We start from the raw sequence: 72089 nt of genomic DNA on the forward strand, positions 1-72089 counted from the left end.
AATGGCATCGTCAGCACTAAACATCTTCGTCGCCATTTCAAAACTGTGCAGAAGGGTGCATAGGTCCCTGATCTGAGACCACTCCTCCAGCGTGATTTGCCCCACCTCCGGATCTCGTTGGCCCAGGCTATACGTCAGAACGTATTGCACCAGGGCTTGTCGGTGCTGCCACAGTCGCTGCAACATGTGCAGAGTTGAATTCCACCGGGTAGGCACATCGCATTTTAGCTGGTGAAGTGGCAGGCCCAAAGACTTCTGTAGAGATGTAAGTCGCTGAGCTGCGGGATGCGAACGGGGGAAGTGAGCACACAGCGACTGTGCCCTCGGCAGAAGGCCATCTAGTCTGGGATAGTGGGCTAAAAATTGCTGGACAACCAGGTTCAACACGTGAGCCATACAAGGCACGTGTGTGACATTGCCCCGGCGAAGGGCCGCACCCAGGTTTGCAGCATTGTCGCACACGGCCTTCCCTGGTTTCAGGTCCAGTGGAGACAACCATTCATGAAATTGGTTCTCCAGAGCTGACCACAACTCCTCAGCTGTGTGACTCACATTTCCCAGACATTTCAAAGTAAAAACCGACTGATGACGTTGAGCCCTACTGCCAGCATAGTAAGGAGGTGTGCAGGATCCCTTCTGCGCCGTTAGAAAGCTTGTGGCATGACCAGACAGGCTTTGGGTGCAGGTGGAAGACCGAGAGGAGGTTGAGGAGGCAGAAGCAGTGGAGGAACTTTGACATAAAGAGGATTGACGCACAACTCGTGGGGACGGCAAGACTTGGACAGCAGCCCCTTGTCCTGCTGTCACCATAGTTACCCAGTGCCCAGTCAGCGACATGTAACGCCCCTGTCCATGCCTACTCGTCCAAGTGTCTGAGGTGAAATGCACCCTGTCACACACAGAGTTTCTCAAAGAAGCGGTGATGTTGTGTGCGACATGCTGGTGGAGCGCAGGCACACCTTTCTTTGAGAAGTAGTGCCGACTGGGCATCTGGTACTGGGGCACTGCGACGGACATAAGGTCTCGAAAATCCTCTGTGTCCACCAGGCAGAAAGGCAGCATTTCTGTAGCCAAGAGCTTGCAGATGGTGAAATTCAACCTCTTAGCTTTCTCATGGCTAGGAGGAAATGGTCTTTTACTTGTCCACATCTGAGGGACCGAGGGCTGGCTATTGTGCTTAGACGGGGTTGATAAGGGTGTCCCCGGCAAACTGCCGGTCTGTGAGGAAGATGCAGGCGGACATATTAGGTTGCCTTGATCCAAAGGTGGTGCTATCGATGTTGGACAGCGCTCAACACCAGCTGGTGTTACCACCTCCAAAGAAAATGATGACCTGCCAATCACGCTGGCTGTTGCGGGTAAAGAGGTGGCAGGTCTGCGCCCCAAAACAGGTGTGACTGCTGTCCCCCCAGTCACAGAGGATTAAGAGGCCGCGGATGCACAAGATATGGCAGACGGTGGTTGGCCCGGCCGGCTAGGCCGCATTGTAGCACACTGAGCTTCCCACTGCAACTTATGCTTCATGTCCATGTGCCGGTTCATGCATGAAGTACTCAAACTATGTATTTTTTGGCCTCTACTTAGCTTTTGCTGACAAATGTTACAGATAACACGAGTTGGGTCATCTTTATCGATCTGAAAAAATGCCCAGGCTATGCAAGGCTTACCACCCATGCGACCTGAAGAGCCACCACGACTTGTGGTGAGAGGCAGAGTTGTGTTTGAGGATGCAGTTGTTGACGTGCTTCCAGTACTACGTCTCTGTCCAGGAAGGCGCAACCTGACCTCGTCGTCACTAGCATCTTCCTCCACCTCCTCTGCTGACCTCATCTCTTGGCTGACTGTGGGTTGACAGTAAGTGGGATCTCCAACCTCATCATCATCACCCTGTGCGTTATCACACCCGTTGTCCTCAGAGCCAACCTGTTCCTGCCCTGACAAAAAACTAAAGTTGTCGCTCCAATCAGGTATTTGAGTCTCATCATCGTCTTCCTCATTGTCTCCACCAACAGGAGTTACAGTTTGGGAATGAGGGTCTACATTATGGTCAGAACCTTCTGCGTCTGGTCCTGAATCCGATTCATAAAGATTCTGGGCATCAGTGCAGATCATCTCCTCGTCTGGATTCACAGAAGCGCTGGAGTCTACCTCTGATTCCCAGGCTATAGTATGAGTAAACAGCTCTGCAGACTCAACCATCTGTTCTACCTCATACTCAGACGGGCAGCTGGACATTTGGGAGCTGTGAGGAAGCAAGTGCGATTGGGGTGACACCTTTGAGGACTGGAGTATTTGTGATGTTGAAGTTGATGTGGAGGAGAGCCCACTTAAAGGAGCACTTGATATCCGTTGAAGCACCTGCTGTTTTTGTGCCTCATCTGGAATTTGTAGCGATTGGCGTGGCCGTAAGAAAGGGATCTTATCACATTGTCCGCTAAAAGAAGTAGACATTTTAGTTTGGCTGGAAGATGGTCTTTCTTCTGCAGATGTTACTGTTGCTTTAACACCTACCCCATGGACACAACCTTTTTTCCCCTTCCCAACACGCCTATTCCCCTTTCCACCAGCAGCAGGCCTTTTTCCACTCATTTTGGTGGTTAACTAATTCACAACTCTGGAGTTGTTTGCACAAAAAAACAATGGATGGGAACCGAGCAGAGCTGAGTGGCCAAACTGTGGTATTAGGCCAAAACTATTGGCTGGGTTAGATGCAGAAAAAAATTATATTCAATTTGCAACCTGATGGAGGTCAGTATAGATGGACTAATAGAGAAAGTCCCACACACAGCTAGAAGCCCAAATATTTTTTCAGAGGTAGATGCAGAAAAAAAATATATTCAGTTTGCAACCTGATGGAGGTCAGTATAGATGGACTAATAGAGAAAGTCCCACACACTGCTAGAAGGCCAAATATTTTTTCAGAGGTAGATGCAGAAAAAAATTATATTCAGTTTGCAACCTGATGGAGGTCAGTATAGATGGACTAATAGAGAAAGTCCCACACACTGCTAGAAGGCCAAATATTTTTTCAGAGCTAGATGCAGACAAAAAATTATTTTCAGTTTGCAACCTGATGGAGGTCAGTATAGATGGACTAATAGAACAAGTCCCACACACAGCTAGAAGCCCAAATATTTTTTCAGAGGCAGATGCAGAAAAAAATTATATTCAGTTTGCAACCTGATGGAGGTCTGTATAGATGGATTAATAGAACAAGTCCCACACACAGCTAGAAGCCCAATATTTTTTCAGAGGTAGATGCAGAAAAAAATATATTCAGTTTGCAACCTGATGGAGGTCAGTATAGATGGACTAATAGAGAAAGTCCCACACACTGCTAGAAGGCCAAATATTTTTTCAGAGCTAGATGTAGACAAAAAATTATTTTCAGTTTGCAACCTGATGGAGGTCAGTATAGATGGACTAATAGAACAAGTCCCACACACAGCTAGAAGCCCAAATATTTTTTCAGAGGTAGATGCAGAAAAAACATTATATTCAGTTTGCAACCTGATGGAGGTCTGTATAGATGGATTAATAGAACAAGTCCCACACACAGCTAGAAGCCCAATATTTTTTCAGAGGTAGATGCAGAAAAAAAATATATTCAGTTTGCAACCTGATGAAGGTCAGTATAGATGTACTAATAGAGAAAGTCCCACACACTGCTAGAAGGCCAAATATTTTTTCAGAGCTAGATGCAGACAAAAAATTATTTTTAATTCGCAACCTGATGGAGGTCAGTATAGATGGACTAATAGAGAAAGTCCCACACACTGCTAGAAGGCCAAATATTTTTTCAGAGCTGGATGCAGATAAAAATTATTTTTAATTTGCAACCTGATGGAGGTCAGTATAGATGGACTAATAGAGAAAGTCCCACACACTGCAAGAAGGCCAAATATTTTTTCAGAGCTAGATGCAGAAAAAAATTATATTCAGGTTGCAACCTGATGGAGGTCAGTATAGATGGACTAATAGAACAAGTCCCACACACAGCTAGAAGCCCAAATATTTTTTCAGAGGTAGATGCAGAAAAAAAATATTTTTAATTTGCAACCTGATGGAGGTCAGTATAGATGGACTAATAGAGAAAGTCCCACACACTGCTAGAAGGCCAAATATTTTTTCAGAGCTAGATGCAGACAAAAAATTATTTTCAGTTTGCAACCTGATGGAGGTCAGTATAGATGGACTAATAGAACAAGTCACACACACAGCTAGAAGCCCAAATATTTTTTCAGAGGTAGATGCAGAAAAAATTATATTCAGTTTGCAACCTGATGGAGGTCTGTATAGATGGATTAATATAACAAGTCCCACACACAACTAGAAGCCCAATATTTTTTCAGAGATAGATGCAGAAAAAAAATATATTCAGTTTGCAACCTGATGGAGGTCAGTATAGATGGACTAATAGAACAAGTCCCACACACAGCTAGAAGCCCAAATATTTTTTCAGAGGTAGATGCAGATAAAAATTATTTTTAATTTGCAACCTGATGGAGGTCAGTATAGATGGACTAATAGAACAAGTCCCACACACAGCTAGAAGCCCAAATATTTTTTCAGAGGTAGATGCAGAAAAAAATTATATTCAGTTTGCAACCTGATGGAGGTCTGTATAGATGGATTAATAGAACAAGTCCCACACACAGCTAGAAGCCCAATATTTTTTCAGAGGTAGATGCAGAAAAAAAATATATTCAGTTTGCAACCTGATGGAGGTCAGTATAGATGGACTAATAGAGAAAGTCCCACACACTGCTAGAAGGCCAAATATTTTTTCAGAGCTAGATGCAGAAAAAAATTATATTCAGTTTGCAACCTGATGGAGGTCAGTATAGATGGACTAATAGAACAAGTCCCACACACTGCTAGAAGCCCAAATATTTTTTCAGAGCTAGATGCAGAAAAAAATTATATTCAGTTTGCAACCTGATGGAGGTCAGTATAGATGGACTAATAGAATGATGCTATGCCCAAAAGATTTTACTTCACTAGGTGCAGTAAAAAAAATGGTATTCTATACACAGGTGGTATATCTTGCAACACAGATAGGCTACTCCACTGACTAACACACTCTGCAATAGGCGAAAAAGGATTAGCTTTGCTAGATTCAGCCAAATGCTGTGAAAAAAACTTGCACAGCACTGGCACAGACCTGCCTGGCAAAAACTGATAGCAACTGATGTAACCTAGTCCTGAAAAGGACTGCAATTACAATTAGTCTTTACTCCCACAATCTATCTATTTAAGAGCACAGACCTGCCTGATAAAAGTCGTAGGAAATGCTGTAACCTAGTCCTTAAAAGGACTGCAATCACAACTATTCCCTACTCCCAAGCTATCTGTAGATTTGTGCGAAAATTGGCTTGAAATTAACAAGGTATAGCGCACACAGCAACAGCGGTGCCGTCTAACACGCAGCTGCAGCAGTGAGAAAATGGTGGCGACGGGGAAAATGGCTTGGTCTTATAGGGCAAGGACATGTGACATACACTGCCAATGACACATGCCCTTGCTTGTGTGAAAAAAGCACTTCGCTCCGTGTGTGCGCTGCTGATAGGCTGACAGATTGCACCTCCCCACTGTAAATGCGGGAAAGAGAAAAAAAAATGGAGATCTTCATTATTCCTGCAGAGATCCATCCCCTGCCCCTCCCCCCACCCCGCTGTACACTCAAACTGCGTATTAACATTAATTTTCATCATTACTGAGAAAAAATCCAGTTATGATTTTGGTGCACGAACAGTTATCGAACATAACCTCGAACAGCCGAATTTTTCTCAAATCGTTCATGTTCGCCGAACGGCTCGAACACCGCCCAAAACAGCTCGAATTTGAGATTGGTGAACAGTTCGAGTAGAACAACGCTCATCTCTACTCCACATCTCTTCCACTGGGCATTGATATTGTCTTTTTATTCCACTGCGACCTAAAACCACTCTTCCAAAGGGTATTAAAACCATCTTGTTAAGCTACTGTGACCTCCATGTCTCTTCCATGGGGCATTGATATTGTCTTTTTTTTCCACTGCGACCTCCACCACTCTTCCAAGTTACATTGAAATTGTCTTTTTTTTCCATTGCATCCTCCACCACTCTTGCAAGGGGCATTTAAACTGTCTTGTTAAGCTACTGTGACCTCCACGTCTCTTTCACCAGGCATTGATATTGTCTATTTATTCCACTGTAGCCTCCACCACTCTTCCAAGGGGCATTAAAACCGTCTTGTTAAGCTACTATGACCTCAATGTCTCTTCCATGGGGCATTGCTATTGTCTTTTTATTCCTCTGCGACCTCCACTACTCTTCCAATGGGAATTAAAACCATCTTGTTAAACTACTGTGAACTCCACGTCTCTAACTCGGGGCATTGATATTGTCTTTTTATTCCACTTCGACCTCCTCCACTATTGCAAGGGGGATTGACATTGTCTTTTTATTCCACTGCGACCTCCACCACTCTTCCAAGGGGCATTAAAACTGTCTTGTTAAGCTACTGTGACCTCCACGTCGCTTCCACGGGGCATTGATATTGTCTTTTTATTCCACTGCGACCTCTACCACTCTTCCAAAGGGCATTGATATTTTCTTTTTATTCCACTGCTGCCTTGACCACTCTTCCAAGGGGCATTAAAGCTGTCTTGTTAAGCTACTGTGACCTCCACGTCTCTTCCACGAGGCATTGATATTGTCTTTTTATTCCACTGTAACCTCCACCACTCTTCCAAGGGGCATTAAAACCATCTTGTTAAGCTATTGTGACCTCCACATCTCTTCCAAGGGTTATTACAACCGTCTTGTTAAACGACTCTGAACTTCACCACTCTTCCAAGGGGCATTAATATTGTCTTTTTATTCCACTGTGACCTGCACCACTCTACCAAGCAGAATTGATATTGCCTTTTTATTCCACTGCGATCTCCACCACTCTTCCACGGGTCATTGATATTGTCTTTTTATGCCACTGCGACCTCCACCACTCTTCCAAGGGGCATTAATATCATCTTGCTAAGCTACTGTGACCTCCACGTCTCTTCCAGGGGCATTGATATTGTTTTTTTATTCCATTGTAACCTCCATAGTCTTCCAAGGGACATTAAAACCGTCTTGTTAAGCTAATGTGATCTTTACTTCTCTTCCAAGGGGCCTTAAAACCGTCTTGTTAAACCACTCTGAACTCCACAGCTCTTCCAAGGGGCATTAAAACCGTCTTTTTAAGCTACTGTGACCTCCACGTCTCTACCAAGGGGCATTGATATTGTCTTTTATTCCACTGCGACCTCCACCACTCTTCCAAGGGGCATTAAAACCGTCTTGTTAAGCTACTGTGACCTCCACGTCTCTACCAAGGGGCATTGATATTGTCTTTTATTCCACTGCAACCTCCACCACTCTTCCAAGGGGCATTAAAACCGTCTTGTTAAGCTACTACGACCTCCATGTCTCTTCCAAGGGGCATTAAACCCATCTTGTTAAACCACTCTGAACTCCACAGCTCTTCCAAGGGGCATTAAAACCGTCTTGTTAAGCTACTGTGACCTCCACGTATATTACACGAGGCATTGATATTGTCTTTTTATTGCACAGCCACCTCCACCACTCTTCCAATGGGCATTAAAACCGTCTTGTTAAGCTACTATGACCTCCACATCTCTTCCACTGGGCATTGATATTGTCTTTTTATTCCACTTCGACCTGAACCACTCTTCCAAAGGGTATTAAAACCATCTTGTTAAGCTAATGTGACCTCCACATCTCTTCCACTGGGCATTGATATTGTCTATTTATTCCACTGTTGCCTCCACCATTCTTCCAAGGCACATTAAAAACATCTTGTTAAGCTACTGTGACCTCCACGTCTCTTCCAAGGAGGTTTAAATCCATCTTATTAAACCACTCTGAACTCCACAGCTCTTTCAAGGGGCATTAAAACCTTCTTGTAAAGATACTGTGACCTCAACGTCTCTTCCAAGGGTCATTGATATTGTCTTTTTATTCCACTGTTACCTCAACCACTCTTCCAAGGGGCATTATAGCCGTCTTGTTAAGCTACTGTGACCTCCACGTCGCTCCCACGGGGCATTGATATTGTCTTTTTATTCCACTGCCACCTCCACCACTCTTCCAAGGGGCATTGATATTGTCTTTTTATTCCACTGCAACCTCCACCACTCTTCCAAGGGGTCATTAAGGCTGTCTTGTTAAGCTTCTTTGACCTCCACGTCTCTTCCACGGGGCATTGATATTGTCTTTTTATTCCACTGTAAACTCCACCACTCTAACAAGGGGCATTAAAACAGTCTTGTTAAGCTACTGTGATCTTTTCGTCTCTTCCAAGGGGCATTAAAACCGTCTTGTTAAGCCAATATGAACTCCACAGCTCTTCCAAGGGGTATTAAAACCGTCTTGTTAAGCTACTGTGACCTCCACGTCTCTATCAAGGGGCATTGATATTGTCTTTTACTTCCACTGCAACCTCCACCACTCTTCCAAGGGGCATTAAAACCGTCTTGTTAAGCTACTGTGACCTTCACGTCTCTTCCACGGGGCATTGATATTGTCTTTTTATTCCACTGCAACCTCCACCACTCCTCCAAGGGGCAATAAAACCATCGTGTTAAGCTACTGTGACCTTCACATCTCTTCCACTGGGCATTGATATTGTCTTTTTATTCCAGTGTGACCTAAAACACTCTTCCAAATGGTGTTAAAACCATCTTGTTAAGATAATGTGACCTCCACGTCTCTTCCACGTGGCATTGATATTGCCTTTTTTTTCCACTGCGACCTCCACCACTCTTCCAAAGGGCCTTGATCTTGTCTTTTTTTCCACTGTGACCTCCACCACTCTTCCAAGGAGCATTTAAACCGTCTTCTTAAGCTACTGTGACCTCCACGTCTCTTTCTCCGGGCATTGATATTGTCTATTTATTCCACAGTTGCCTCCAACACTCTTCCAAGGGACATTAAAACCATCTTGTTAAGCTACTGTGACCTCCACGTCTCTTCCAAGGAGGTTTAAATCCGTCTTGTTAAACCACTCTGAACTCCTCAGCTCTTCCAAGGGACATTAAAACCGTCTTGTAAAGCTACTGTGACCTCAACGTCTCTTCCACATGTTATTGATATTGTCTTTTTATTCCACTGCGACCTCCACCACTCTTCCAAAGGGCATTGATATTGTCTATTTATTTCACTGCGACCTCCACCACTCTTCCAAGTGGCATTGAGACCTTCTTGTTACGCTTCTGTGACCTCGACGTCTCTTCCACAGGGCATTGATATTGTCTTTTTATTCCACTGCGACCTCCACCACTCTTCCAAGGGGCATTGATATTTTCTTTTTATTCCACTGCAATCTCCAGCACTCTTCCAAGGGGCATTAAAGCTGTCTTGTTAAGCTACTGTGACCTCCACGTCTCTTCCACGGGGCATTGATATTCTATTTTTATTCCACTGCTACCTCCACCACTCTTCCAAGGGGCATTAAAACCGTCTTGTTAAACTACTGTGACCTCCACGTCTCTTCCAAGGGTTATTAAAACCATCTTGTTAAACCACTATGAACTCCACCACTCTTCCAAGGGGCGTTAAAACCATTTTGTTAAGCTACTGTGACCTCCACCACTCTTCCAAGGGGCATTAATATTGTCATTTTATTCCACTGCAACCTACACTACTCTGCCAAGCGGAATTGATATTGTCTTTTTATTCCACTGCGACCTCCACCACTCTTCCACGGGTCATTGATATTGTCTTTTTATTCCACTGCAACCTCCACCACTTTTCCAAGGGGCATTAAAACTGTCTTGTTAAGCTACTGTGACCTGCACGTCTCTTCCACTGGACATTGATATTGTATTTTTATTCCACTGTAACCTCAACCACTCTTCCAAGGGGCATTAAAACCGTCTTTTTAAGCTACTTTGACCTCCACGTCTCTTCCAAGGGGCATTAAAACCATCTTGTTAAACCACTCTGAACTCCACAGTTCTACCAAGGGGCATTAAAACCAACTGTTTAAGCAACTGTGACCTCCACGTCTCTTCCACGGGGCATTGATATTGTCTTTTTATTCCACTGCAACCTCCACCACTCTTCCAAGGGGCATTAAAAAAGTCTTGTTAAGCTACTGCATCCTCCAACTCTCTTCCAAAGGGCATTAAACCCATCTTGTTAAACCACTCTGAACTCCACAGCTTTTCCAAGGGGCATTAAAACTGTCTTGTTAAGCTACTGTGACCTCCAGGTATATTCCACGAGGCATTGATATTGTCTTTTTATTTCACAGCAACCTCCACCACTCTTCCAAGAGGCGTTAAAACTGTCTTGTTAAGTAACTGTGACCTCGACATCTATTCCATTGGGCAGTGATATTGTCTTTTTATTCCACTGCGACCTAAACCACTCTTCCAAAGAGTATTAAAACCATCTTATTAAGCTAATGTGACCTCCACGTCTCTTCCACGCGGCATTGATATTGCCTTTTTTTTCCACTGTGACCTCCACCACTCTTACAAGGGGCATTGATATTGTCTTTTTTTCCACTGCGACCTCCACCACTCTTCCAAGGAGCATTTAAACCGTGTTCTTAAGCTACTGTGACCTCCACGTCTCTTTCACCGGGCATTGATATTGTCTATTTATTCCACTGTTGCCTCCACCACTCCTCCAAGGGACATTAAAACCATCTTGTTAAGCTACTGCGACCTCCACGTCTATTCGAAGGGGCATTAATCCCATCTTGTTAAACCACTCTGTACTCCACAACTCTTCCAAGGGGCATTAAAACCATCTTGTTAAGCTACTGTGACCTCCACGTCTATTCCACGAGGCATTGATATCGTCTTTTTATTCCACAGCGACCTCCACCACTCTTCCAAGGGGCATTCAAACCATCTTGTTAAGCTACTGTCAGCTACACATCTCTTCCACAGGGCATTGATATTGTCTTTTTATTCCACTGCGACCTCCACGTCTCTTCCAAGGGGCATTAAACCCATCTTGTTAAACCACTATGAACTCCACAGCTCTTCCAAGGGTCATTAAAACCGACTTGTTAAGCTACTGTGACCTCCACGTCTATTCGACGAGGCATTGATATTGTCTTTTTATTCCACAGCGACCTCCACCACTCTTCCAAGGGGCATTAAAACTATCTTGTTAGGCTACTGTGACCTCCACTTCTCTTCCACGGGGCATTGATATCGTCTTTTTATTTCACTGCGACCTCCACCACTCTTCCAAAGGGCATTAAAACCATCTTGTCAATCAACTGTGACTACCACGTCTCTTCCACGGTTCATTGATATTGGTTTTTTTTTCCACTGCGACCTCCACCACTCTTCCAAGGCGAATTGACATTGTCTTTTTTTTCCACTGCGACCTCCACCACTCTTCCAAGGGGCATTAAAAGCGTCTTGTTAAGCTACTGTGACCTCCACGTGTTTTTAACCGGTCATTGATATTGTCTATTTATTCCACTGTTGCCACCACCAATTTTCCAAGGGGCATTAAAACTGTCTTGTAAAGCTACTGTGATCTCCACGCCTCTTCCACGGGGCATCGATATTGTCATTTTATTCCACTGCGACCTCCACAACTCTTCCAAGGGGCATTGATTTTGTCTTTTTATTCCACTTCGACCTCCACAACTCTTCCAAGGGGCATTATAGCCATCTTGTTAAGCTACTGTGACCTCTACGTCTCTTCCACGGGATATTGATTTTGTCTTTTTATTCCACTGCGACCTCCACCACTATTCCAAGGGGCATTGACATTGTCTTCTTATTCCACTGCGACCTCCACCACTCTTCCAAGGGGCATTAAAACTGTCTTGTTAAGCTACTGTGACCTCCACTTCTCTTCCACGGGGCAATGATATTGCCTTTTTATCCAACTGTAACCTCCACTACTCTTCCAAGGGTCATTAAAACCGTCTTGTTAAGCTACTGTGACATCCACTTTTCTTCCACGGGTTATTAAAACCGTTTTGTTAATCACTCTGAACGCCACCATTCTTCCAAGGGCCGTTAAAACCGTTTTGTTAAGCCACTATGACCTCCACCACTCTTCCAAGGGGCATTAATATTGTGGTTTTATTTCACTGCAACCTGCACAACTCTTTCAAGCGGAATTGATATTGTCTTTTTATTCCACTGTAACCTCCACCACTCTTCCAAGGGGCATTAAAACCGTCTTGTTAAGCCACTGTGACCTCCATGTCTCTTCCAAGGGACGTTAAAACCATTTTGTTCAACCACTCTGAACTCCACAGCTCTACCAAGGGGCATTAAAACCATCTGGTTAAGCTATTGTGACCTCTACGTCTCTTACACTGGGCATTGAAATTGTCTTTTTATTCCACAGCGACCTTCACCAGTCTTCCAAGGGGCATTAAAACCGTCTTGTAAAGCTACTGTGTCTTCCAGGTCGCTAACATGGGGCATTGATATTGTCTTTATATTCCACTGCGACCCCAACACTCTTCCAAGGGGCATTAAAATCATCTTGCTAAGCTACTGTGACCTCCAAGTCTCTTCCAGGGGCATTGATATTGTCTTTATATTCCACTGCGACCCCAACACTCTTCCAAGGGGCATTAAAATCATCTTGCTAAGCTACTGTGACCTCCAAGTCTCTTCCAGGGGCATTGATATTGCTTTTTTATTCGACTGTAACCTTCACCACTCTTCCAAAGGGCATTAAAAACAACGTGTAAAGCTATTGTGACCTCCACGTCTATTCCAAGATGCATTAAAAACGTCTTTTTAAGCTACTCTGCCCTCCACGTCTCTTCCACGGGGTATTGGCATTGTCTTTTTATTCCACAGCAACCTCCACCACTCTTCCAAGGGGCATTAAAACCATCTTGTTAAGCTACTGTGACCTCCACATCTCTTCCACTGGGCATTGATGTTGTCTTTTTATTCCACTGCGACCTAAACCACTCTTCCAAAGGGTATTAAAATAATCTTGTTACGTTTACTGTGACCTCCATGTCTCTTCCACGGGGCATTGATATTGTCTTTTTTTTCCACTGCGACCTCCACCACTCTTCCAAGGGGCATTGATATTGTCTTTTTTTTCCACTGCGTCCTCCACCACTCTTCCAAGGTGAATTTAAACCGTCTTGTTAAGCTACTGTGACCACCACGACTCTTCCATGGTTCATTTATATTGCCTTTTTATTCCACAGTGACCTCCACCACTCTACTAAGGGGCATTAACCCCGTCTTGTTAGGCTACTCTGACCTCCACGTCTCTTCCAGGGGGCATTGATATATTTTTATTTTCCACTGTAACCTCCATCACTCTTCCAAGGGGCATTAAAACCATCTTATTAGGCTACTATGACCTCAACGTCTTTTCCACGGGGCACTGATATTGTCTTTTAATTCCACTGCGACCTCCACCACTCTTCCAATGGGCATTGATATTGTCTTTTTACTCCACTGCAACCTACACCCCTCTTCCAAGGGGCATTAAAACCATCTTCTTAAGCTACTGTGACCTTTACGTCTCTTCCACCGGACATTGATATTGTCGTTTTATTCCACTGCGACCTCCACCACTCTTCCAAGGGGAATTAAAACCATCTTGTTAAGCTACTGTGACCTCAACGTCTCTTTCTCGGGGCTTTGATATTGTCTTTTTATTCCACTGCAACCTGCACCACTCTTCAAAGGGGCATTGATATTGTCTTTTTATTCCACTACGACCTCCACCACTCTTCCAAGGGGCATTAAAACTGTCTTGTTAAGCTACTGTAACCTCCAGGTATCTTCCACGGGGAATTGATATTGTCTTTTTATTCCACTGTAACCTCCAGCACTCTTCCATGGGGCATTAAACCGTCTTGTTAATCTTCTGTGACCTCCACTTCTCTTCCAATTGATATTAAAACCGTCTAGTTAAACCACTCTGAACTCCACCACTGTTCTAAGGGGCGTTAAAACCATTTTGTTAAGCTACTGTGACCTCTACATCTCTACCACAGGGCATTTATATTGTCTTTTTATTCTACTGCGACCTCCACCACTTTTAAATTGGGCATTAAAATCATCTTGCTAAGCTACTGTGACCTCCACGTCTCTTCCACGGGTCATTGATATTGTTTTTTTAATCCACTGTAACCTCCAACACTCTTCCAAGGCGCATTAAAACCACCTTGTTAAGTTATTTTTACCTCCACGTCTCTTCCAAGGGGCATTAAAACCGTCTTGTTAAGCTACTGTGACCCCCACGTCTTTTCCACAGGATATTGATATTGTCTTTTTATTCCACTGCGACATCCAGCACTCTTCAAAGGGGCATTGATATTGTCTTTTTATTCCACTTCGACCTCCACCAATCCTCCAAGGGTCATTGATATTGTCTTTTTATTTCGCTGCGACCTGAATCACTCTTCCAATGGGCATTAAAACCATCTAGTTAAGCTACTGTGACCTGCACGTCTCTTCCTCGGGGCATTGATATTGTCTTTTTATTCCACTGTATCCTCCACCACTCACACTAGGGGCATTAAAACCGTCTTGTTAAGCTACAGTGACCTCCACGTCTCTAACACTGGGCATTGATATTGTCTTTTTATTCCACTGCGACCTCCAACACTCCTCCAAGGGGCATTAAAACCGTCTTGTTAAGCTACTGTGACCTCCAAGTCTCTCGCACGGGGCATTGATATTGTCTTTTTATTCCACTGCGACCTCCACCACTCTTCCAAGGGGCACTAAAATCATCTTGTTAACCTACTGTGACCTCCATGTCTCTTCCAAGTGGCATTGATATTGTCTTTTTATTCCACTGTAACCTCCACCACTCTTCGAAGGGGCATTAAAACCATCTTATTAAGCTATTGTGACCTCCACGTCTCTTCCAAGTGGCATTAGAACTGTCTTGTTAAGCTCCTGTGACCTCCACGTCTCTTCCACGGGGTATTGATATTGTATTTTTATTGCACTGAGACCTCCACCACTCTTCCATGGGGCATTAAAACTGTCTTGTTAAGCTACTGTGACCTCCACGTCTCTTCGACGGGGCATTGATATTGTCTTTTTATCATACTGTAACCTCCACCACTCTTCCAAGGGACATTAAAACCATCTTGTTAAGCAACTGTGACCTCCATGTCTCTTCTAAGGGGCATTAAAACCATCTTGTTAAACCACTCTGAAGTCCACAGCTCTTCCAAGGGACATTAAAACTGTCTTGTTAAGCTACTGTGCCCTCCACGTCTCTACCATGTGGCATTGATATTGTCTTTTTATTCCACTGCGACCTCCACCACTCTTCAAAGGGGCATTGATATTGTCTTTTTATTCCACTGCGACCTCCACCACTCTTCCAAGGGGCATTAAAACCGTCTTGTTAAGCTACTTTGATCTCCACGACTCTTCCACGGGGCATTGATATTGTTTTTTATTCCACTGTAACTCCACCAATCTTACAAGGGGCATTAAACCGTCTTGTTAAGCTTCTGTGACCTCCACGTCTCTTCCAAGGGATATTAAAATCGTCTTGTTAAACCACTCTAAACTCCACCACTATTCCAAGGGGCGTTAAAACCATTTTGTTAAGCTACTGTGACCTCTACATCTCTTCCAAGGAGCATTAAAACGGTCTTGTTAAGCTATTGTGAACTCCACGTCTCTTCCAAGAGGCATTGATATTGTCTTTTTATTCCACTGTAACTTCCACTACTCTTCCAAGGGTCATTAAAACCGTCTTGTTAAGCTACTGTGACCTTCTCGTCTCTTCCCCGGGGCATTGATATAGTCTTTTTATTCCACTGCGACCTCCACCACTCTTCCACGGGGTATTGATATTGTCTTTTTATTCCACTGCGACCTCCACAACTCTTCCAAGGGGCATTGATATTGTATTTTTATTGCACTGAGACCTCCACCACTCTTCCATGGGGCATTAAAACCGTCTTGTTAAGCTACTGTGACCTCCACGTCTCTTCCACGGGGCATTGATATTGTCTTTTTATCATACTGTAACCTCCACCACTCTTCCAAGGGACATTAAAACCATCTTGCTAAGCAACTGTGACCTCCATGTCTCTTCTAAGGGGCATTAAAATCATCTTGTTAAACCACTCTGAAGTCCACAGCTCTTCCAAGGGGCATTAAAACTGTCTTGTTAAGCTACTGTGCCCTCCACGTCTCTACCATGTGGCATTGATATTGTCTTGTTATTCCACTGCGACCTCCACCACTCTTCAAAGGGGCATTGATATTGTCTTTTTATTCCACTACGACCTCCACCACTCTTCCAAGGGCCATTAAAGCTGTCTTGCTAAGCTACTGTGACCTCCACTACTCTTCCACGGGGAATTGATATTGTCTTTTTATTCCACTGTAACTCCACCAATCTTACAAGGGGCATTAAACCATCTTGTTAAGCTTCTGTGACCTCCTCGTCTCTTCCAAGGGATATTAAAACCGTCTTGTTAAACCACTCTAAACTCCACCAATGTTCCAAGGGGCGTTAAAACCATTTTGTTAAGCTACTGTGACCTCTACATCTCTTCCAAGGAGCATTAAAACGGTCTTGTTAAGCTATTGTGAACTCCACGTCTCTTCCAAGAGGCATTGATATTGTCTTTTTATTCCACTGTAAATTCCACTACTCTTCCAAGGGTCATTAAAACCGTCTTGTTAAGCTACTGTGACCTCCATGTCTCTTCCCCGGGGCATTGATATAGTCTTTTTATTCCACTGCGACCTCCACCACTCTTCCAAGGGGCATTGATATTGTATTTTTATTCCACTGCGACCTCCACCACTCTTCCAAGGGGCATTAAAATCTTCTTATTAAGCTACTGTGACCTCCAAGTCTCTCCCATAGGGCATTTATATTGTCTTTTTATTCTACTGCGACGTCCACCACTTTTCCATGGGGCATTAAAATCATCTTGCTAAGCTACTGTGACCTCCACGTCTCTTCCATGGGGCTTTGACATTGTTTTTTTATTACACTGTAACCTCCACCACTCTTCCAAGGCGCATTAAAACCATCTTGTTAAGCTATTGTGACCTCAACGTCTCTTCCAAGGGGCATTAAAACCGTCTTGTTAAGCTACTGTGACCCCCACGTCTCTTCCGCAAGGTATTGATATTGTCTTTTTATTCCACTGCGACCCCCACCACTCTTCCAAGGGGCATTGATATTGTCTTTTTATTCCACTCTGACCTCCACCACTCTTCCAAGGGGCATTGATAATGTCTTTTTAACCCACTCTGACCTCCACCACTCTTCCAAGGGGCATTGATATTGTCTTTTTATTTCACTACGACCTCCACCACTCTTCCAAGGGCCATTAAAACTGTCTTATTAAGCTACTGTGACCTCCACATCTCTTCCACGGGGATTTGATATTGTCTTTTTATTCCACTGCGACCTCCACCTCTCTTCCAAGGGGCATTGATATTGTATTTTTATTCCACTGCGACCTCCACCACTCTTCCAAGGGGCATTAAAATCTTCTTGTTAAGCTACTGTGACCTCCAAGTCACTCCCACAGGCATTTATATTGTCTTTTTATTCTACTGCGATCTCCACCACTTTTCCATGGGGCATTAGAATCATCTTGCTAAGCTACTGTGACCTCCACGTCTCTTCCATGGGGCATTGATATTGTTTCTTTTATTCCACTGTAACCTCCAACACTCTTCCAAGGCGCATTATAACCATGTTGTTAAGCTATTGTGACCTCCACGTCTCTTCCAAGGGGCATTAAAACCGTCTTGTTAAGCTACTGTGACCCCCACGTCTCTTCCACAGGGTATTGATATTGTCTTTTTATTCCACTGCGACCTCCACCACTCTTCCAAGGGGCATTGATATTGTCTTTTTATTCCACTCTGATCTCCACCACTCTTCCAAGGGGCATTGATAATTGTTCTTTTTTTCCACTCTGACCTTCACCACTCTTCCAAGGGGCATTGATATTGTCTATTTATTTCACTACGACCTCAATCACCCTTCCAATGGGCATTAAAACCGTCTTGTTAAGCTACTGTGACCTCCACATCTCTTCCTTGGGGTATTGATATTGTCTTTTTATTCCACTGTAACCTCCACCACTCACACTAGGGGCATGAAAACCGTTTTGTTAAGCTACTGTGACCTCCACGTCTCTTCCATGATGCATTAAAACAGTTTTGTTAAGCTACAGTGACCTCCACGTCTCTACCACTGGGCATTAATATTGTATTTTTATTCCACTGCGACCTCCAATACTCTTCGAAGGGGCATTAAAACCGTCTTGTTAAGCTACTGTGACCTCCAAATCTCTCCCACGGGGCATTGATATTGTATTTTTATTCCACTGCGACCTCCACCACTCTTCCAAGGGACATTAAAATCATCTTGTTAAGCTATTGTGACCTCCACGTCTCTTCCACGGGGAATTGATATAGTCTTTTTATTCCACTACGACCTCCACCACTCTTCCAAGGGGCATTGATATTGTATTTTTATTCCACTGCGACCTCCACCACTCTTCCAAGGGGCATTAAAATCTTCTCGTTAAGCTACTGTGACCTCCAAGTCTCTACCACAGGGCATTTATATTGTTTTTTTATTCTACTGCGACCTCTTCAACTTTTCCATGGGGCATTTAAATCATCTTGCTAAGCTACTGTGACCTCCACGTCTCTTCCATGGAGCATTGATATTGTTTTTTTATTCCACTGTAACCTCCACCACTTTTCCAAGGCGCATTAAAACCATCTTGTTAAGCTATTGTGACCTCCAAGTCTCTTCCAAGGGGCATTAAAACAGTCTTGTTAATCTACTGTGACCCCACGTCTCTTCCACAGGGTATTGATATTGTCTTTCTATTCCACTGCGACCTCCACCACTCTTCCAAGGGGCATTGATATTGTCTTTTTATTCCACTCTGACCTCCACCACTCTTCCAAGGGGCATTGATATTGTCTTTTTATTTCACTACGACCTCAATCACTCTTCCAAGTGGCATTAAATCCGTCTTGTTAAGCTACTGTGACCTCCACATCTCTTCCTTGGGGCATTGATATTGTCTTTTTATTTCACTGTAACCTCCACCACTCACACTAGGGGCATTAAAACCGTTTTGTTAAGCTACTGTGACCTCCACGTCTCTTCCAAGATGCATTAAAACAGTTTTGTTAAGCTACAGTGACCTCCACGTCTTTACCACTGGGCATTGATATTATCTTTTTATTCCACTGCGACCTCCAACACTCTTCGAAGGGGCATTAAAAGCGTTTTGTTAAGCTATTGTGACCTCCAGGTCTCTTCCAAGTGGCATTAGAACTGTCTTGTTAAGCTACTGTGACCTCCACGTCTCTTCCACAGAGTATTGATATTTTCTTTTTGTTCCACTGTGACCTATACCACTATTCCAAGGGTCTTGGTATTGTATTTTTATTCCACTGAGACCTCCACCACTCTTCAATGGGGCATTAAAACCATCTTGTTAAGCTAATGTGACCTCCAAGTCTCTTCCTCGGGGCTTTGATATTGTCTTTTTACCATACTGTAACCTTCACCACTCTTCCAAGGGACATTAAAACCATCTTGTTAAGCTACTGTGACCTCCATGTCTCTTCTAAGGGGCATTAAAACCATCTTGCTTAACCACTCTGAACTACACAGCTCTTACAAGGGGCATTAAAACCGTCTTGTTAAGCTATTGTGCCCTCCACGTCTCTTCCACGGGGTATTGATATTGTCTTTTTATTCCACTCTGACCTCCACCACTCTTCCAAGCGGCATTGATATTGTCTTTTTTTTCCACTGCGATCTCCACCTCTCTTCCAAGGAGCATTAAAACTGTCTTGTTAAGCTACTGTGACCTCCACGTCTCTTTCACGGGGCAGTGATATTGTCTATTTATTACATTGTAACCTCCACCACTTTTCCAAGGGGCATTGAAACCATCTTGTTAAGCTACTGTGACCTCCACTTTTTTTCCACGGGGCATTGATATTGCCTTTTATTCCACAGTGACCTTCACCACTCTTCAAAGAGGCATTAACCCCATCTTGTTAAGCTACTGTTACCTTTACATCTCTTCCACGGGACATTGATATTGTCTTTTTTTTCCACTGCGACCTCCACCACTCTTCCAAGAAGAATTAAACCATCTTGTTAAGCTACTGTGACCTCCCCATCTCTTCCTCGGGGCAAGGATATTGCCTTTTTTTTCCACTGCGACCTCCACCACTCTTCAAAGGGGCATTGATATTGTCTTTTTATTCCACTATGACCTCCACTACTCTTCCAAGGGGCATTAAAACTGTCATGTTAAGCTACTGTGCCCTCCACGTCTCTTCCACAGGGAATTGATATTGTCTTTTAATTCCACTGTAACCTCCACCACTCTTCCAAGGGGCATTAACAACGTCTTGTTAAGCTTCTGTGACCTCCACGTCTCTTCCAAGGGATATTAAAACCGTATTGTTAAACCACTCTGAACTCCACCACTGTTCCAAGGGCATTAAAACCATTTTGTTAAGCTACTGTGACCTCTACGTCTCTTCCAAGGGATATTAAAACCGTCGTGTTAAAACACTCTGAACTCCACAACTGTTCCAAGGGGCATTAAAACGGCTTTGTTAAGCTACTGTGACCTCCACGTTTTATTCCAAGAGGCATTGATATTGTCTTTTTATTCCACTGTAACCTCCAACAATCTTCCAAGGGTCATTAAAACCATCTTGTTAAGCTACTGTGACCTCCACGTCTCTTCCCAGGGCATTGATATAGTTTTTTTATTCCCCTGCGACATCCACCACTCTTACAAGGGGCATTGATATTGTCTTTTTTTTCCGCTGCAACCTCCACCACTCTTCCAAGGTGCATTAAAACCTTCTTGTTAAGCAACTGTGACCTCCACGTCTCTTCCACGGGGCATTGAGACTGTCTTTTTATTCCAATGCGACCTCCACCACTCTTCCAAGGAGCATTAAAACCGTCTTGTTAAGCTGATGTGACCTCCACGTCTCTTCCCCGGGGTATTGATATTGTCTTTTTATTTCACTGCGACCTCGACCACTTTTCCAAGGGGCATTGATATTGTCTTTTTATTCCACTGCGACCTCCACCACTCTTTCAAGGGGCATTAAAATCGTCTTGTTAAGCTACTGCGACCACCAACTCTCTTCCACAGGGCATTGATATTGTCTTTTTATTCCACTGTAACTTCCACCACTCTTCCAAGGGGCATTAAAACCTTCTTGTTAAGGTACTGTGACCTCTACGTCTCTTCCAAGGGGCATTAAAAACATGTTGATAAACCACTCTGAACTCCACAGCTCTTCCATGTTTCATTAAAACCGTCTTGTTAAGCTACTGTGACCTCCACATCTCTACCACGTAGCATTGAAATTGTCTCATTATTCCACTTCGACCTACACCACTCTTACAAGGGGCATTAAAACCGTCTTGTTAAGCTACTGTGACCTCCATGTCTCTACCATGTGGAATTGATATTCTCTTTTTATTCCACTGCGACCTCCACCACTCTTCCAAGGGGTATTGAAACAGTCTGGATTAGCTACTGTAACCTTCACGTCTCTTCCACGAGGCATTGATATTGTCTTTTTTTTCCACTGCGACCTCCACAACTCTTCCAATGGGCATTAAAACCGACTTGTTAAGCTACTGTGACCTCCTCGTATCTTCCAAGGGGGATTAAAACTGTCTTGTTAAGTACTGTGACATCCACGTCTCTTCCACGGGGCATTGATATTGTATTTTTATTCCACAGCGACCTCCAAAACTCTATCAAGGGGCATTAAAACCGTCTTTTTAAGCTACTGTGACCTCCTCATCTCTTCCAACGGGCATTGAAACCATCTTGTTAAACCACTCTGTACTCCACAGCTCTTCCAAGGGGCATTAAAATCGTCGTGTTAAGCTCCTGTGACATCCACGTCTCTTCCAGGGGGCATTGATATTGTCTTTTTATTCCACAGCGACCTCCATCACTCTTCCAAGGGGCATTAAAACCGTCTTGTTAAGCGTCTGTGACCTCCAAGTCTCTTCCACGGGGCATTGATATTGTCTTTTTATTCCACTGTGACCTCCACCACTCTTCCAAGGGGCATTAAAACCGTCTTGTTAAGCTACTGTGACCTCCAGGTCTGTTACAAGGGGCATTTTAACCATCTTGTTAAACCACTATGAACTCCACAGCTCTTCCAAGGGGCATTAACACCGTCTTGTTAAACTACTGTGACATCCACGTCTCTTCCACGGGGCATTGATATTGTCTTTTTTTTCCACTGTGATCTCCACCACTCTTCCAATGGGCATTAACACCGTCTTGTTAAGATACATTGACCTCCACGTCTCTTCCCGGGGGCATTGATATTGTTTTTTATTCCACTGTGACCTTCACCACTCTTCCATGGGGCATTAAACCCGTCTTGTTAAGATACTTTGACCTCCACGTCTCTTCCCGGGGGCATTGATATTGTTTTTTATTCCACAGTGACCTCCGTCACTCTTCCAAGGTGCATTGAAACCATCTTGTTAGGCTACTATGACCTCCACGTCTCTTCCACGGGGCACTTATATTGTCTTTTTATTCCACTGGAACCCCCACCAATCTACCAAGGGGCATTGATATTGTCTTTTTATTCCACTGCAACCTCCACCCCTCTTCCAAGGGGCATTAAAACCGTCTTTTAGGCTACTGTGACCTTTACGTCTCTTCCACGGGACATTGATATTGTCTTTTTATTCCACTGCGACCTCCACCACTCTTCCAAGGGGAATTAAAACCATCTTGTTAATCTACTGTGACCTACACTTCTCTTCCTCGGGGCATTGATATTGTCTTTTTATTCCACTGCGACCTCCACCACTCTTCAAACGGGCATTGATATTGTCTTTTTATTCCACTGTATCCTCCTCCACTCTTCCAAGGGGCATTAAAACCATCTTGTTAAACTATTTTGACCTCCACGTCTCTTTCAAGTGGCATTAAAACCATCTTGTTAAGCTACTGTGACCTCCACGTCTCTTTCCTGGGGCATTGATATTGTCCTTTTATTCAACTGCGACCTCCACCACTCTTCCAAGGGGCATTTATATTGTCTTTTTATTCCACTGTAACCTCCACCACTCTTCCAAGGGGCATTAAAGCGCTCTTGTTAAGCTAATGTGACCTCCACGTCTCTTGCACAGGGCATTGATATTGTCTTTTTTTTCCACTACGACCTCCACCACTCTTCCAAGGGGCGTTAAATCAGTCATGTTAAGCTACTGTGACTTCCATGTTTCTTCCACCGGGCATTGATATTGTCTTTTATTCCACTGTGACGTCCACCACTCTTCCAAGGGGCATTGATATTGTCTTTTTATTCAACTGTGACCTCCACCACTCTTCCAAGGGGCATTAAAACCGTCTTGTTAAGCCACTGTGACCTCCACATCTCCTCCACGGGGCATTAATATTGTCTTTTTATTCCACTGTAACCTCCATCACTTTTGCAAGGGGCTTTAAAACGGTTTTGTTAAGCTACTGTGACCTCCACGTCTCATCCAAGTTGCAATAACACCATCTTGTTAAACTACTCTGAACTCCACAGCTCTTTGAAGGGGCATTAAAACGGTCTTGTTAAGCTACTGTGACCTCCATATCTTATCCAAGTCGTATTAAAACTGTCTTATTAAACCACTCTGAGCTCCACAGCTCTACCAAGGGGCATTACATCCGTCTTGTTAAGCTACTGTGACCTCCATGTCTCTTCCACGGGGCATTGATATTGTCTTTTTATTCCACTGCGACCTCCACCACTCTTCCACGGGTCATTAATATTGTCTTTTTATTCAACTGTGACCTCCAGCACTCTTCCAAGGGGCATTAAAACCGTCTTGTTAAGCTAATGTGACCTCCACGTCTCTTCCATGGGGCATTGATATTGTCTTTTTTTTCTACTGTAACCTCCACCACTCTTCCAAGGGGCATTAAAGCCATCTTGTTAAGCTAATGTGACCTCTACATCTCTTCCACGGGGAATTGAAAATGTCTTTTTATTCCACTTCGACCTCCACCACTCTTCCAAGGGGCATTAAATCAGTCTTGTTAATCTACTGTGACTTCCATGTTTCTTCCACGGGCCATTGATATTGTCTTTTTATTCCACTGTGACCTCCACCAATCTTCCAAGGGGCATTGGTATTGCCTTTTTATTTCACTGTGACCTCCACCACTCTTCCATGGGGCATTGATATTGCCTATTTATTCCACTGTAACCTTCATCACTTTTGCAAGGGGCATTAAAGCCGTTTTTTTAAGCTACTGTGTGCTCCATGTCTCATCCATGTGGCATGAATGCCGTCTTGTTAAACCACTCTGAACTCCACAGCTCTTCCAAGGGGCATAAAAACCATCTTGTTAAGCTACTGTGACCTCCACATCTTTTCCAAGGGGCATTAAAACCGTCTTGTTAAATCACTCTGAACTCCACAGCTCTTCCAAGGGGCATTGAAACCGTCTTGTTAAGCTACTTTGAAATCCACGTCTCTTCTACTGGGCATTGATATTGTCTTTTTATTCCACTGTGATCTCCACCACTTTTCCACGGGGCATTATGACCGTCTTGTTAAGCTACTGTGACCTCTACGCCTCGTGCATGGGACATTGATATTGTCTTTATATTCCACTGCGTTCTCCACCACTCTTCCAAGGGGAATTAAAACCATCTTGTTAACCTACTGTGACCTTTACCTCTCTTCCTCAGGGCATTGATATTGTCTTTTTATTCCACTGCGACCTCCACCACTCTTCCAAGGGGGATTAATATTGTCTTTTTATTCCACTGCGACCTACACCACTCTTCCAAGAGGCATTGAGATTGTCTTTTTATTCCACTGAGACCTCCACCACTCTTCCACGGGTCATTGATATTGTCTTTTTATTCCCCTGCAACCTCCACCACTGTTCCGAAGGGCATTAAATTCGTCTTGTTAAGCTACTGTGTCCTCCACGTCTCTTCCCCGGGGCATTGATATTGTGTTTTTATTCCACTGCGACTTTCCACCACTCTTACAAGGGGCATTGATATTTTCTTTTTGTTCCACTGCGACCTCCACCACTGTTGCAAGGGGCATTAAAACCGTATTGTTAAGCTACTGTGACCTCCACGTCTCTTCCACGGTGCATTGATATTGTCGTTTTATTCCACTGTAACCTCCATAGTCTTCCAAGGGACATTAAAACCGTCTTGTTAGGCTACTGTGACCTCCTCGTCTCTTCCACGGGGCATTGATATTGCCTTTTTATTCCACTGTAACCTCCACCACTCTTCCAAGTGGCATTAATACCGTCTTGTTAAGCGACTGTGACCTCCACGTCTCTTCCTCGGGGCATTGATATTGTCTTTTTATTCCACTGCGACCTCCACCACTCTTCCAAGGTGCATTAAAACCGTCTTGTTAAGCTACTTTGATCTCCACGACTCTTCCACAGGGCATTGATATTGTTTTTTATTCCACTGTGACCTGCACCACTCCTCCAAGGGGCACTAAAATCATCTTTTTAAGCTACTATGACCTTCACGTCTCTTCCAAGGGGCAATTAAACAATCTTGTTAAACTACTCTGAACTCCACAGCTCTACCAAGGGGCATTAAAACCTTCTTGTTAAGCTACTGTGACCTCTACGTCTCTTCCTCGAGGCATTGATATTGTCTTTTTATTCCAACGCGACCTCCACCACTCTTCCAAGGGACAATTAAAAACGTCTAGTTAGGCTATTGTGACCTCCTCTTCGCTTCCACGGGGCATTGATATTGCCTTTGTATTCCATTGTAACCTCATCCACTCTTCCAAGTGGCATTAAAACCGTCTTGTTAAGCGACTGTGACCTCCAAGTTTCTTCCTCGGGGCATTGATATAGTCTTTTTATTCCACTGTGAACTCCACCACTCTTCTTCGGGGCATTGATATTGTCTTTTTATTCCACTGTGACCTCCACTACTCTTCCAAGGGGCATTAAAACCGTCTTGTTAAGCTCCTGTGACCTCCACGTCTCTTCCATGGTGCATTGATATTGTCTTTTTACTTCACTATAACCTCCACCACTCTTCCAAGGGGCATGAAAACCGTCTTGTTAAGATACAGTGACCTCCACGTCTATTACAAGGGGCATTAAAGCAATCTTGTTAAACCACTCTGAACTCCACACCTCTTCCAAGGTGCATTAATACCGTCTTACTAAGCTACTGTGACACCCACGTCTCTTCCACGGGGCATTGATATTGTCTTTTTATTCCACTGTGACCTCCAACACTCTTCCAAAGGTCATTAAGACCATCTTGTTAAGCTACTATGACCTCCACGTCTCTTCTATCGGGCAATGATATTGTCTTTTTTTTCCACTGCGACCGCCACCATTCTTCCAAGGGGCATTAAAACCGTCTTTTTAAGCTACTGTGAACCCCACGTATCTTCCATTGGGTATTGATATTATCTTTTTATTCCACTGTAACCTCCACCACTCTTCCAAGGGGCATTAAAACCATCTTGTTAAGCTACTGTGACCTACAAGTCTCTTCCAAGGGGCATTAAAACCATATTTTTAAACTAATCTGAACTCCACAGCTTTTCCAAGGGGCATTAAAACCGTCTTGTTAAGCTATTGTGACCTCCACGTCTTTTCCACGGGGCATTGATATTGTCATTTTATTCCACAGGGACCTCCACTACTCTACCTAGGGGCATTAAAACCGTCTTGTTAAGCTATTGTGACCTCCACGTCTTTTCCACGGGGCATTGATATTGTAATTTTATTCCACAGGGACCTCCACTACTCTACCTAGGGGCATTAAAACCGTCTTGTTAAGCTATTGTGACCTCCACGTCTCTTCCACGGGGCATTGATATTGTGTTTTTATTCCACTGCGACCTCTACCACTCTTCCAAGGGGCATTAAACCCGTCTTTTTAGGCTACTGTGACCTCCTCGTCTTTTCCACGGGTCATTGATATTGCCTTTTTATTCAAATGCGACCTCCACAACATTTCCAAAGGGCAATTAAAACCATCTTGTTAATCTACTGATATTGTCTTTTCTTTTCACAGCAACCTTCATCACTCTTCCTAGGGGCAACAAAACCGTCTTGTTATGCTATCGTGATCTCCCCATCTCTTCCACTAGGCAATGATATTGTCTTTTTATTCCACTGTAACCTTCACCACTCTTCCAAGGGGCTTTGATATTGTCTTTTTATTCCACTGCGACCTCCACCACTCTACCTAGGGGCATTAAAACCGTCTTGTTAAGCTACTGTGACCTCCACGTCTCTTCCACGGGGCACTAATATTGTCTTTTTATTCCACTGCGACTGCCACTTCTCTTCCAAGGGGCAATTATACTGTCTTTTTATTCCACTGCGACCTCCACCACCCTTCCAAGGGGCATTAAAACCTTCTTGTTAAGCTATTGTGACCTTTACGTCTCTTCCAAGGGGCATTGATATTGTCTTTTTATTCCACTGCGACCTCCACCACTGTTGCAAGGGGCATTAAAACCGTATTGTTAAGCTACTGTGACCTCCACGTCTCTTCCTCGGGGCATTGATATTGTCTTTTTATTCCAATGCAACCTCCATTACTCTTCCAAGGGACATTAAAACCGTCTTGTTAGGCTACTGTGATCTCCACGTCTCTTCCACGGGGCATTGATATTGCCTTTTTATTCAAATGCGACCTCCACAACACTTCCAAAGGGCAATTAAAACCATCTTGTTAATCTACTGTGATCTCCACGTATCTTACTCGGGGCATTGATATTTTCTTTTTATTCTACTCTGCCCTCACAACTCTTCCAAGGGGCATTGATATTGACTTTTTATTCCACGGCGACCTCCACCTCTCTTGCAAGGGGCATTAAAACTGTCTTGTTAAGCTGCTGTGAACTCCACGTCTCTTCCACTGGGCATTGATATTGTCTTTTTTTCCACTTTAACCTCCATTACTCTTCCACTGGGCATTAAAACCGTCTTGTTAAGCTACTGTGACCTCCACTTCTCTACCCCGGGGCATTGATGTTTTATTTTTATTCCACTGTGACCTCCACCACTTTTCCAAAGGGCATTGATATTGTCTTTTTATTCCACTGCGACCTCCACCACTCTTGCAAGGGGCATTAAAAACGTCTTGTTAAGCTACGTTGACCTCCACGTCTCTTCCAAAGGGCATTGAAACCATCTTGTTAAAACACTCTGTACTCCACAGCTCCTCCAAGGGGCCTTAAAACCATCTTGTTAAGCAACTGTGACATCCATATCTCTTACAGGGGGCATCGATATTGTCTTTTTATTCCACAGCGAGCTCCACCACTCTTCCAAGGGGCGCTAAAACCATCTTTTCAAGCTACTGTGACCTCCAGGTCTCTTCCAAGGGGCATTTTAACCATCTTTTTAAACCACTCTGAACTCCACAGCTCTTTCAAGGGGCATTAACACCGTCTTGTTAACCTACTGTGACATCCACGTCTCTTCCACGGGGCATTGATATTGTCCTTTTATTCCACAGCAACCTCCACCACTCTTGCAAGGGGCATTAAAACCTTCTTGTTAAGCTAGTGTGACCTCCACGTCTCTTCCAAGTGGCATTGATATTTTCTTTTTTTTCCACTGCGACCTCCACCACTCCTCAAAGGGGCATTAAAACCGTCTTGTTAAGCTACTGTGACCTCCACGAATCTTCCATGGGGTATTGATATTGTCTTTTTATTCCACTGTAACCTCCACCACTCTTCCAAGGGGCATTAACACCGTCTTGTTAAGCTATTGTTACTTACATGTATTTTCCAAGGGTCATTGATATTGTCTTTTTATTCCAGAGGGACCTCCACCATTCTTCCAAGGGGAATTAAAACCTTCTTGTTTAACTACTGTGACCTACACGTCTCTTCCACGGGGCATTGATATTGTCTTTTTATTCCACTGCGACCTCCAACACTCTTCCAAGGGGCATTGATATTGTCTTTTTATTCCACTGTGACCTCCATCACTCTTCCAAGGGGCATTAAAACCGTCTTGTTAAGCTACAGTGACCTCCACGTCTACTCCACGTGGCATTGATATTGAAATTTAATTCCACTGTAACCTCCACCACTCTTCCAAGGGGCATTAAAACCATCTTGTTAAGCTACTGTGACCTCCGCGTCTCTTACTAGGGGCATTAAAACAATAGTGTTAAACCACTCTGAGCTCAACATCTCTTCCAAGGGGCATTAACACCGTCTGGTTAAGCTACTGTGACTCCAACGTCTCTTTCACGGGGCATTGATATTGTCTTTTTATTCCACAGCGACCTCCACCACTCTTGCAAGGTTCAATAAAAACGTCCTGTTAAGCTACTGTGAACTGCACGTCCCTTCCACGGGGCTTTGATATTGTCTTTTTATTCCACTGCGACCTCCACCACTCTTCCAAAGGGCATTAAGACCATCTTGTTAAGCTACTGTGACCTCCACGTCTCTACCATGTGGAATTGATATTGTCTTTTTATTCCACAGTGACCTCCACAACTCTTTCAAGGGGTATTAAAACAGTCTGGTTAAGCTACTGTAACTTTCACGTCTCTTCCACGGGGCATTGATGTTGTCTTTTTTTTCAACTGCGACCTCCACCACTCTTCCAAGGGGCATTAAAACCGACTTCTTAAGCTACTGTGACCTCCTCGTCTCTTCCAAGGGGCAATAAAACCTTTTTGTTAATTACTGTGACATCCACGTCTCTTCCACTGGGCATTGATATTGTCTTTTTATTCCACAGCGACCTCCATCCCTCTTCCAAGGGGCATTAAAACCGTCTTGTTAAGCTACTATGACCTCCATGTCTCTTCCACGGGGCATTGCTATTGTCGTTTTATTCCACAGCGACCTCTTCCACTCTTGCAAGGGGAATTAAAAACGTCTTGTTAAGCTCCTGTTCCCTCCACGTCTCTTCCAACGGGCATTAAAACCATCTTGTTAAACCACTCTGTACACCACAGCTCTTCCAAGGAGAATTAAAACCGTCTTGTTAAACTACTGTGACATCCACGTCTCTTCCAGGGGGCATTGATATTGTCTTTTTATTCCTCAGCGACCTCCACCACTCTTCCAAGGGGCATTAAAACCGTCTTGTTAAGCTACTGTGACCTCCAAGTTTCTTACTCGGGGCATTGATATTGTCTTTTCATTCCACTCCGACCTCCACCACTTTTCCAAGGGGTATTGATATTGTCTTTTGATTACCCTGCGACCTCCCCCACTCTTGCAAGGTGCATTAAAACTGTCTTATTAAGATACTGTGACCTCCACGTCTCTTCCATGGGGCATTGATATTGTCTTTTTATTCCACTGTAACCTCCACCACTCTTCCAAGGGGCATTGATAGTCTTTTTATTCCACTGCGACATTCACTACTCTTCCACGGGGCATTAAAACCATCTTGTTAAGCTACTGTGACCTCCACGTCTCTTCCAATCGGCAATAAAGTCATATTGTTTAACCACTCTGAACTCCACAGCTCTTCCAAGAGGCATTAAAACCGTCTTGTTAAGCAATTGTGACATCCACGTCTTTTCCACGGGGCATTGGTATTGTCTTTTTATTCCACAGGGACCTCTACCACTCTTCCAAAGGGAAATAAAACTGTCTTGTTAAGCTACTGTGACCTCCATGTCTCTACCAAGGGTCATTGATATTGTCTTTTTATTCCACTGCGACCTCCACCACTCTTCCAACGGGCATTAAAACCATCTTGTTAGGCTACTGTGACCTCCTCGTCTCTTCCACTGGGAATTGATATTGTCTTTTTATTCCACTGCGACCTCCACCACTCTTCCAAGGGGCATTAAAACCGTTTGTTAAGCGACTGAGACCTCCACTTCTCTTTCTCGGGGCCTTGATATTGTCTTTTTATTCCATTGCGACCTCCAACACTCTTCCAAGGGGCATTAAAACCGCCTTGTTAAGCTACTTTGACCTCCACATCTATTGCAAGGGGAATTAAAAGCATCTTGTTAAACCACTGTGAACTCCACAGCTCTACCAAGGGGCATTTAAACCGTCTTGTTAAGCTACTGTGACCTCTACGTCTCTTCCACGGGGCATTCATATTGTCTTTTTATTTCACAGCAACCTTCACCACTCTTGCAAGAGGCATGAAAACCGTCTTGTTCAGCTATCGTGATCTCCACGTCTCTTCCACGAGGAATTGATATTTTCTTTTTATTCCACTGTAACCTCCACCACTCTTCCAAGGGGCTTTGATATTGTCTTTTTATTCCACTGTGATCGCCTCACTCTTTTAAGGGGCATTAAGGTCGATTTGTTAGGCTACTGTGACCTCCACATCTCTTCCAACGGGCATTAAGTCCGTCTTGTTAAACCACTGTGAGCTCCACAGCTCTTCCAAGGGGCATGAAAACCGTCTTGTTAAGCTATCGTGATCTCCACGTCTCTTCCACGGGGTACTGATATTATCTTTTTATTCAACTGCGACTGCCACTTCTCTTCCAAGGGGACATTGATATTGTCTTTTTATTCCACTGCGACCTCCACCTCTCTTCCAAGGGGAATTAAAACCGTCTAGTTAAGCTACTGTGACCTTTACATCTCTTCCACGGGGCATTGATATTGTCGTTTTATTCCACTGCAACCTCCACCACTCTTCCAAGGGACATTAAAACCGTCCTGTTAAGCTACTGTGACCTTCACTTCTCTTCTTCGGGGCATTGCTATTGTCATTTTATTCCACTGCGACCTCCACCACTGTTCCAAGGGGCATTGATATTGTCTTTTTATTCCACTGCAACCTCCACCACTCTTCCAAGAGGCATTAAAACCGTCTAACTAAGCTACTGTGACCTCCAAGTCTCTTCCAAGGGACATAAAAACCATCTTGTTAAACGACTCTGAATTCCACAGCTCTTTCAAGGGGCATTAAAACCATCTTGTTAAGCTACTGTGACATCCACGTCTCTTCCACGGGGCATTGATATGGTCTTTTTATTCCACAATGATCTCCACCACTCTTCCAAAGGGCATTAAAACCGTTTTGTTAAGCTACTCTGACCTCCACGTCTTTTCTACGGGGCCCTGATATTGTATTTTTATTCCAATTCGACCTCCAGCACTCTTCCAAGGGACATTAAAACCATCTTGCTAAGATACTGTGACCTCCACGTCTCTTCCAAGGGGCTATTTAACCATCTTGTTAAACCACTCTGAACTCCACAGCTCTTCCAAGGGGCATTAAAACCATCTTGTTAAGCTATTGTGACCTCCACATCTCTTCCACGGGGCATTGATATTGTCTTTTTATTCCACTGTGACGACCACGACTCTTTCAAGGGGCATTGATATTGTCTTTTTTTTCCACTGCGACCCCCACCACTCTACCAAGGGGCATTAAAACCGTCTTGTTAAGCTACTGTGACCTCCACGTCTCTTCCATGGGACATTGATATTGTCTTTTTTTTCCACTGCGGCCTCCACCACTTTTGCAAGGGGTATTAAAACAATATTGGTAAGCTACTGTGACCTCCACGTCTTTTACTCGGGGCATTGATATTGTCTTTTTATTCCACTGTAACCTCCACCACTTTTCCAAGGGGCATTAAAACCATCTTGTTAAGCTACTGTGACCTCCACGTCTCTACCACGGGGCATTGATATTGTCTTCTTATTCCACTGCGACCTCCACCACTCTTCCAAGTGAATTAAAGCCATCTTCTTAAGCTACTGTGACCTCCACGTCTCTTCCTCGGGGCATTGATATTGTCTTTTTATTCCACTGCAACCTCGATCACTCTTCCAAGGGGCATTAAAACCGTGTTCTTAGGCTACTGTGACCCCCAAGTCTCTTCCAACGGGCATTAAAAACGTCTTGCTAAGCTACTGCACGTCTCTTCCAAGAGGCATTAAAACCGTCTTGTTAAACCACTCTGAACTCCACATCTCTTCCAAGGGGCATTAAAACTGTCTTGTTAAGGTACTGTGACCTCCACGTCTCTTCCACAGGGCATTGATATTGTCTTTTTATTCCACTGCGACCTCCAACACTCTTCCAATGGGCATTAAAACCGTTTTGTTATGCTACTGTGACCTCAATGTCTCTTCCACGTGGCATTGATATTGTCTTTTTAAGACCCTGCGACCTCCACAACTATTCCAAGGGGAATTGATGTTGTCTTTTTATTCCACTGCGATCTCCACCACTCTTCCAAGGGGCATTGATATTGTCTTTTTATTCCACTGCGACCTCCACCACTCTTCCAAGGGGCATTAAAACAGTCTTGTTAAGTTACTGTGACCTCTATATCTCAACCACAAGACATTGATATTTTCTTTTTATTCCACTGCAATCTCCACCACTGTTCCAAGGGGCATTTTAACCGTCTAGTTAAGGTACTGTGACCTCCTCATCTCTTCCAAGGGGCACTAATGTTGTCTTTTTATTCCACTGCGACCTCCACCCGTCTTCCAAGCGGCATTGATATTCTCTTATTGCTCGACTGCGACCTCCACCACTCTTCCACGGGTCATTGATATTGTCTTTTTATTCCACTGCGACCTACACCACTCTTCCAAGGGGAATTAAAACCATCAAGTTAAGCTACTGTGATCTTAACGTCTCTTCCTCGGGGCATTGATATTGTCTTTTTACTCCACTGCGACCTAGAACACACTTCAAAGTGGCATTGATATTGTATTTTTATTCCTCTATAACCTTCACCACTCTTCCAAGGGGCATTAAAACCGTCTTGTTAAGCTACTGTGACGTCCACGTCTCTTCCAAGGGGCATTAAAACTATCTTGTTAAACCACTCTGAACTCCGCAGCACTACCAAGGGGCATTAAAACCATCTAATTAAGCTAATGTGACCTTCACATCCCTTCCACAGGGCACTGATATTGTCTTTTTATTCCACCGTATCCTCCACTACTCTTCAGAGGAGAATTAAAACCATCTTCTTAAGCTACTGTGACCTCCACTTTTTTTCCAAGGGGCATTAAAACTGTCTTGTTAAACCACTCTGAACTCCACCACTCTTCCAAGGGGCATTAATACCGTCTTGTTAAGCTACTGTGACCTCCACATCTCTTCCACGGGGCATTGATATTCTCTTTTCATTCCACTGTAACCTCCACCACTCTACCAAGGGGCATTAAAACTGTCTTGTTAAGCTAATGTGACCTCCACATCTCTTCCATGGGGTATTGATATTGTCTATTTATTCCACTGTAACCTCCACCACTCTTCCAAGAGGCATTAAAGCCGTCTTGTTAAGCTACTGTGACCTCCACGTCTCTTCCATGGGGCACTGATTTTGTCTTTTTATTCCCCTGTAACCTCCACCACTCTTCCAAGGGGTATTAAAGCATTCTTGTTAAGCTACTGTGACCTCCACGTCTCATCCCAGTAGCATTAATACTGTCTTGTTAAACCACTCTGAACTCCACAGCTCTTTCAAGGGGCATTAAATCCATCTTGTTAAGCTACTGTGACCTCCACGTTTCTTCCACGGGGCACTGATATTGTCTTTTTATTCCACTGCGACCTCCACCACTCTTCCAAGGGGCATTAAAACCGTCTTTTAAGCTACTGTGACCTTTACATCTCTTCCACGGGACATTGATATTGTCTTTTTATTCCACTGTAACCTCTACCACTCTGAACTCCACTACTCTTACAAGGGGCATTAAAACCAAATTTTTATTCCACTGTGAAGTCCACATCGCTTGTTAAGCTTCTGTGACCTTTACATCTCTTCCACGGGACATTGATATTGTCTATTTATTCCACTGCGACCTCCACCACTCTTCCAAGGGGAATTAAAACCATCTTGTTAAGCGACTGTGACGTCCACGTCTCTTACTCGGGGCATTGATATTGTCTCTTTATTCCACTGCCACCTCCACCACTCTTCCAAGGGGCATTGATTATGACTTTTTATTAAACTGCGACATCCACCACTCTTCCAAGGGGAATTAAAACTGTCTTGTTAAACTACTGTGACCTCCACGTCTCTTCCACGGGGCACTGATATTGTCTTTTTATTCCACTGTAACCTCCAACACTCATCCAAGGGGCATTAAAACTGTCTTGTTAAACCCCTCTGCACACCACCACTCTTCCAAGGAGAGTTAAAACCATCTTGTTAAGCTATTGTGACCGCAAGGTCTCTTGCAAGGGGAATTAATATTGTCTTTTTTTTCCACTGTGACCTCCACCACTCTTCCACGGGTCATTGATATTGTCTTTTTATTCCACTGCAACCTCCAACACTCCTCCAACGGTCATTAAAACAGTCTTGTTAAGCTACTGTGACCTCCACGTCTCTTCCACGGAGCATTGATATTGTAATTTTATTCCACTGCGACCTCCACAACTCTTCCAAGGGGCATTGATATTGACTTTTTATTCCACTGCGACCTTCACCACTCTTCTAAGGGGCATTAAAATCATCTTATTAAGCTACTGGGACCTCCACGTCTCTTCCACGTGGCATTGATATTGTCTTTTTATTCCACAGCGACCTCCACGACTCTTCCAAGGGGCTCTAAAACCGTCTTGGTAAGCTACTGTGACCTCCATGTCTTATCCAAGGGGCATTAAAACCATCTTGTTAAACCACTCTGAACTCCAAAGCTCTTCCAAGGGGCATTAAATCTGTCTTGTTAAGCTACTGTGACCTACACATCTCTTCCACGGGGCATTGATATTGTCTTTTTTTCCCACTGCGACCTCCACCACTCTTCCAAGGGGCATTAAAACCGTCTTGTTAAGCTACTGTGACCTCTATGTCTCTTGCATGGGACATTTATATTGTCTTTATATTCCATTGCGACCTCCACCACTCTTCCAAGGGGGATTAAGACCGTCAAGTTAAGCTACTGTGACCTTAAGGTCTCCTCCTCGGGGCATTGATATTGTCTTTTTATTCCACTGCGACCTCCACCCCTCTTCCATGGGGCATTGATATTGTCTATTTATTCCACTGTGACCCCCACCACTCTTCCAAGGGGCACTAAAACCGTCTTGTTAGGCTACTGTGACCTCCTAATCTCTTCCACGGGGCATTGATATTTCCTTTTCATTCCACTGTAGCCTCCACCACTCTTCCAAGGCGCATTAAAACCGTCTTGTTAAACCACTGAGAACTCCACAGCTCTACCAAGGGGCATTAAAGCCGTCTTGTTAAGCTACTGTGACCTCTACGTCTCTTCCACGGTGCATTGATATTGTGTTTTTATTTCACAGCAACCTTCACCACTCTTCCAAGGGGTATGAAATCCGTCTTGTTAAGCTAGCGTGATCTCCATGCCTCTTCCACGGGGCATTGATATTTTCTTTTTATTCCACTGTAACCTCCACCACTCTTCCAAGAGGCCTTGATGTTGTCTTTTTATTCCACTGCGATCTCCACCACTCTTCCAAGGGGCAATAAAACCTTCTAGTTAAGCTACTGTGACCTCCATGTCTCTTCCACGGGGCCCTGATATTGTCTTTTTATTCCACTGCGACCGCCACTTCTCTTCCAAGGGGCATTGATATTGTTTTTTTTTTCCACTGCGACCTCCACCACTTTTCCAAGGGGAATAAAAACCATCTTGTTAAGCTACTGTGACCTCCACGTCTCTACCAAGGGTTATTAAAACCATCTTGTTAAACCACTCTGAACTCCACCACTCTTCCAAGGGGTATTAAAACCATCTTGTTAACCCACTCTCAACTCCTTAGGTTTTCCAAGGGGCATTAAAACCGTCTTGTTAAGCTACTGTGACATCCACATCTCTTCCACGTTGCATTGATATTGTCTTTTTATTCCACTGCTACCTCCACCACTCTTCCAAGGGGCATTAAAACCGTCTTGTTAAGCTACTGTGACCTCCACGTCTCTTCTACGGGGCATTGATATTGTCTTTTTATTCCACTGCGAACTCCACCACTCTTCCAAGGGGAATTGATATTGTCTTTTTATTCCACTGCGACCTCCACCACTCTTCCAAGGGCCATTGATATTGTCTTTCTATTCCACCGTGTCCTCCACCACTTTTCCAAGGGGCATTAAAGCCGTCTTGTTAAACCACTCTGAACTCGACAGCTCTTCCAAGGGGAATTAAAACCGTCTTGTTAAGCTACTGTGACCTCCACGTCTTTTAAACTGGGCATTGATATTGTCTTTTTTTTCCTCTGTGACCTCCACCACTCTTCCAAGGGACATTAAAACCATCTTGTTAAGCTTTTGTGACCTCCACGTCTCTTCCCCAGGGCATTGATATTGTCTTTTTATTCCACTGTAACCTCCACCACTCTTCCAAGGGGCATTAAAGACGTCTTGTTAAGCTACTGTGACCTCCACGTCTTTTCCAAGGGACATTAAAACCATCCTGATAAACCACTCCGAACTCCACAGCTCTACCAAGGAGCATTAAAACCATCTTGTTAAGCTAATGTGACCTCCACGTATTTTCCACGGGTCATTGATATTGTCTTTTTATTCCACTGTGACCTCCACCACTCTACCAATGGGCATTAAAACCGTCTTGTTAAGCTACTGTGACCTCCAAGTCTTTTCCAAGGGACATTAAAACCATCCTGATAAACCACTCCGAACTCCACAGCTCTACCAAGGAGCATTAAAACCATCTTGTTAAGCTAATGTGACCTCCACGTATTTTCCACTGGTCATTGATGTTGACTTTTTATTCCACTACGACGTCCACCACTCTTCGAACGGGCATCTATATTGTCTTTTTATTCCAATGCAACCTCCACCACTCTTCCAAGGGGCATTAAAACCATTTTTTAAGCTTCTGTGACCTCCAAGTCTCTTCCAAGAGTCATTGATATTGTCTTTTTAGTCCACTGTAGCCTCCACCACTCTTCCAATGCACATTAAAACCGTCTTGTTAAGCAACTGTGACCTCCACGTCTATTGCCAGACGCATTAAAACCATCTTGTTAAACGACTGTGAACTCCACAGCTCTACCAAGGGGCATTAAAACTGTCTTGTTAAGCTACTGTGACCTCTACGTCTCTTCCACCGGGCATTGATATTGTCTTTTTATTTCACAGCAACCTTCACCACTCTTCCAAGGGGTATGAAATCCATCTTGTTAAGCTAGCGTGTTTTCCATGCCTCTTCCACGGGGCATTGATATTTTCTTTTTATTCCACTGTAACCTCCACCACTCTTCCAAGGGGCTTTGATATTGTCTTTTTATTCCACTGAGATCTCCACCTCTCTTCCAAGGGGCAATAAAACCGTCTAGTTAAGCTACTGTGACCTCCATGTCTCTTCCACGGGGCACTGATATTGTCTTTTTATTCCACTGCGACCGCCACTTCTGTTCCAAGGGGCATTGATATTGTTTTCTTTTTCCACTGCGACCTCCACCACTTTTTCAAGGGGAATAAAAACCATCTTGTTAAGCTACTGTGACCTCCACGTCTCTTCCAAGGGTTATTAAAACCATCTTGTTAACCCACTCTGAACTCCTTAGCTTTTCCAAGGGGCATTAAAACCGTCTTGTTAAGCTACTGTGACATCCACATCTCTTCCACGGGGCATTGATATTGTCTTTTTATTCCACTGCTACCTCCACCACTCTTCCAAGGAGCACTAAAACCGTCTTGTTAAGCTACTGTGACCTCCACGTCTCTTCTACGGGGCATTGATATTGTCTTTTTATTCCACTGCGAACTCCACCACTCTTCCAAGGGGAATTGATATTGTCTTTTTATTCCACTGCGACCTCCACCACTCTTCCAAGGGCCATTGATATTGTCTTTCTATTCCACTGCATCCTCCACCACTTTTCCAAGGGGACATTAAAACCGTCTTGTTAAACCACTCAGAACTCGACAGCTCTTCCAAGGGGAATTAAAACCGTCTTGTTAAGCCACTGTGACCTCCACGTCTTTTAAACTGGACATTGATATTGTCTTTTTATTCCTCTGTGACCTCCACCACTCTTCCAAGGGACATTAAAACCATCTTGTTAAGCTATTGTGACCTCCACGTCTCTTCCCCAGGGCATTGATATTGTCTTTTCATTCCACTGTAACCTCCACCACTCTTCCAAGGGGCATTAAAGCCGTCTTGTTAAGCTACTGTGAACTCCACATCTTTTGCAAGGGACATTAAAACCATCCTGATAAACCACTCCGAACTCCACAGCTCTACCAAGGAGCATTAAAACCATCTTGTTAAGCTAATGTGACCTCCACGTATTTTCCACAGGTCATTGATATTGTCTTTTTATTCCACTGTGACCTCCACCACTCTTCCAAGGGGCATTAAAACCGTCTTTTTAAGCTACTGTGACCTCCACGTCTTTTCCAAGGGACATTAAAACCATCCTGATAAACCACTCCGAACTCCACAGCTCTACCAAGGAGTATTAAAACCATCTTGTTAAGCTAATGTGACCTCCATGTATTTTCCACTGGTCATTGATATTGACTTTTTATTCCACTACGACGTCCACCACTCTTCGAAGGGGCATCTATATTGACTTTTTATTACAATGCAACCTCCACCACTCTTCCAAGGGGCATTAAAACAGTTTTGTAAAGCTACTGTGACCTCCAAGTCTCTTTCATGGGGCATTGATACTGTCTTTTTATTCCACTGTAACATCCACCACTCTTCCTAGGGACATTAAAACCGTCTTTTTAAGCTAATGTGACCTCCACGTCTCTTCCCCGGGGCATTGATATTGTCTTTTTATTCCACTGTGACCTCCACCACTCTTGCAAAGGGCATTGTTATTGTCTTTTTATTCCACTGTAACCTCCAACAATCTTTCAAGTGGCATTAAAACCATCTTGTTAAGCTACTGTGACCCCCACGTCTCTACCACAGGGCATTGATATTGTCTTTTTATTCCACATTGACCTTCACCACTCCTCCAAGGGACATTAAAACTGTCTTGTTAAGATACTGTGAACTCCAAGTCTCTCTGACGGGGCATTGATATTGTCTTTCTACTCCAATGAGAACTGCACCACTCTTCCAAGGGGCATTAAAATCATCTTGTTAATCTATTGTCACCTCAATGTCTCTTCCAAGGGGCATTGATATTGTATTTTTATTCCACTGCGACCCCCAACACTCTTCCAAGGGGCATTAAAACCGTTTTTTTAAGCTACTGTGTCCTCCACGTCTCTTTCACGGGGCATTGATATTGTCTTTTTATTCCACTGTAACCTCCACCACTCTTCAGAGGGGAATTAAAACTGTCTTATTAAGCTACTGTGACCTCCACGTCTCTTCCAAGGGGCATTAAAACCGTCTTTTTAAGCTACTGTGACCTCCACGTCTTTTCCAAGGGACATTAAAACCATCCTGATAAACCACTCCGAACTCCACAGCTCTACCAAGGAGTATTAAAACCATCTTGTTAAGCTAATGTGACCTCCATGTATTTTCCACTGGTCATTGATATTGACTTTTTATTCCACTACGACGTCCACCACTCTTCGAAGGGGCATCTATATTGACTTTTTATTACAATGCAACCTCCACTACTCTTCCAAGGGGCATTAAAACAGTTTTGTAAAGCTACTGTGAACTCCAAGTCTCTTTCATGGGGCATTGATACTGTCTTTTTATTCCACTGTAACATCCACCACTCTTCCTAGGGACATTAAAACCGTCTTTTTAAGCTAATGTGACCTCCATGTCTCTTCCCCGGGGCATTGATATTGTCTTTTTATTCCACTGTGACCTCCACCACTATTGCAAAGGGCATTGTTATTGTCTTTTTATTCCACTGTAACCTCCAACAATCTTTCAAGTGGCATTAAAACCATCTTGTTAAGCTACTGTGACCCCCACGTCTCTACCACAGGGCATTGATATTGTCTTTTTATTCCACATTGACCTTCACCACTCCTCCAAGGGGCATTAAAACTGTCTTGTTAAGATACTGTGAACTCCAAGTCTCTCTGACGGGGCATTGATATTGTCTTTTTATTCCAATGAGAACTGCACCACTCTTCCAAGGGGCATTAAAATCATCTTGTTAATCTATTGTCACCTCAATGTCTCTTCCAAGGGGCATTGATATTGTATTTTTATTCCACTGCGACCCCCAACACTCTTCCAAGGGGCATTAAAACCGTTTTTTTAAGCTACTGTGTCCTCCACGTCTCTTTCACGGGGCATTGATATTGTCTTTTTATTCCACTGTAACCTCCACCACTCTTCAGAGGGGAATTAAAACTGTCTTATTAAGCTACTGTGACCTCCACGTCTCGTCCAAGGGGCATTAAAACCGTCTTGTTAAACCACTCTGAACTCCATCACTCTTCCAAGGGGCATTAAAACCGTCTTGTTAAGCTACTGTGACCTCCTCATCTCTTTCAAGGGGGATTAATATTGTCTTTTTATTCCACTGCGACCTACACCACTCTTCCAAGAGGCATTGATATTGTCTTTTTATTCCACTGCGAACTCCACCACTCTTCCACGGGTCATTGATATTGTCTTTTTATTCCCCTGCAACCTCCACCATTCTTCCGAAGGGCATTAAATCCGTCTTGTTAAGCTACTGTTTCCTCCACGTCTCTTCCCCGGGGCATTGATATTGTCTTTTTATTCCACTGCGACTTACACCACTCTTCCAAGGGGCATTGATATTTTCTTTTTGTTCCACTGCGACCTCCACCACTGTTGCAAGGGGCATTAAAACCGTCTTGTTAAGCTACTGTGACCTCCACGTGTCTTCCACGGGGCATTGATATTGTCGTTTTATTCCACTGTAACCTCCATAGTCTTCCAAGGGACATTAAAACCGTCTTGTTAGGCTACTGTGACCTCCTCGTCTCTTCCACGGGGCATTGATATTTCCTTTTTATTCCACTGTAACCTCCACCACTCTTCCAAGTGGCATTAATACCATCTTGTTAAGCGACTGTGACCTCCACGTCTCTTCCTCGGGGCATTGATATTGACTTTTTATTCCACTGCGACCTCCACCACTCTTCCAAGGGGCATTAAAACCGTCTTGTTAAGCTACTTTGATCTCCACGACTCTTCCACGGGGCATTGATATTGTTTTTTATTCCACTGTAACCTGCACCACTCCTCCAAGGGGCACTAAAATCGTCTTTTTAAGCTACTGTGACCTCCACGTCTCTTCCAAGGGACAATAAAACAATCTTGTTAAACCACTCTAAACTCCACAGCTCTACCAAGGGGCATTAAAACCTTCTTGTTAAGCTACTGTGACCTCTACGTCTCTTCCACGGGGCATTGATATTGTCTTTTTATTCCAATGCGACCTCCACCACTCTTCCAAGGGGCATTAAAAACATCTAGTTAGGCTATTGTGACCTCCTCTTCTCTTCCACGGGTCATTGATATTGCCTTTTTATTCCATTGTAACCTCATCCACTCTTCCAAGTGGCATTAAAACCGTCTTGTTAAGCGACTGTGACCTCCAAGTCTCTTCCTCGGGGCATTGATATTGTCTTTTTATTCCACTGCGACCTCCACCACTCTTCTTCGGGGCATTGATATTGTCGTTTTATTCCACTGTGACCTCCACTACTCTTCCAAGGGGCATTAAAACCGTCTTGTTAAGCTCCTATGACCTCCACGTCTCTTCCATGGGGCATTGATATTGTCTTTTTATTTCACTATAACCTCCACCACTCTTCCAAGGGGCATGAAAACCGTCTTGTTAAGCTACAGTGACATCCACGTCTATTACAAGGGGCATTAAAACAATCTTGTTAATCCACTCTGAACTCCACACCTCTTCCAAGGGGCATTAATACCGTCTTACTAAGCTACTGTGACACAAACGTCTCTTCCACGGGGCATTGATATTGTCTTTTTATTCCACTGCGACCTCCACCACTCTTCCAAAGGGCATTAAGACCATCTTGTTAATCTACTATGACCTCCAAGTCTCTTCTATCGGGCAATGATATCGTCTTTTAAAACCACTGCGACCTATGCCACTCTTCCAAGTGGCATTGATTTTGTCTTTTTTTTACACTGCGACCTCCACCACTCTTCCAAGGGGCTTTAAAACCGTCTTTTTAAGCTACTGTGAACCCCACGTATCTTCCCTTGGGTATTGATATTATCTTTTTATTCCACTGTAACCTCCACCACTCTTCCAAGGGGCATTAAAACCATCCTGTTAAGCTACTGTGACCTACACGTCTCTTCCAAGGGGCATTAAAACCATATTTTTAAACTACTCTGAACTCCACAGCTCTTCCAAGGGGCATTAAAACCGTCTTGTTACCTATTGTGACCTCCACGTCTTTTCCACGGGGCATTGATATTGTCTTTTTATTCCACAGGGACCTCCACTACTCTACCTAGGGGCATTAAAACCGTCTTGTTAAGCTACTGTGACCTCCACGTATCTTCCACGGGGCATTGATATTGTGTTTTTATTCCACTGCGACCTCCACCACTCTTCCAAGGGGCATTAAAACCGTCTTTTTAGGCTACTGTGAACTCCTCGTCTTTTCCACTGGGCATTGATATTGCCTTTTTATTCCACTGTAACCTCTACCACACTTCCAAGTGGCATTAAAACCGTGTTTTTAAGCGACTGTGACCTCCACGTCTCTTCCTCGGGGCATTGATATTGTCTTTTTATTCCACTGCGACCTCCACCACTCTTCCAAGGTGCAATGATATTGTCTTTTTATTCCACTGTAACCTCCACCAATCTTCCAAGGGGCAATAAAACCGTCTTGTTAAGCTACTGTGACCTCCACGTCTCTTCCAAGGGGAATTAAAACCGTCTTGTTAAGCTACAGTGACCTCTACATCTCTTCAACGTGGCATTGATATTGTCTTTTTTTTCACAGCAACCTTCATCACTCTTCCTAGGGGCATCAAAACCGTCTTGTTATGCTATCGTGATCTCCCCGTCTCTTCCACTAGGCAATGATATTGTCTTTTTATTCCACTGTAACCTTCACCACTCTTCCACTAGGCAATGATATTGTCTTTTTATTCCACTGTAACCTTCACCACTCTTCCAAGGGGCTTTGATATTGTCTTTTTATTCCACTGCGACCTATACCACTCTTCCAAGGGGCATTAAAACCGTCTTGTTAAGCTACTGTGACCTCCATGTCTCTCCCACGGGGCACTAATATTGTCTTTTTATTCCACTGCGACCGCCACTTCTCTTCCAAGGGGCATTGATACTGTCTTTTTATTCCACTGCGACCTCCACCACCCTTCCAAGGGGCATTAAAACCTTCTTGTTAAGCTACTGTGACCTTAACGTCTGTTCCACGGGACATTGATATTGTCTTTTTATTCCACTGCGACCTCCAACACTTTTCCCAGGGGAGTTAAAACCATCTTGTTAAGCTACTGTGACCTCCACGTCTCTTACTCGGGGCATTGAAATTGTTTTTTATTCCACTCCGACCTCCACCACTCTTGCAAGGGGCATTAAAACCGTTTTGTTAAGCTACTCAGACCTCCACGTCTCTTCCACGGGGCATTGATAATTTCTTTTTATTCCAATGTAACCTCCATTACTCTTCCAAGGGGCATTGAAACCATCTTGTTAAGCTACTGTGATCTCCACGTCTCTTCCCCGGGACATTGATATTGCCTTTTTATTCAAACGCGACCTCCACAACACTTCCAAAGGGCACTGATATTGTCTTTTTATTCCACTGCGACCTCGACCACTTTTCCAAGGGTAATTAAAACCATCTTGTTAATCTACTGTGATGTCCACGTATCTTACTCGGGGCATTGATATTTTCTTTTTATTCCACTCTGCCCTCACCACTCTTCCAAGGTGCATTGATATTGACTTTTTATTCCACGGGGACCTCCACCACTCTTGCAAGGGGCATTAAAACTGTCTTGTTAAGCTGCTGTGACCTCCACGTCTCTTCCACTGGGCATTGATATTGTCTTTTTTTCCACTTTAACCTCCATTACTCTTCCACTGGGCATTAAGACCGTCGTGTTAAGCTACTGTGACCTCCACGTCTCTGCCCCGGGGCATTGATGTTGTATTTTTATTCCACTGTGACCTCCACCACTCTTCCAAGGGGCATTGATATTGTCTTTTTATTCCACTGCGACCTCCACCACTCTTGCAAGGTACATTAAAAACGTCTTGTTAAGCTACTGTGACGTCCACGTCTCTTCCAAGGGGCATTGAAACCATCTTTTTAATCCACTCTGTACTCCACAGCTCCTCCAAGGGGCATTAAAACCATCTTGTTAAGCTACTGTGACATCCACATCTCTTCCAGGGGGCATCGATATTGTCTTTTTATTCCACAGCAAGCTCCACCACTCTTCCAAGGGGCATTAAAACCATGTTTTCAAGCTACTGTGACCTCCAGGTCTCTTCCAAGGGGCATTTTAACCATCTTTTTAAACAACTCTGAACTCCACAGCTCTTCCAAGAGGCATTAACACCGTCTTGTTAACCTACTTTGACATCCACGTCTCTTCCATGGGGCATTGATATTGTCCTTTTATTCCACAGCGACCTCCACCACTCTTGCACGGGGCATTAAAACCGTCTTGTTAAGCTACTGTGACCTCCACGTCTCTTCCAAGTGGCATTGATATTTTCTTTTTTTTCTACTGCGACCTCCACCAGTCCTCCAAGGGGCATTAAAACCGTCTTGTTAAGCTACTGTGACCTCCACGAATTTTCCATGGGGTATTGATATTGTCTTTTTATTCCACTGTAACCTCCACCACTCTTCCAAGGGGCATTAACACCGTCTTGTTAAGCTATTGTTACTTACATGTTTTTTCCACGGGGCATTGATATTGTCTTTTATTCCAGAGGGACCGCCACCACTCTTCCAAGGGGAATTAAAACCTTCTTGTTTAGCTACTGTGACCTCCACGTCTCTTCCACGGGGCATTGATATTGTCTTTTTATTCCACGGCGACCTCCACCAGTCTTCCAAGGTGCATTCATATTGTCTTTTTATTCCACTGTGACCTCCATCACTCTTCCAAGGGGCATTAAAACCGTGTTGTTAAGCTATTGTGACCTCCACGTCTACTCCACGTGGCATTGATATTGAAATTTAATTCCACTGTAACCTCCACCTCTCTTCCAAGGGGTATTAAAACCATCTTTTTAAGCTACTGTGACCTCTGCGTCTCTCACAAGGGGCATTAAAACAATCGTGTTAAACCACTCTGAGCTCAACATATCTTCCAAGGGGCATTAACATCGTCTTGTTAAGCTACTGTGACTCCAACGTCTCTTCCACAGGGCATTGATATTGTCTTTTTATTCTACTGTGACCTCCACCACTCTTTCAAGTGGTATTAAAACAGTCTGGTTAAGCTACGTTAACCTTCACGTCTCTTCCACGGGGCATTGATTTTGTCTTTTTTTTCAACTGCGACCTCCACCACTCTTCCAAGGGGCATTAAAACCGACTTCTTAAGCTACTGTGACCTCTTCGTCTCTTCCAAGGGGCATTAAAACCGTCTTGCTAAGTACTGTGACATCCACGTCTCTTCCACGGGGCATTGATATTGTCTTTTTATTCCACAGCGACCTCCATCTCTTTTCCAAGGGGCATTAAAACCATCTTGTTGAGCTACTATGACCTCCATGTCTCTTCCACGGGGCATTGATATTGTCGTTTTATTCCACTGCGACATCTACCACTCTTGCAAGGGGCATTAAAAATGTCTTGTTAAGCTCCTGTGACCGCCACGTCTCTTCCAACGGGCATTAAAACCATCTTGTTAAACCACTCTGTACACCACAGCTCTTCCAAGGAGAATTAAAACCGTCTTGTTAAACTACTGTGACATCCACGTCTCTTCCAGGGGGCATTGATATTGTCTTTTTATTCCACAGCGACCTCCACCACTCTTCCAAGGGGCATTAAAACCGTCTTGTTAAGCTACTGTGACCTCCACTTCTCTTCCAATGGGCATTAAAGCCATATTGTTAAACTACTCTGAACTCCACAGCTCTTCCAAGGGGCATTAAATCCGTCTTGTTAAGCTATTGTGACATCCACGTCTTTTCCACGGGGCATTGATATTGTCTTTTTATTCCACAGGGACCTCTACCACTCTTCCAAGGGGCAATAAAACTGTCTTGTTAAGCTACTGTGACCTCCTCGTCTCTTCCACTGGGAATTGATATTGTCTTTTTATTCCACTGCGACCTCCACCACTGTAACGGGTCCGAGTGGCGGAACCTCTGAGCTACTATACAAGGGGGCGGCCCTTGTAAGGGAGCGGGTGGCAGTCTCTGGATGAACGGACAGGGAGTTACGGCAAGGGGTCAGGGCAGTCTCTGGGTAAAGGGTAGGTACGACCTGTGATGGCAGAGCCTCCGGGTAGGCTAGCAGGCAGATGGTAGATGTGTGCTCCCAGGTGAGCAAGCGAGAGTCTCTGGAATAGCAGGTGGTCACGGCACGTGACGGCGGAGCCTCCGGGCTGGCAAGCAGGCAGGTAGTGGAGAAGCGCTCCCAGGTGAGCGGGCAAGAGTCTGAAGTAGCTGGTGGTCACAGCACGTGACAACGGAGCCTCCGGGCTGGCAAGCAGGCAGGTAACGGAGAAGCGCTCCCAGGTGAGCGGGCAAGCTGGTCCATAGACAGACTGACCGGAGTTGTAAGGCAGACCGTCGGACCTCAGGCAAGCAGGCAGGTAGCTGATGTGCGCTCCCAGGTGAGCGGGCAGGCTGGTCCTTAGACAGACTGACAGGAGTAGTAAGGCAGACCGTCGGACCTCAGACTGGCAGACAGGTAACAAGTATTCAGACAGGAAACAGGCAGGTAACTGGCAGGTAACTGGCAGGTAACTGGCAGGTAACTGGCAGGTAACTGGCTACGGGACCTGAGGGCTGAAGCACAGGTGAGACACAGGTGCAAACAACATTGCTCTGGCACCTCCATTTTGGAGGAGGTGCCTTATATATGATGAAGTCCTCCGGCCATTGGCCGGGGACTCCTTAGGACGACGCGCGCGGCCCCTTTAAGAGGAGGGGAGCGCGCGCGCGCGCGCCCTAAGCACAGGGGCTGACAGCAGAGCGGGGGGAGGACGCCGGGCACGGAGCAGAGCGGTGAGGAGAGCAGCGTCCCTGCCTAGCAGAGGGCAGGGTCGCCGGCACTACAGTACCCCCCCCTTTAGGCCCCCCCTTTTTTAGGCCAGATAGAAATTTAGCTAGGATGAGAGGGGCATGGATGTTCTCCCGGGGCTCCCACGTTCTCTCCTCAGGACCAAACCCCTTCCAATCTACCAGAAAATAGGTCTTTCCTCTTACCCTTTTGGTGGCAAGAATGTTCTCTACCTCAAACTCGTCCTCAGCAGAAACCGGAGCAGGAGGCGTACCTGTAGACTTGAAAAAAGAGTTAAGTACCACGGGTTTGAGGAGAGATACATGGAAGGAGTTAGGGATCCGTAAGTTGGCCGGGAGTTTCAATTTATAGGCCACCGGGTTGATCTGACTGATGACCTCCAGTGGGCCGATGAACCGAGGCCCTAACTTATAGGAAGGGATCTTGAGCCGGACATATTTGGACGAGAGCCAGACTTTATCCCCAGGACGGAATTGAGGAGGGTCCAGACGTTTTTTGTCAGCGTGTCTTTTCATACGCTCGGATGACAGAAGGAGTGCGGACCGGGTACTCTCCCATATGGAGGAAAATTTGTTAACAAGAGATTCCGCAGCTGGATTGTCCACCGAGGTGGAGACGGGAAACGGGATCCGAGGATGCTGACCGAAGACTACAAAAAACGGGGATTTGGAGGAAGACTCGCTCTCGTGATTGTTGTACGAGAATTCGGCCCATGGCAGGAGATCCACCCAGTCAGAATGGTGGGCATTAACGAAGTGCCGGAGGTAACTGGTCAGGTTCTGATTGATCCGCTCCACTTGACCATTAGACTGTGGGTGGTAAGTGGAGGAGAAGTCCAGGGTGACGTCCAGTAATTTACAAGTGGCTCTCCAGAAACGAGAAGTGAACTGTACTCCTCGATCCGACACGATGTGACGGGGCAGGCCATGAAGACGGAAGATGTGACGGATAAAGTCTTTAGCCAGCTCGGGTGCAGACCGAAGGCCTGGCAGTGGAATGAAGTGAGCCATCTTGGAAAAGCGGTCAGCGACCACCCAAATGACCGTACAACCGGCAGAGACGGGCAGATCAGTTATGAAGTCCATCGCTATATGCTGCCAGGGGGCAGCAGGTACTGGCAGAGGTAGGAGGCGGCCGGCCGGCAGGTGTCTCGGAACTTTGTTGCGGGCGCAGGACACACAGGCAGAAACAAAGTCTATTACATCCTTGTGCAGGTTAGGCCACCAATAGTGCCGGGTAATAAGCTGGAGGGTCTTTTTCTGACCGGCGTGGCCAGCTAGTTTAGATGAATGACCCCAGTGAAGGATCTTCTCCCGATCAGGTACTGATACGAACGTCTTACCAGGAGGGAGACAATTTAGACTCACGGGAGCCACCTGCATTACTCTGGCGGGATCGATGATGTGTTTCGGATCCTCCTCGAGATCAGACACCAGAAAGGATCGAGACAAGGCGTCCGCCTTGACGTTTTTGTCAGCTGGGCGAAAATGAAGGACAAAATCAAAACGAGCAAAAAACAAGGACCACCGGGCTTGGCGCGGGTTAAGTCTCTGGGCATGCTGGAGGTAAGCCAAGTACTTGTGGTCAGTGTAAATTATTACCGGGTGAAGAGCCCCCTCGAGCAGGTAACGCCACTCCTCTAATGCCAGTTTGATGGCCAATAACTCTCGGTCTCCTATGGAATAGTTGCGCTCAGAGGAGGAGAAGAGTTTTGAGAAGAAGCCACAAGTTACCATCCTCCCGGAAGATGATTTTTGAGTAAGTACCGCTCCGGCTCCAGAGGAGGAGGCGTCAACTTCCAGGAAGAACTGCTTGTTGCCATCTGGGCGATGCAGCACCGGGGCGGAAGAGAAGGCCTGTTTTAGGGAAAGAAAGGCCTCCTCTGCTTCGGGTGGCCACTCTTTGGGATTAGTACCTTTACGGGTGAGCGCAGAAATTGGGGCCGTCCGGGAAGAGAAGTGTGGTATGAAGAGGCGGTAGTAGTTGGCGAAGCCCAGGAATCGCTGAATGGCCTTCAACCCCTCCGGTCGGGGCCATTTCTCGATGGCAGACAGTTTCTCAGGATCCATTTGTAGGCCGGTCTGAGAGATAATGTAGCCCAGAAACGGAAGCGAGGTCTGCTCAAAGAGGCACTTCTCAAATTTAGCGTAGAGATGGTTCTGCCTGAGCCTGAGCAGGACCTGACGAACGTCCCTCCGGTGAGTCTGGAGATCCGGAGAGAAGACCAAGATGTCGTCCAGGTACACCACTACGCAGGAGTAGAGAAGGTCCCGGAAGATGTCATTGACCAACTCTTGAAAGACGGCAGGAGCGTTACAGAGACCAAAGGGCATTACCAGGTATTCATAGTGGCCGTCCCGGGTGTTGAATGCCGTCTTCCATTCATCCCCCTGACGAATACGAACCAGGTTGTACGCCCCACGAAGGATCAGTTTGGTGAAGATCCTAGCCCCCCTCAGACGATCAAATAATTCTGGAATGAGCGGAAGGGGGTACTTATTCTTCACCGTGATCAGGTTTAGGCCTCTATAGTCTATACAGGGACGGAGAGAGCCGTCCTTCTTTTTGACGAAAAAGAAGCCTGCTCCCGCCGGGGAGGTAGATTTTCGGATGAATCCTCTGGCCAGATTCTCCTCAATATATTCGGACATAGACCGGGTCTCAGCAGCGGATAAAGGATAAATACGCCCACGGGGAGGAGTAGTACCGGGTAGCAGATCGATGGGACAGTCGTATGGTCTATGAGGTGGTAATGTCTCTGCCTCCTTTTTATTAAAGACATCTGCATAAGACCAATAAGGAATTGGAAGTCCAGGAAGATTAGCTGGGGTAGGAGAGGGACGGACGGGATGGACGGGAACCAGGCAGGTTTTATGACAGTCTTGTCCCCAGCGAAGGACCTCTCCGGTTTGCCAGTCAAGCACGGGTGCATGTCTCTGGAGCCAGGGCAGACCTAGCAAGAGGGCGTGAGAGAGTCCAGGCAGAACATGAAAGGAGATACTTTCAGAATGCAGCATTCCTACTTGCAGGGTAATGGATTCGGTGATGAGTTGAATGGGGCGAGGTAAGAGGCCCCCATCCACGGCAGCGACAGACAAGGGTACAGCCAGAGGTTTGGTGGGGATGCGGTATTTCTCAACCAGGGACTGTGAAATAAGATTCCCGGCTGCTCCAGAGTCAAGTTGGGCTAATTTGAAATAACGGTTCTCCCCGTAGATGATCGAAACTGACAACAGCAGGGATGGAGAGGATTTATTCTTGTCTAGGTGGACCTCTCTGAGCGAAACTAGACACAGGCGTTTCCCGACCTCTCTGGGCAGGCACGGATCCGGTGCTCCTTACTGCCACAGTAGAAGCAGCTCCCCTCGGCACGGCGTGAGTCCTGACGGGTTTTGACCATCTTGGTCTGGTCGACCTGCATAGGCTCAGGAGAGTGTACCTGGGGAGAGACGGAGGGAATGACGGGTTTCTGGAAAGTAGGAGCTAAACGTGGAATCCTCCTCTCACGGGTGACCTCTTTGGCACGCTCCTGGAACCGTAGGTCAATCCGGGTGGCAAGGGTTATTAGATCATCGAGAGAGGTAGGAATATCCCGACCAGCAAGTTCATCTTTAATACGACCGGACAGACCCTCCCAGAAGACGGATACCAGAGCGTCGTTATCCCAGGCCAGCTCCGAGGCAAGGGTGCGGAACCGTATGGCATATTGGCCCACGGTGAGACCCTCCTGACGGAGGCGTAGCAGAGAGGATGCGGATGAGGTCTTCCGTCCGGGTTCGTCGAAGACTTTCCTGAAAGCCGAGAGAAAAGCAGGCAAGTTGGACACCAGGGGGTCTCCTCTCTTCCATAGAGGATTTAGCCAGGGGAGGGCCTCCCCGGTGAGATGGGACATGATAAAGGCAATTTTGGCCCGGTCGGAGTTAAACTGATGGGACAAAAGTTCAAAGTGCAGGGTGCACTGATTTATGAAGCCCCGAGCCTGGGCGGAGTCGCCTCCGAAGCGAGGAGGTGCAGACAGCCGGGGTCCGGGATAGGAAACCATGGTATTAGTGGGTAGCGGAGCTGCCGGGTTGCGAGTCATGGTACTGGCAGTGGTTGCAGGTGGTGCAGTCAGAGTGTCCAGGCGAGTATTGACATTCCGCAGGTGACCCAGGATGGACTCCTGTTGGGACCTTTGACGGGACAGTTCATGACACAGGTCCGAGAGCGAGGGAGCTTGGGTGCCACCGGGTTCCATGGCCCGAGCAAACTGTAACGGGTCCGGGTGGCGGAACCTCTGAGCTACTATACAAGGGGACGGCCCTTGTAAGGGAGCGGGTGGCAGTCTCTGGATGAACGGACAGGGAGTTACGGCAAGGGGTCAGGGCAGTCTCTGGGTAAAGGGTAGGTACGACCTGTGATGGCAGAGCCTCCGGGTAGGCTAGCAGGCAGATGGTAGATGTGTGCTCCCAGGTGAGCAAGCGAGAGTCTCTGGAATAGCAGGTGGTCACGGCACGTGACGGCGGAGCCTCCGGGCTGGCAAGCAGGCAGGTAACGGAGAAGCGCTCCCAGGTGAGCGGGCGAGAGTCTCTGAAATAGCTGGTGGTCACAGCACGTGACAGCAGAGCCTCCGGGCTGGCAAGCAGGCAGGTAGTGGAGAAGCGCTCCCAGGTGAGCGGGCAAGAGTCTGAAGTAGCTGGTGGTCACAGCACGTGACAACGGAGCCTCCGGGCTGGCAAGCAGGCAGGTAACGGAGAAGCGCTCCCAGGTGAGCGGGCAAGCTGGTCCATAGACAGACTGACCGGAGTTGTAAGGCAGACCGTCGGACCTCAGGCAAGCAGGCAGGTAGCTGATGTGCGCTCCCAGGTGAGCGGGCAGGCTGGTCCTTAGACAGACTGACAGGAGTAGTAAGGCAGACCGTCGGACCTCAGACTGGCAGACAGGTAACAAGTATTCAGACAGGAAACAGGCAGGTAACTGGCAGGTAACTGGCAGGTAACTGGCTACGGGACCTGAGGGCTGAAGCACAGGTGAGACACAGGTGCAAACAACATTGCTCTGGCACCTCCATTTTGGAGGAGGTGCCTTATATATGATGAAGTCCTCCGGCCATTGGCCGGGGACTCCTTAGGACGACGCGCGCGGCCCCTTTAAGAGGAGGGGAGCGCGCGCGCGCGCGCCCTAAGCACAGGGGTCGGGAAGGAGCGCGCGCTGAGAGCAGAGCAGGAGGAGGACGCCGGGAAGGAGCGCGCGCTGACAGCAGAGCGGGGGGAGGACGCCGGGCACGGAGCAGAGCGGTGAGGAGAGCAGCGTCCCTGCCTAGCAGAGGGCAGGGACGCCGGCACTACAACCACTCTTCCAAGGGGCATTAAAACCGTCTTGTTAAGCGACTGTGACCTCCACTTCTCTTCCTCGGGGCCTTGATATTGTCTTTTTATTCCATTGCGACCTCCAACACTCTTCCAAGGGGCATTAAAACCGTCTTGTTAAGCTACTTTGATCTCCACTTCTATTGCAAGGGGCATTAAAACCATCTTGGTAAACCACTGTGAACTCCACAGCTCTACCAAGGGGCATTAAAACCGTCTTGTTAAGCTACTGTGACCTCTACATCTCTTCCTCGGGGCATTCATATTGTCTTTTTATTTCGCAGCAACCTTCACCACTCTTCCAAGAGGCATGAAAACCGTCTTGTTCAGCTATCGTGATCTCCTCGTCTCTTCCACGAGGAATTTATATTTTCTTTTTATTCCACTGTAACCTCCACCACTCTTCCAAGGGGCTTTGATATTGTCTTTTTATTCCACTGCGACCTCCACCACTCTTTTAAGGTGTATTAAGGCCGTCTTGTTAGGATACTGTGACCTCCACATCTCTTCCAACGGGCATTAAATCCGTCTTGTTAAGCCACTGTGAACTCCACAGCTCTTCCAAGGGGCATGAAAACCGTCATGTTAAGCTATCGTTATCTCCACGTCTCTTCCACTGGGCACTGATATTATCTTTTTATTCAACTGCGACTGCCACTTCTCTTCCAAGGGGCATTGATATTGTCTTTGTATTCCACTGCGACCTCCACCTCTCTTCCAAGGGGAATTAAAACCGTCTAGTTAAGCTACTGTGACCTTTACGTCTCTTCCACGGGGCATTGATATTGTCGTTTTATTCCACTACAACCTCCACCACTCTTCCAAGGGGCATTAAAACCGTCTTGCTAAGCGACTGTGACCTCCACTTCTCTTCCTCGGGGCATTGATGTTGTCATTTTATTCCACTGCGACCTCCACCACTGTTCCAAGGGGCATTGAAATTGTCTTTTTATTCCACTGCAACCTCCACCACTCTTCCAAGAGGCATTAAAACCGTCTAGCTAAGCTACTGGGACCTCCACATCTCTTCCAAGGGGCATTAAAACCGTCTTGTTAAGCTACTGTGACATCCACGTCTCTTCCACGGGGCATTGATTTTGTCTTTTTATTTCACAACGATCTCCACCACTCTTCCAAAGGGCATTAAAACCGTTTTGTTAAGCTACTGTGACCTCCACGTCTTTTCCACTGGGCCCTGATATTGTATTTTTATTCCAATTCGACCTCGACCACTCTTCCAAGGGACATTAAAACCATCTTGCTAAGATACTGTGACCTCCACGTCTCTTCCAAGGGGCTATTTAACCATCTTGTTAAACCACTCTGAACTCCACAGCTCTTCCAAGGTGCATTAAAACCATCTTGTTAAGCTATTGTGACCTCCACGTCTCTTCCACGGGGCATTGATATTGTCTTTTTATTCCACTGTGACGACCACCACTCTTTCAAGGGGCATTGATATTGTCTTTTTTTTCCACTGCGACCTCCACCACTCTTCCAAGGGGCATTCAAATCGTCTTGTTAAGCTACTGTGACCTCCACGTCTCTTCCATGGGACATTGATATTGTCTTTTTTTTCCACTGTATCCTCCACCACTCTTCCAAGGGGCATTAAAACCATCTTGTTAAGCTACTGTGACCTACATGTGTCTTCCAAGGGGCAATAATACCATCCTGTTAAACTACTCTGAACTCCAAAGCTCTTTCAAGCGTCATTAAAACCGTCTTGTTAAGTTATTGTGACCTCCACTTCTATTCCAGGATGCATTGATATTGTCTTTTTATTCGATAGTGACCTCCAACACTCTTCAAAGGGGCATTAAAACCGTCTTGTTAAGCTACTGTGACCTCCACGTCTCTTCCACGGGGCACTGATATTGTCTTTTTATTCCACTGCAACCTCCGCCACTTTTCTAAGGGGAATTAAAACCATCTTGTTAAGCTACTGTGACCTCCAAGTATCTTACTCGGGGCATTGATATTGTTTTTTCATTCCACTCCGACCTCCACCACTTTTGCAAGGGGCATTGATATTGTCTTTTTACTACCCTGCGGCCTCCACCACTCTTGCAAGGGGCACTAAAACTGTCTTATTAAGATACTGTGACCTCCACGTCTCTTCCAGGGGGCATTGATATTGTCTTTTTATTCCACTTCGAACTCCACCACTCTTCCAAGGGGCATTGATATTGTCTTTTTATTCCACTGCAACCTCCATCACTCTTCCACGGGGCATTAAAAGCATCTTTTTAAGCTACTATGACCTCCACGTCTCTTCCACGGGGCATTGATATTGTCTTTTTATTCCACTGTAACCTCCACCACTCTTCCAAGGGGCACTGATATTGTCTTTTTATTCCACTGCGACATTCACCACTCTTCCAAGGGGCATTAAAACCGTCTTGTTAAGCTACTGTGACCTGAAGGTCTCTTCCACGTGCACTGATATTGTCTTTTTATTCCACTGCGACCTCCACCAATCTTCCAAGGGGCATTGATATTGTCTTTTTATTCCACTGCGATCTCCACCACTCTTCCAAGGGGCATTAAAACCGTCTTGTTAAGCTACTGTGACCTTTACGTCTTTTCCACGGGACAATGATATTGTCTTTGAATTCCAATGCGACCTCCACCACTTTTGCAAGGGGTATTAAAACAATCTTGTTAAGCTACTGTGACCTCCACATCTCTTACTCGGGGCATTGATATTGTCTTTTTATTTCACTCCGAACTCCACTTCTCTTCCTCGGGGCATTGATATTGTCTTTTTATTCCACTGCAACCTCCACCACTCTTCCAAGGGGCATTAAAACCGTCTAGCTGAGCTACTGTGACCTCCTCGTCTCTTCCAAGGGGCATTAAAACCATCTTGTTAAACCACTCTGAATTCCACAGCTCTTCCAAGGGGCATCAAAACAGTTTTCTTAAGCTACTGTGACTTCTACGTCTCTTCCACAGGGTATTGATATTGTCTTTTTATTCCACAACGACCTCCACCACTCTTCCAAGGGGCATTAAAACTGTCTTGTTAAGCTACTGTGACCTCCACGTCTCTTCCAATTGGCATTAAATCCATATTGTTAAACTACTCTGAACTCCACAGCTCTTCCAAGGGGCTTTAAAACCATCTTGTTAAGCTATTGTGACATCCACGTCTTTTCCACGGGGTCATTGATATTGTCTTTTTATTCCACAGGGACCTCTACCACTCTTCCAAGTGGCAATAAAACTGTCTTGTTAAGCTACTGTGACCTCCACGTCTCTACCAAGGGTCATTGATATTGTCTTTTTATTCCACTGCGACCTCCACCACTCTTCCAATGGGCATTAAAACCATCTTGTTAGGCTACTGTGACCTCCTCGTCTCTTCCACTTTGAATTGATATTGTCTTTTTATTCCACTGCGACCTCCACCACTCTTCCAAGGGGCATTAAAACCGTCTTGTTAAGTGACTGTGACCTCCACTTCTCTTCCTCGGGGCCTTGATATAGTCTTTTTATTCCATTGCGACCTCCAACACTCTTCCAAGGGGCATTAAAACCATCTTGTTAAGTTACTTTGACCTCCACGTCTATTGCAAGGGGCATTAAAACCATCTTGTTAAACCACTGTGACCTCCACAGCTCTACGAAGGGGCATTAAAACCGTCTTGTTAAGCTACTGTGACCTCTACGTCTCTTCCACGGGGCATTCATATTGTCGTTTTATTTCGCAGCTGTTATGATCTGCTACAAGCCCTAAGGAAAGACACTAGATCTGTCCCTACAATAGAACGAAACTGGATCCCTACGATGTAACGGGGAACCTGATCCTGCGATCAGACCCGCTAAAGTCCTCGGCTAGTCTGTACGAAGAGCTATAGATGTGAGGGAAGGGATCCCTACAAGAACTAGGGACTGGGATAAAGTTGGACACCTCCTAGCAGAAATTGTAGCAGTTAAAGACAAACACACAACATAGAACATAAAGGTCAAAAGACCTAGCAAAACTAACAGAGAAAGGTAACAGAGTACCAAGCTAGCTCAAGAGTAGAAAATACAATGTAGTCCAGCAAGGCCAGGAGGGTGGAGCCGGATTAAATAGGCAAAAATGGTCATGTGACCAGCAAACTAGAAAAAACCTAACAGGAGAGTTCTAACAGTACCCCCTCTTCTAAGAGGATCCTCCGGATCACCTAGGACCGGGCTTATCAGGAAACCTCCTGTGAAACGCTCTGACAAGTCTGGAAGCAGAAACATCATCTGCCCTCACCCATGAGTTATCCTCGGGTCCGAAACCCTTCCAAGCGATGAGATACTGCAAACTCCCTCTATACCGTCTAGAATTTAGGATGCGGGAAGTTTCATATTCCCCGTCCTCCACCACCGGAGGAACAGTGGCAGAGGCGTCACCAACCGACACATCAGCTTTTTTCAACAGAGAAACATGAAACACCGGGTTAATCTTCCAGGAGGTAGGAACCTCCAACCTAACAGCAGATTGGTTAACTATCTGAAGCACCTTAAAGGGCCCTACAAACTTGGGACCCAATTTTTTCGAAGGAATCCTCAATCGCAGATTCTTAGAGGACAACCAAACCATGTCACCAATAGCAAACGCAACCTCTTGCCGTTTCCTATCAAAGTACCTCTTAGATTTTTTGTTAGCCTCCTGAAGATTATCACGTACATCCGTCCAAACTCTCTCCAAATCACCGGAAAAACTCTCCTCCTCAGGCACAGCCGATACCAATTTGGAGAATGACCCAAAAGACGGATGTCTCCCAGAACAACAAAAAAAAGGCGAACACCCAGCAGAAGAGGATGTGTGGTTGTTAAGAGCAAATTCAGCAAGTGGCAGAAACTCAGACCACCCCTCTTGATTGTCTGCCACAAAGCAACGCAAGAACTGCTCAACATCCTGGTTCTTTCTTTCTGTCTGGCCATTAGACTCAGGATGATATCCGGATGAAAACAACAAATGAACTTTCAACCTGTCACAAAAGGCACGCCAAAAACGAGCCACGAACTGAGGTCCCCTATCAGAAACAATGTCAGTAGGAACGCCATGTAGTCTGACAATTTCCTTGACAAAGGCCTTAGCGAGTGTCTTAGCGCAAGGCAGTTTGATGAAGGGAACCAAGTGACACATCTTGCTAAAACGGTCCACGACCACCCAGATGACCGTGAAACCTTCAGAGGGGGGAAGGTCAGTAATAAAGTCCATAGCCAGATGTGTCCAAGGTGCACTAGGAACCTCTAGAGGGCAAAGCAACCCCGCAGCAGGAGCATGCGAAGACTTAGATCTAGCACACACAGTACATTGACGCACCCACTTAATGACTTCCTTCTGCCATCCAGGCCACCAAAAACTGCGACCCACAAGTCTCTTGGTCTCAGAAATTCCTGGATGACCTGCCAACCGAGACTCATGACACTCAACAAACAAATCTCTCCTAAAGTTCCCAGGCACAAACAACCTCCCATGGGGAGTGTTAGATGGGGCATTCTCCTGAGCTTTAAGAATCTCATCCTCCAAAACGGAGTCCAAAGCAGCAATCACAACACCTTCTTGTAAAATGCTCTCCTCCTCCTCCTCAGCACTGACCATGGGAGAAAAGCTACGAGACAAAGCATCCGCTTTAACATTCTTGGTACCCGGGATGTAAGTAACGGAAAAATTAAACCGCGAGAAAAAAAGTGCCCACCTAGCCTGATGGGCATTCAAGCGCTTGGCAGCATCAAGATAGATCAGATTTTTATGATCAGTGAAAACCTGAATGGGAAATTCAGCACCTTCCAAGAGATGACGCCAGTGTTCAAATGCGAGTTTAATAGCCAGCAATTCCCGATTACCAATATCGTAATTAAGTTCAGTCTCAGAAAATTTTTTTGAAAAAAAGGCACAGGGATGTACTCCATCCTTGCTTTCCTGAGACAACACCGCACCAACCCCCACAGAAGAAGCATCAACCTCAACCAAAAACGGCTTAGTCACATCAGGCTGCATAAGGATGGGAGCAGAGGTGAACCTCTCCTTTAGAAACACAAAAGCTTCAATGGCCTCAGAAGTCCACTGAACCGCATTAGCACCTTTCCTAGTTAGATCGGTAAGCGGTTTGACAATAATAGAAATTTTTTTTATGAATTTTCTGTAATAATTGACGAAACCCAAAAACCTCTGTATTGATTTCCAACCAATAGGCCTAGGCCATTCCTGCACAGCTTAAACTTTAACGGGGTCCATCTCAAAACCTTCACTGGAGATAATGTAACCCAAAAAACTAATTCTCTGTACAGCGAACTCACATTTCTCTAGCTTAGCAAAAAGCGAATTATCCATTAATAACTGTAAAACCTCACGTACGCTCTGCCAATGAGACTCCAGATCAGGCGAATAAATCAGAATGTCATCTAAATACACAACCACATTTTTGCCGATCAAAGGTCTAAGGATGTCATTAATAAGATTCTGAAAAAATGCTGGAGCATTGATGAGACCAAATGGCATAACCAGATTCTCAAAATGACCCACAGGAGTGTTAAAAGCAGTCTTCCATTCATCACCCTCCTTCATGCGCAACAAATTGTATGCCCCCCGGAGATCAATTTTAGAGAACCAGTTGGCCCCCACTAACTGGTTAAACAAATCAGGAATCAATGGCAGTGGGTAAGGATTGCGTACAGTAATTTTATTAATCTCACGAAAGTCCAGACAAGGACGTAAACCGCCATCTTTTTTTTTAACAAAAAAAAAATCCATCAGCCACAGGAGACTTGGAAGGCCTAATGTGACCGGCGGCCAAGCTTGTCTGTATGTATTCCTCCAAAGCCTTTTTCTCAGGAATAGTAAGATTAAATAAACGACTTTTAGGAAGAGTCGCTCCAGGGACAAATTCAATGGTACAATCATAGTCTCTATGGGAAGGCAAAATTTGTGACTCCTCCTCAGAAAAAACTCTCCAAAAATCCTGAATAGGTACAGGTAATTCCCCTTTTTCCACCGCAGCAATGCGCCCGTTACAACACTTGTCATAACACTTAGGGCTCCAGGACTTAATTTCATTGGTAGACCAATCCAGTACAGGATTATGCAATTTTAACCAGGACAACCCCAATATTACTGGAGAAGGCAAATTATTCAATACTACCAAATCCAAATTCTCTTGATGAACACCATTAATAGTGAGGGGAAACTCACAGACCTTGTGAGTAAAACTCTTCAAGGGAGAGCCATCAACAGAAACCACAGCAATAGGGGATCCGGGTCTTAAACGAAAATACAATAAACAAGCATTTTTAAAAGAAAAAAAATCTTGTTGTTCACCAAAAAATAGATCAGGCAGACGTACCTTTGGCTCCACAAAATGTGCTCCAGAACAGCTACTCACGTGTCGTTGGAGCTCGGCCACCTCCAGAGAGAGTCCCTGCAAGCGTTGAGCCAAATCTTGAACCGAGACCATGATGGAAACTGGGGGTCTTTCCTTAGAGAAATTTTTTGGGCTGGACTTACTGTTATGATCTGCTACAAGCACTAAGGAAAGACAGGAGATCTGTCCCTACAATAGAACTAAACTGGATCCCTACGATGTAACGGGGAACCTGATCCTGCGATCAGACCCGCTAAAGTCCTCGGCTAGTCTGTACGAAGACCTATAGATGTGAGGGAAGGGATCCCTACAAGAACTAGGGACTGGGATAAAGTTGGACACCTCCTAGCAGAAATTGTAGCAGTTAAAGACAAACACACAACAAAGAACATAGAGGTCAAAAGACCAAGCAAAACTAACAGAGAAAGGTAACAGAGTACCAAGCTAGCTCAAGAGTAGAAAATACAATGTAGTCCAGCAAGGCCAGGAGGGCGGAGCTGGATTAAATAGGCAAAAATGGTCATGTGACCAGCAAACTAGAAAAAAACTAACAGGAGAGTTCTAACAGCAGCAACCTTCACCACTCTTCCAAGAGGCATGAAAACCGTCTTGTTCAGCTATCGTGATCTCCACATCTCTTGCACGAGGAATTGATATTTTCTTTTTATTCCACTGCGACCTCCACCACTCTTTTAAGGGGCATTAAGGCCGTCTTGTTAGGCTACTGTGACCTCCACATCTCTTCCAACGGGCATTAAATCCGTCTTGTTAAACCACTGTAAACTCCACAGCTCTTCAAAGGGGCATGAAAACCGTCTTGTTAAGCTATCGTGATCTCCACGTCTCTTCCACGGGGCACTGATATTATCTTTTTATTCAACTGCGACTGCCACTTCTCTTCCAAGGGGCATTGATATTGTCTTTTTATTCCACTGCGACCTCCACCTCTCTTCCAAGGGGAATTAAAACTGTCTAGTTAAGCTACTGTGACCTTTACGTCTCTTCCACGTGGCATTGATATTGTCTTTTTTTCCACTGCAACCTCCACCTCTCTTCCAAGGGGCATTAAAACCATCTTGATAAGCGACTGTGACCTCCACTTCTCTTCCTCGGGGCATTGATATTGTCATTTTTTTCCACTGCGACCTCCACCACTGTTCCAAGGGGCATTGATATTTTCTTTTTATTCCACTGCAACCTCCACCACTCTTCCAAGAGGCATTAAAACCGTCTAGATAAGCTACTGTGACCTCCACGTCTCTTCCAAGGGGCTATTTAACCATCTTGTTAAACCACTCTGAACTCCACAGCTCTTCCAAGGGGCATTAAAACCATCTTGTTAAGCTATTGTGACCTCCACGTCTCTTCCACGGGGCATTGATATTGTCTTTTTATTCCACTGTGACCACCACCACTCTTTCAAGGGGCATTGATATTGTCTTTTTTTTCCACTGCGACCCACACCACTCTACCAAGGGGCATGAAAACCGTCTTGTTAAGCTATCGTGATCTCCACGTCTCTTCCACGGGGCACTGATATTATCTTTTTATTCAACTGCGACTGCCACTTCTCTTCCAAGGGGCATTGATATTGTCTTTTTATTCCACTGCGACCTCCACCTCTCTTCCAAGGGGAATTAAAACTGTCTAGTTAAGCTACTGTGACCTTTACGTCTCTTCCACGTGGCATTGATATTGTCTTTTTTTCCACTGCAACCTCCACCTCTCTTCCAAGGGGCATTAAAACCATCTTGATAAGCGACTGTGACCTCCACTTCTCTTCCTCGGGGCATTGATATTGTCATTTTTTTCCACTGCGACCTCCACCACTGTTCCAAGGGGCATTGATATTTTCTTTTTATTCCACTGCAACCTCCACCACTCTTCCAAGAGGCATTAAAACCGTCTAGATAAGCTACTGTGACCTCCACGTCTCTTCCAAGGGGCTATTTAACCATCTTGTTAAACCACTCTGAACTCCACAGCTCTTCCAAGGGGCATTAAAACCATCTTGTTAAGCTATTGTGACCTCCACGTCTCTTCCACGGGGCATTGATATTGTCTTTTTATTCCACTGTGACCACCACCACTCTTTCAAGGGGCATTGATATTGTCTTTTTTTTCCACTGCGACCCACACCACTCTACCAAGGGGCATTAAAACCGTCTTGTTAAGCTACTGTGACCTACACGTCTCTTCCATGGGACATTGATATTGTCTTTTTTTTCCACTGTAACCTCCACCACTCTTCCAAGGGGCATTAAAACCATCTTGTTAAGCTACTGTGACCTACACGTGTCTTCCAAGGGGCAATAATACCATCCTGTTAAACTACTCGGAACTCCAAAGCTCTTTCAAGCGTCATTAAAACCGTCTTGTTAAGTTATTGTGACCTTCACTTCTATTCCAGGATGCATTGATATTGTCTTTTTATTCGATAGTGACCTCCAACACTCTTCAAAGGGGTATTAAAACCGTCTTCTTAAGCTACTGTGACCTCCACGTCTCTTCCACGGGGCACTGATATTGTCTTTTTATTCCACTGCGACCTCCACCATCTTTCCAAGGGGAATTAAAACCATCTTGTTAAGCTACTGTGACCTCCAAGTTTCTTACTCCGGGCATTGATATTGTTTTTTCATTCCACTCCGACCTCCACCACTTTTCCAAGGGGTATTGATATTGTCTTTTTATTACCCTTCGACCTCCCCCACTCTTGCAAGGGGCATTAAAACTGTCTTATTAAGATACTGTGACCTCCACATCTCTTCTATGGGGCATTGATATTCTCTTTTTATTCCACTTCGAACTCCACCACTCTTCCAAGGGGCATTGATATTGTCTTTTTATTCCACTGCGACCTCCATCACTCTTCCACGCGGCATTAAAAGCATCTTGTTAAGCTACTATGACCTCCACGTCTCTTCCACGGGGCTATGATATTGTCTTTTTATTCCACTGTAACCTCCACCACTCTTCCAACGGGCATTGATATTGTCTTTTTATTCCACTGCGACATTCACCACTCTTCCAAGGGGCATTAAAACCGTCTTGTTAAGCTACTGTGACCTCAAGGTCTCTTCCACGGACACTGATATTGTCTTTTTATTCCACTGCGACCTCCACCACTCTTCCAAGGGGCATTGATATTGTCTTTTTATTCCACTGCGAACTCCACCACTCTTCCAAGGGGCATTAAAACCGTCTTGTTAAGCTACTGTGACCTTTACGTATTTTCCACGGGACAATGATATTGTCTTTGAATTCCACTGCGACCTCCACCACTTTTCCAAGGGATATTAAAACAATCTTGTTAAGCTACTGTGACCTCCACGTCTCTTACTCGGGGCATTGATATTGTCTTTTTATTTCACTCCGAACTCCACTACTCTTCCAAGGGGCATTGATATTTTCTTTTTATTCCACTGCGACCTCCACCACTCTTGCAAGGGGCATTAACACTGTCTTGTTCAGCTACTGTGACCTCCACGTCTCTTCCGCGGGGTAATGATATTGTATTTTTATTCCACTGTAACCTCCACCACTTTTCAAAGGGGCATTAAAACCATCTTGTTAAGCTACTGTGACCTCCACGTCTCTTCCAAGGGTTATTAAAACCGTCTTGTTAATCCACTCTGAACACCACCACTCTTCCGAGGGGCATAAAAAAACGTCTTGTTAAGCTACTGTGACCTCCACGTCTCTACCACGGGGCATTGATATTGTCTTCTTATTCCACTGCGACCTCCACCACTCTTCCAAGTGAATTAAAGCCATCTTCTTAAGCTACTGTGACCTCCACGTCTCTTCCTCGGGGCATTGATATTGTCTTTTTATTCCACTGCAACCTCGCCCACTCTTCCAAGGGGCATTAAAACCGTGTTCTTAGGCTACTGTGACCCCAAAGTCTCTTCCAAGGGGCATTAAAAACATCTTGTTAAGCTACTGTCACCTCCACGTCTATTTCATCCGGCATTGATATTGTCTATTTATTCCACTGTAAACTCCACCACTCTTCCAAGGGGCATTAAAACCGTCTTGTTAAGCTACTGTGAGCTGCACATCTCTTCCAAGAGGCATTAAAACCGTCTTGTTAAACCACTCTGAACTCCACATCTCTTCCAAGGGGCATTAAAACTGTCTTGTTAAGGTACTGTGACCTCCACGTCTCTTCCACGGGGCATTGATATTGTCTTTTTATTCCACTGCGACCTCCACCACTCTTCCAATGTGCATTAAAACCGTTTTGTTATGCTACTGTGACCTCAACGTCTCTTCCACGTGGCATTGATATTGTCTTTTTATTACCCTTCGACCTCCACCACTATTCCAACGGGAATTGATATTGTCTTTTCATTCCACTGCGACCTCCACCACTCTTCCAAGGGGCATTAAAACCATCTTGTTATGCTACTGTGACCTCGACGTCTATTCCACGGGGCATTGATATTGTCTTTTTATTCCACTGAATCCTACACCACTTTTCCAAGGGGCATTAAAACTGTCTTGTAAAGCTACTGTGACCTCCATGTCTCATCCAAGGGGCATTAACACCGTCTTGTTAAACCACTCTGAACTCGACAGCTCGTCCAATGGGCATTAAAACTGTATTGTTAAGCTTCTGTGACCTCCATGTCTCTTCCACGGGGCATTGTAATTGTCTTTTTATTTCATTGTGACCTCCACCACTCTTCCAAGGGGCATTGATATTGTCTTTTTATTCCACTGCGACCTCCACCACTCTTCCAAGGGGCATTAAAACTGTCTTGTTAAGCTATTGTGACGTCCACGGCTCTTCCATGGGGCATTGATATTGTCTTTTTATTCCACTGTAACCTCCACCACTCTTCCAAAGGGCATTAAAGCCGTCTTGTTAAGCTAATGAGATCTCCACGTCTCTTCCACTGGGCACTGATATTGTCTTTTTTTTCCACTGCAACCTCCACCACTCTTCCATGGGGCATTATATCAGTCTTATTAAGCTTCTGTGACTTCCACGTCTCTTCCACGGGTCAGTGATATTGTCTTTTTATTCCACTGCGACCTCCACTACTCTTCCAAGGGGCACTGATGTTGTCATTTTTTTCCATTGTATCCTCTATCACTTTGGCAAGGGGCATTATAACCGTTTTGTTAAGCTACTGTGACCTCCACCTCTCATCCAAGTGGCATTAATACCGTCTTGTTAAACCACTCTGAACTCCACAGCTCTTCGAATGGGCATTAAAACCGTCTTGTTAAGTTACTGTGACCTCCACATCTTATCAAGGGGGCATTAAAACTGTCTTGCTAAACCAATGTGAACTCCACAGCTCTTCCAAGGGGCATTAAATCCATGTTGTTAAGCTACTGTGACCTCCATGTCTCTTCCATGGGGCATTGATGTTGTCTTTTATTCCACTGCGACCTCCACCACTCTTCCAAGGGGCATTGATATTGTCTTTTTATTCCACTGCGACCTCCACCACTCTTCCAAGGGGCATTAAAACCATCTTGTTAAGTTACTGTGACCTCTATATCTCTATCACAAGACATTGATATTTTCTTTTTATCCCACTGCAATCTCCACCACTGTTCCAAGGGGCATTTTAACCATCTAGTTAAGTTACTGTGACCTCCACATCTCTTCCCCGGGGCATTGATATTGTCTTTTTTTTCCACTGTAACCTCCACCACTCTTCCAAGGGGAATTAAAACCGTCTTGTTAAGGTACTGTGACCTCCTCATCTCTTCCAAGGGGCATTAATATTGTCTTTTTATTCCACTGCAACCTCCACCCGTCTTCCAAGCGGCATTGATATTGTCTTTTTATTCGACTGCGACCTCCACCACTCTTCCACGGGTCATTGATATTGTCTTTTTATTCCACTGCGACCTCCACCACTCTTCCAAGGGGAATTAAAACCTTCAAGTTAAGCTACTGTAATCTTAACGTCTCTTCCTCGGGGCATTGATATTGTCTTTTTACTCCACTGCGACCTCGACCACTCTTCCAAGTGGCATTGATATTGTCTTTTTATTCCACTGTAATCTTCACCACTCTTCCAAGGGACATTAAAACAGTCTTGTTAAGCTACTGTGACGTCCACGTCTCTTCCAAGGGGCATTAAAACTCTCTTGTTAAACCACTCTGAACTCCACAGCTCTATCAAGGGGCATTAACACCGTCTAATTAAGCTAATGTGACCTCCACATCCCTTCCACAGGGCATTGATATTGTCTTTTTATTCCACCGTAACCTCCACCACTCTTCAGAGGAGAATTAAAACCATCTTCTTAAGCTACTGTGACTCCACGTCTTTTCCAAGGGGCAATAAAACCGTCTTGTTAAACCACTCTGAACTCCACCACTCTTCCAAGGGGCATTAATACCTTCTTGTTAAGCTACTGTGACCTCCACATCTCTTCCATGGGGTATTGATATTCTCTTTTTATTCCACTGTAATCTCCACCACTCTTCCAAGGGGCATTAAAACCATCTTGTTAAGATACTGTGAACTCCAAGTCTCTCTGACGGGGCATTGATATTGTCTTTTTATTCCACTGTATCCTCCAGAACTATTCCAAGGGGCATTAAAACCGTCTTGTTAAGCTACTGTGACCTCCACGTCTTTTCCAAGGGGCATTAAAACTGTCTTGTTAAACCACTCTGACCTCCACAGCTATTCCAATGGGCATTAAAAATGTCTTGTTAAGCAACTGTGACCTCCACGTCTCTTCCATGGGGCATTGATGTTGTCTTTTTATTCCCCTGTAACCTCAACCACTCTTCCAAGGGGCAATAAAGCTGACTTGTTAAGCTACTGTGACCTCCACGTCTCTTCTACGGGGCATTGATATTGTCTTTTTATTCCACTGTGACCTCAACCACTCTTCCAAGGGGCATTGATATTGTCTTTTTATTCCACTGCGACCTCCACCACTCTTCCAAGGGGCATTAAAACCGCCTTGTTAAGCTACAGTGACCTCTGCGTCTCTTCCATGGGGCATTGATATTGTCTTTTTATTCCACTGTAAGCTACACCACTCTTCCAAGGGGCATTAATAGCGTCTTGTTAAGCTACAGTGACCTCCACGTCTCTTCCATGGGGCATTGATGTTGTCTTTTTATTCCCCTGTAACCTCAACCACTCTTCCAAGGGGCAATAAAGCTGTCTTGTTAAGCTCCTGTGACCTCCACGTCTCATCCCAGTGGCATTAATACCGTCTTGTTAAACCACTCTGAACTCCACAGCTTCTCCAACGGGCATTAAAACCGTCTTTTTAAACCACTCTGAACTAGACACCTCTTCCAAAGGGCATTAAATCCTTCTTGTTAAGCTACTGTGACCTCCACGTATCTTCCACGCCGCACTGATATTGTCTTTTTATTCCACTGCGACTTCCACCACTCTTCCAAGGGGCATTGATATTGTCTTTTTGTTCCACTGCGACCTCCACCACTCTTCCAAGGGACATTAAAACTGTCTTGATAAGCTACTTTGACCTCCATGTCTCTTCCACGGGGCATTGATATTGTCTTTTTATTCCACTGTAACCTCCACCACTCTTCCAAGGAGCATTAAAATCGTCTTGTTAAGCTACAATGACCTCCAGGTCTCTTCCAAGGGGCATTAAAAACCGTCTTGTTAAACCACTCTGCACTTCACCACTCTTCCAAGGGGCGCTAAAACGGTCTTGTTAAGCTACTGTGACCTCCACGTCTCTTCCAAGGGGCATTGATATTGTCTTTTTATTCCACTGCGACCTCTACTACACTTCCATGGATCATTGATACTGTTTTTTTATTCCAATGCAACCTAAAACACTTTTCCATGGGGCACTAAAACAATCTTTATAGGCTACTGTGACCTCCACGTCTCTTCCACGGGGCTTTGATATTGTCATTGTATTCCACTTTAACCTCCACCACTCTTCCAAGGGGCATTAAAACTGTCTAGTTAAGCTACTGTGACCTCCACGTCTCTTCGCCGGGGCTTTGATATTGTGTTTTTATTCCACTGTGACCTCCACCACTCTTCCAAGGGGCATTGATATTGTCTTTTTATTCCACTGCAACCTCCACCACTCTTCCAAGGGGCATTAAATCTGTCTTGTTAAGCTACTGTGACCTCCACTTCTCTTCCACGGGGCATTGATATTGTCTTTAATTCCACTGTAACCTCCACCACTCTTCCAAGGGGCATTAAAATCATCTTGCTAAGCTACTGTGACCTCCACGTCTCTTCTAAGGGGCATTAAAACGATCTTGTTAAATGACTCTGAAATCCACAGCTCTACCAAGGGGCATTAAAACCATCTTGTTAAGCTACTGTGACCTCCACCACTCTTCCAATGGGCATTGACATAGTGTTTTTATTCCACTGCGACCTCCACCACTATGCCAAGTGGCATTAAAACTATCTTGTTAAGCTATTGTGACCTTTATGTCTCTTTCAAGGGACATTGATATTGTCTTTTTATTCCACTGCGACCTCCACCGCCTTCCAAGGGGCATTGATATTGTCTTTTTGTTCAACTGCAACCTCCACCACTCTTCAAAGGGACATTAAAACTGTCTTGTTAAGCTACTGTGACCTCCACGTCTCTTCCAAGGGGCATTAAAACCATCTTGTTAAACCACTCTGCACTACACCACTCTTCCAAGGGGCGTTAAAACCGTCGTGTTAAGCTACTGTGACCTCCACGTCTCTTCCAATCGGCATTAATATTGTTTTTTATTCCACTGTGACCTCCACCACTCTTCCAAGCGGCATTGATATTGTCTTTTTATTCCACTGCGACCTCCAACACTCTTCCACGGGTCATTGATATTGTCTTTTTATTCCACTTCAACCTCCACCTCTCTTCCAAGGGGCATTAAAACCATCTTTTTAAGCTACTGTGACCTCCACGTCTCTTCCACGGGGCATTTGTATTGTCATTTTATTCCACTTTAACCTCCACCACTCTTCCAAGGGGCATTAAAACCGTCTAGTTAAGCTACTGTGACCTCCACATCTCTTCCCCGTGGCTTTGATATTGTCTTTTTATTCCACTGTGACCTCCACCACTTATTCAAGGGGCATTGATATCGTCTTCTAATTCCACTGCGACCTCCACCACTCTACCAAGGGGCATTAAAACCGTCTTGTTAATCTAGTGTGACCTCCACGTCTCTTCCAAGGGGCCATTGATATTGTCTCTTTATTCCACTGCGACCTCCATCACTCTTCCAAGAGGCATTGATATTGTTTGTTTATTTCACTGTGAAATCCACCACTCTTCCAAGGGGAAATAAAACTGTCTTGTAAAGCTACTGTGACCTCCACGTCTCTTCCACGGGGCAATGATATTGTCTTTTTATTCCACTGTAACCTCCACCACTCTGATCTCCATCACTCTTCCAAGGGGCATTAAAACCGTCTTTTTATTCCACTGTGACCTTCACATCTCTTATTAAGCTTCTTTGGCCTTTACATCTCTTCCACGGGACATTGATATTGTCTTTTTATTCCACTGCGACCTCCACCACTTTTCCAAGGGGAATTAAAACCATCTTGTTAAGCGACTGTAACGTCCACGTCTCTTACTCGGAGCATTGATATTGTCTCTTTATTCCACTGCGACCTCCACCACTCTTCCAAGGGGCATTGATATTGTCTTTTTATTCAACTGCGACATCCACCACTGTTCCAAGGGGAATTAAACTGTCTTGTTAAGCTACTGTGACCTCAACGTCTCTTCCACGGGGCAATGATATTGTCTTTTTATTCTACTGTAACCTCCACCACTCTTCCAAGGGGCATTAAAACTGTCTTGTTAAACCACTCTGCACTCCACCACTTTTCCAAGTGGAGTTAAAACCGTCTTGTTAAGTTACTGATACCGCCAGTTCTCTTCCAAGGGGCATTAATATTTTCTTTTTCTTCCACTGTGACCTCCACCACTCATCCAAGCGGCATTAAAATTGTCTTTTTATTCCACTGCGACCTCCACCACTCTTCCACAGGTCATTGATATTGTCTTTTTATTCCACTGCAACCTCCAATACTCCTCCAAGGGGCATTAAAATAGTCTTGTTAAGCTACTGTAACTTCCACTTCTCTTCCACGGGGCATTGATATTGTAATTTTATTCCACTGCGACCTCCACAACTCTTCCAAGGGGCAATGATATTGCCTTTTTATTCCACTGCGACCTCCACCACTCTTACAAGGGGCATTAAAATCATCTTATTAAGCTACTGTGACCTCCACGTCTCTTCCACAGGGCATTGATATTGTCTTTTTATGCCACAGCGACCTCCGCGATTCTTCCAAATTGCATTAAAACCGTCTTGTTAAGCTACTGTGACCTCCACGTCTTATCCAACCGGCTTTAAAACCGTCTTGATAAACCACTCTGAACTCCACAGCTCTTCCAAGGGGCATTAAAACCATCTTGTTAAGCTACAGTGACCTCCACGTCTCTACAAAGGGGCATTGATATTGTCTTTTTATTCCACAGCGAACTCCACCACTCTTCCAATGGGCATTAAAACAATTTTTTAAGCTTCTGTGACCTCCACGTATCTTCCACGGGGCATTGATATTGTCTTTTTATTCCACTGCCACCTCCACCACTCTTCCAAGGGGCATTAAAACCATCTTTTTAGTCTTCTGTGACCTCCACGTCTCATCCATGGGGCATTTATATTGTCTTTTTATTCCACTGCAGCCTCCACCACTCTTCCAAGGGGCATTAAAATCGTCTTGTTAAGCTACTGTGACATACACGTCTATTGCAAGGGGTCATTAAAACCATCTTGTTAAACCACTGTGAACTCCACAGCTCTACCAAGGGGTATTAAAACCGTCTTATTAAGCTACTGTGACCTCAATGTCTCTTCCACGGGGCATTGATATTGTCTTTTTATTTCACAGCAACCTTCACCACTCTTCCAAGCGGTGTGAAATACGTCTTGTTAAGCTATCGTGATCTCCACGCCTCTTCCACGGGGCATTGATATTTTCTTTTTATTCCACTGTAACCTCCACCACTCTTCCACGGGGCTTTGATATTGTCTTTTTATTCTACTGCGACCTCCACCAGTCTTCCAAGGGGCATTAAAACCGTCTAGTTAAGCTACTGTGACCTCCATGTCTCTGCCACGGGGCACTGATATTGTCGTTTTATTCCACTGCGACCGCCGCTTCTCTTCCAAGGGGCATTGATATTGTTTTTTTTTTCCACTGCGACCTCCACCACTTTTCCATGGGGAATTAAATCCATCTTGTTAAGCTACTATGACCTCCACGTCTC

Source organism: Phyllobates terribilis, unplaced genomic scaffold, assembly GCF_046119375.1.
Source record: "Phyllobates terribilis strain yellow unplaced genomic scaffold, ASM4611937v1 Scaffold_68__1_contigs__length_7421828, whole genome shotgun sequence".
Classification (NCBI taxonomy): Eukaryota; Metazoa; Chordata; class Amphibia; order Anura; family Dendrobatidae; genus Phyllobates; species Phyllobates terribilis.